At 42.4% G+C, this 72,089-nt stretch overlaps 1 protein-coding gene and 1 long non-coding RNA gene across 4 annotated transcripts; one reads left to right on the top strand and one right to left on the bottom strand.

Annotated features, from left to right (window-relative positions):
- Positions 1-9,513: 9,513 nt before the first annotated feature.
- Positions 9,514-25,255, bottom strand: LOC114674329 (uncharacterized). Its single transcript, XR_003725368.2, has 4 exons — positions 24,963-25,255; positions 18,190-18,344; positions 14,414-14,506; positions 9,514-9,797 (listed from the first exon to the last, which is right to left on the bottom strand). It is a non-coding gene; the product is annotated as an uncharacterized LOC114674329 (long non-coding RNA).
- A 10,892-nt stretch (positions 25,256-36,147) lies between these two features.
- On the top strand, positions 36,148-67,694 carry CDR2 (cerebellar degeneration related protein 2). Of its 3 annotated transcripts, none has more exon segments than NM_001260929.2 (5): positions 36,148-36,301; positions 48,293-48,405; positions 63,811-63,959; positions 64,217-64,381; positions 65,812-67,465. In NM_001260929.2, coding segments are annotated over 5 exon segments (1,365 nt in total). In that variant the 5' UTR covers positions 36,148-36,222; the 3' UTR covers positions 66,671-67,465.
- Positions 67,695-72,089: the final 4,395 nt, after the last annotated feature.

Genomic DNA, 72,089 nt, shown 5'->3' with positions numbered 1-72,089 from the left:
ATGCATAATATTAACCAGTGGAACTGGCATTCCTCATATAAAATCACTTTGTTAGCCTTCCAGCTGTTCTTTGCAATCCAGCTAACATCCCTTCAAAACACACTTCAGGGTAATCTTTTATTTTTACTTATTTATTTTTTGAGACAGGGTCTGACTCTCTCATCCCAGCTGGAGTGCAGTGGCGTGATCTCGGCTCACTACAACCTCCACCTCCCAGGTTCGAGCAATTATCCTGCCTCAGCCTCCCAAGTGGCTGGGACTTCAGGTGCGTGCCACCATGCCTGGCTAGTGTTTGCATTTTTTGTGGAGATAGGTTTTTGCCATGTTGCCCAGGCTAGTCTCGAACTCCTGAGCTCAAGAGATCTACCCACCTTGGCCTCCCAAAGTGCTGAGATTATAGGCATGAACCATCATGCCCAGTCTGGGGCTATCTTTTAAAAGGCAAATCTGATATTATTACCTCTTGGTTTAATAATTACAATGCTCCATTCCTTTTAGGATCAAGTCTACACTTCTCAAGCTCTACTACTAAACCATCAGCCATTCCTCCAAGCACATCCTACAACCTCATGCCTCTCTGTGCTTGCACAGACTCCCTGCTACTATGAATTTTCAAAATTTATTAGAGAGATCATTTATTTTCTCCTCAGTCTGAATTGTACTCTAAGCCAGTGGGTACTCTCTCAACAGCCCACACTTACATCTGTAATAGCACCTAGCACCCAGGATTAGGATTCTCACTATAATTGACTGTGAGTTTATTCAGAGTGGGGGGCTGCATGTTTTGCCTCTTTTTCCTTTGGGTTTAGCACAGGACCTGGTACACAGTGGGTGTTAATATTTGTTGAATGAATGCTGTATCATTTTACACGTCTATGCGTTATACATATATCTATGCTGTTTCTCTTCACTGGGTACATGCAATCTCCATGCACATTACTATTATTATTATTTTTGAGACAGGATCCTGCTCTGTCACGCAGGCTGGAGTGCAGTGGTATGATCATAGCTCACTACAGCCTCCAACTCCTGGGCCCAAACAATCCTCCCACCTCAGCCTGCCAAGTAGCTAGGATTACAGCTAGGTACCACCACACTTGGCAAATTTTTCAATTTTTTGTAGAGATGGGATCTTGCTGTGTTCCCCAGGCTGGTCTCAAACTCCTGGCCTCAAGGGACCCCTGCCTCAGCCTCCCAAAGCACTGGGATTACAGGCATCAGCAATGGCACCTGGCCCCATGCACAGTATTTATGCCTCCACTGAAACCTGGCTGAAGCATTTTTTTCTCTGTGAAGCCTTCCTGGACTTGGTTCCAGAGATAGTGATGATCATGCCCACCTTTTAGCCACCATTATATCTTATATATACTTCTAATCATAGTATCTACCTTTTTGTCCTGCAAAAATCTCTCCTCATGTCTGTCTCCTTTACCAGATCGTAGACAGCTAGTGGAAGCAACCTATTTTATTTATTTTCATATTCTGAGCACTTATGATATAATAGGCAACGAGTAATTAAGCCTTCATTTTTCCATTTAGTAATTAAGCCTTCAGTGCTTCTTTTACACCAAAACAGATTGTTCTAAAACAAAATTCAGATCATGTTTTTCTTTTCTTTTCTTTTTTTTTTTTTTTTTTTGAGACAGAGTCTTGCTTTGTTGTCCAGGCTGGAGTGCAGTGCCACCATCTCAGCTCACTGCAACCTCTGCCTCTCTGGTTCAATCGATTCTTGTGCCTCAGCCTCCCGAGTACCTGGGACTACAGGTGCGTGCCACCATGCCCAACTAATTTTTGTATTTTTAGTAGAGATGGAGTTTTGCCATGTTGGCTAGGCTGGTCTTAAACTCCTGGCCTCAAGCAATCCACCTGCCTCAGCCTCTCAAAGTACTGGGTTACAGGTGTGAGCCACTATACCTGGCCCAGATGATGTTTGTCTCATGCATTAAAATCTTCAGTGATTTCCCTTTACCTAGAGTGGTCTTTCCCAAAATACAGCATCTGGACCCCTGCTGGCATACATGATAATTTTTACACATTACATAATAGTTCTTTTTATTTTTATTTTTTATTTTTTTGATGGAGTTTCACTCTTCTCACCTAGGCTGGAGTGCAGTGGCGCGATCTTGGCTCACTGCAACCTCCACCTCCCAGGTTCAAGCGATTCTCGTGCCTCAGCCTCCCAAGTAGCTGGGACTACAGGTGCCTGCCACCACACCCAGCTAACTTTTGTGTTTTTAGTAGAGATGGGGGTTCACCATGTTGGTCAGGCTGGTCTCGAACTCCTGACCTCAGGTGATCATGCCTTGGCCTCCCAAAGTGCTAGAATTACAGGAGTGAGCCACCAGCCAGTTCTTTTTATTTTAATGGCATTAGAAAAATTGAAATCTACCAAATGAATGATTTTATGGATGCTTTTTCTTATGGCAGCTGAGATTTGTTTTAAGTTAGTGATTTAAAATAAATTTAAAGAAAAATATTGAATAACTATTAGTACATAGAGTACTCATATAACAAATGTCAAAAATCCATCATATTCGTGAAACCCTAATGTATAGGATTAAAATCCTATACATCTTCTAAATCCAGGGTACAGATCCTACACATCATCAGCCCTGATTGCCTTTTCAACCTCACCCCCTCTAGCTGCCATCGATTGTGCTGTACCTCATGCCACTAATCAACAGTTTCCATGTGACTTCTCCTGACTCCTTTCAGTCTATTCGCTACACAGCACCTGGAGGGATACTGTTAAAAAGTAAGTCAAGGCTGGGCACAGTGGCTCACGCCTTAATCTCAGCACTTTGGGAGGCCAAGGCAGGCGATCACATGAGGTCAGGAGTTCGAGACCAGCCTTGCCAACATAGCGATCCCTCATCTCTACTAAAAATACAAAAATTAGCTGGGTGTGGTGGCACACACCTGTAATCCCAGCTTCTTGGGAGGCTGAGGCAGGAGAATCACTTGAAGCCAGGAGGCAGAGGTTGTAGTTAGCCGAGATTGTGCCACTGTACTCCAGCCTGGGTGACAGAATGAGACTCTGTCTCAAAAAAAAAAAAAAAAAAGTAAGTCAAATCAGGTCACTACCCTGCTCAAAACTGTCCAATCACCGTTTTTTTTTTGGTTTTTTTGTTTGTTTGTTTCTTTGTTTTGGTTTTTTTTCTTCTTCTTCTAGAAGATGCATGGTTGACTATCAGGGGCGACATGCCACTAGATCTGCAATTTAACTTAAAATGGTTCAGAGAAGGCTGGGTGCAGTGGTTCACACCCATAATCCCAGCACTTTGGGAGGCTAAGAAGGAAGGATCACTTGAGCCCAGGAGTTTCAAACTAGCCTGGGCAATCTAGTGAGACCGTCTCTACAAAAAAATTAAAAAATTAGCCAGTGCACCTGCAGTCCCAGCTACTAGGGAGGCTGAGTCAGAAGGATCCCTTGAGCACAAGAGTTCAAAGCTGCAATGAGCCATTATTGTGCCACCGTACTCAACCTGGGAGACAGAGCAAGACCCTGTCTCCAGAAAAAAAAAAAAAAAAAAAAAAACAAAACAAAAAAAAAAACAAGAGATATATAGGTTAAGTGCGATGGCTCACACCTGTAGTCCCAGCACTTTGTGAGGCCAAGGGAAGCAGATCACTGGAGGTCAGGAGTTCGAGACCAGCCTGGCCAACGTGGTGAAACCCTGTCTTTACTAAAAACATAAAAATTAGCTACTCAGGAGGCTGAGACATGAGAATCACTTGAACCCAGGAATCGGAGTTTGCAGTGAGATGAGATCACGCCACTGCACTCCAGCCTGGGCGACAAAGCAAGACTGTCTCTTAAAAAAAAAAAAAAAAAAGGGAAGAATGAGAAAGCACCTTATGTCATGACATAACACGAACTTCAACATATAAAGTGATCAGGCACAGTGGCTCACACCTATAATCCCAGCAACTAGTGAGAGTGAGGTGGGAGGATCACTGAGGCCATGAGTTGGAGATCAGCCTGAACAACACAGTAAGACCCCATCTCTAAAAAAAATAAATAAATAAATTTGAGGCTGCAATGAGCTATGATTGCACCACTTCACTCTCAGCCTGGGCGACAAAGCAGAATCCCATCTCTAAAAATAAAAATAGAAAATAAAAATAAATAGTCCAGAGAACAGAATACACATACACACAGAGATACAGATAAACCAAATATGGCAAAATATCAGCAATTGATGAATCTAAGAAGTGGGTGTACACATTTATTTTCTCTGTAATTTTCTTTAAACTTTTTTTATATTTGGAAAATTTTATAATAAAAAGTTATGAAGAAAATAAGATGGTTTAATTGACAGACGGATGGATACATTAATTAATACATGATAAAATTAATACAGTAGGTTGTAAATAGTTGAATGTAGATTACTGTGCAACTTTTAAAACTTTTTTGTATATCTGAAAATGTTTGGCCGGGCATGGTGGCTCATGCCTGTAGTCCCAGCACTTTGGGAGGCCGAGGTGGGTGGATCACCTGAGGTCGTGAGTTCAAGACCAGCCGGACCAACATGGAGAAACCCTATCTCTACTAAAAATACAAAATTAGCCGGATGTGGTGGCACATGCCTGTAATCCCAGCTACTCGGGAGGCTGAGGCAGGAGAATTGCTTGAATCTGGGAGGGAAAGGTTGCGGTGAGCCAAGATCGTGCCACTGCACTCCAGCCTGGGCAACAAGAGCGAAACTCAGTCTCAAAAAAAAAAAAAAAAAAAAGAAAGAAAGAAAGAAAGAAAGAAAGAAAGAGAGAGAGAGAGAAAGAAAGAAAAGAAGATGTTCATAAATAAAAGAATGGAGGAAAAGCTTTAAGAAAAACTTAAAAAAAAAAAAATCTAGCTTGGTGAGGTGGCTCACACTTGTAATCCCAGCACTTTGGGAGGCTGAGGTGGGCAGATTACCTTGCCTGAGGTTGCGAGTTTGAGACCAGCCTGGCCAACATGGTGAAACCCCATGTCTACTAAAAATACAAAAATTAGCTGGGTGTGGTGGTGGGCACCTGTAATTCCAGCTACTTGGGAGGCTGAGGCAAGAGAATCTCTTGAACCCGGGAGGCAGAAGTTGCAGAGAGCCAAGATCACACCACTGCACTCCAGCGTGGGTGACAGTGCAAGACTCTGTCTCAAAAACAAACAAACAAACAATATCCTTTTCTATGTAGAAAACCCAAAATAGTAAACAAAAAAAACTTTCTCCTGGAACTAATAAGCAATTATAACAAGGTTGCAAAATACAAGATTAACATACAACAGTCAATCTATTTCTTATATGCAAGCCATAAACAAGTGGATTTTAAAGTAAAAACACAATACCATTTACATTAGCACCCTCCAAAAATGAAATAGTTCAGTATAAGTCTAACAAAATAAGTACAAGATCTATATAAGGAAAACTACAAATTCTAATTAAAGAAATTAGCCTGGGCATGTCTCATGCTTGTAATCCCAGTGCTTTGGGAGGCTCAGGTGGGAGGAATGCTTGAGGCCAGGAGTCTGAGACCAGTCTGGGCAATATAGCAAGACCCCATCTCTAAAAAAAAATTTAGCTGGGCATGGTGGTGCACACCTGTGGACCCAGTTACTTGGAAGGCTGAGGTGAGAGGATCACTTGAGCCCAGGAGCTTGAGGTTACAGTGAGATATGATCATACCACTGCCCTCCAGCGTGAGCAATAGAATGAGGCCCTATCTCTAAAAATCAATCAATCGATCAAATAAATCAAAGAACAAAATAAATGGAAAGAATCCACGTTCATGGATAAGAAGACTCAATATTGTAATGTATCAGCTCTTCTTTGATCTACATATTCAATGCAATCCCTGTCAAAATCCCCGTAAGTTATTTTTTGGATACTGACAAACTTGCTCTACAGTTTATATGGAGAGGCAAAAGACCCAGAATAGCCAAGACAATATCGAAAGACAAGAACAAAGTCAGAAGACTGACACCACCCAACTGCAAGACTTATTATAAAGCTACAGTAATAAAAAAGTGTGGTGTTGATGAAATAGAGCAATAGAACTATTCAGTTCTATCGTTCAAAATAGACCCACAAGAATATAGTCAACTGATCTTTGACAAAGGAACAAAGGCAATACAATGAAGAAAAGATAGTCTCCAACAAAGAGTGCAGGAATAATGAATATCCACATGCCAAAAAAAATGAATCTAGACCCAAACCATATACCCTTCATAAAAATTAAGTCAAAATGGATTACAGACCTAAACATAAAATGCAAAACTAGAAAACTCCTAGAAAATAACACAGGAGAAAATCTAGGTGACTGTGGATATGGTGATGGCTTTTCAGATACGGCACAAAGGCATGGTCTATGAAAGAAAGAACTGATAAGCTAAACTGTGAAAGACACTGTCAAGAGAATGAGATGACAAGCCACAGACTGGGAAAAAGTATTTGCAAAAGAAGGATCTGATAAAGGACTATTATCTAAAATATACTAAGAATTTTTAAATTTCAACATTAAGAAAACAAACAACTTGGTTTAAAAATGGGCAAAAGACCTGAATAGACACCTTACCAAAGAAGATATACAGATAGCAAATAAGTATATGAAAAGATGCTCATATGTCATCAGGGAATTACAAATTTAAAACAATGACATACCACTACATACCTATTAGACGGGCCCAAACCCAAAAGATTGACAAAATCAAATACTGGCATAAATATGGAGCAGCAGGAACTCTCATTCATTGATGGTGGGAATGCAAAATGGTATAGCCACTTTGGAAGACAGTTTGGCAGTTTCCTACAAAAGTAAACATATTTTTACCATGTGATCCAGCCATCATGCTCCTTGGCATTTACCTAAATGAAATGAAAACTTATGTCTACACAAAAACCTGTACATAGATGTTTACAGCAGCTTTATTCATAATTGCCAAAATTTGGAAGCAACCAAGATGCCCTTCAGTAGGTGAATGGATAAACTATGGGTCATCCAGACGATGGACTATTATTCATTACTAAAAAGAAATGAGCTATCAAGGCATAAAAAGACATACAAGAAACTTAAATTGCACATTATTAAGTGCAAGAAGCCTATCTGAAAAGATAACATAGTATATGATTTCAACTAGATAACATTCTAGAAAAGGCAAAACTATGGAGTTTTACTTTTTTACTTTTTTTTTTTTTTTTTTTTACAACCAGTAAAAAGATCACTGGTTGTCAGGGGTCAGTGGGAAGGGAAGGATGAATAGGTAGAGCACAGGGGACATTTTGGGCAGTGAAACTATTCCTTATGATACTACGATCATAGATGCATGTCATTATACATTTGCCCAAACCCACAGAATGCACAACACAAAGAGTAAACCCTAATGTGAACTATGGAATTTGGGTTCTAATAATGTGTCGATGTAGGTTCATCAGTTGTAACAAAGGTACCACTCTGGTGGGGGATGCTGATGATGGAGGAGGCTGTGCATGTGTGGGGACAGGGGGTATATGGAAACTGTATATTTTCTGCTCAATTTCGTTGTGAATCTAAAACTGCTTTGAAAAACAAAGTCTACTAAATCAGTCAATTAATCCTTCACTATTTCACCATCTCCTTCACCTTACAGTGAAATCAAAATAACAAACAGGGCTGCAAGGCCCTGTGCAATCTGGCCTCCCTCCCCATTCCTGCCTCCCTCCCTCTTGCTTAGTCTGATCCAGCCATGCTGGCCTCCTTGCCAGCTAGAATGCCAGGCACACTGCACCTCAGGGCCTTTGCACCTGCTGTGCTCTCTCCCAGGAACACTCTTCCCCAAGAGAGCCTCCCTGGTTCCCTGCCATCTTCCTTCAGGTCTTTATTCAAATGTCACCTTCTTCGTGAGGCCTTCCCCATTACTCTAATTAAAAATGCAGCTTTTGGCCGGGCGCGGTGGCTCAAGCCTGTAATCCCAGCACTTTGGGAGGCCGAGACGGGTGGATCACGAGGTCAGGAGATCGAGACCATCCTGGCTAACATGGTGAAACCCCGTCTCTACTAAAAATACAAAAAACTGGCCGGGCGCGGTGGCTCAAGCCTGTAATCCCAGCACTTTGGGAGGCCGAGGCGGGCGGATCACGAGGTCAGGAGATCGAGACCATCCTGGCTAACACAATGAAACCCCGTCTCCACTAAAAATACAAAAAAATTAGCCGGGCGTGGTGGCGGCGCCTGTAGTCCCAGCTACTCGGGAGGCTGAGGCAGGAGAATGGCGGGAACCCGGGAGGCGGAGCTTGCAGTGAGCCGAGATCGCGCCACCGCACTCCAGCCTGGGCGACAGAGCGAGACTCCGCCTCAAAAAAAAAAAAAAAAAAATACAAAAAACTAGCCGGGCGAGGTGGTGGGCGCCTGTAGTCCCAGCTACTCGGGAGGCTGAGGCAGGAGAATGGCTTAAACCCGGGAGGCAGAGCTTGCAGTGAGCTGAGATTCGGCCACTGCACTCCAGCCTGGGCGACAGAGTGAGACTCCGTCTCAAAAAAAAAAAAAAAAAATGCAGCTTTGGCCGGGCACAGTGGCTCACACCTGTAATCCTAGTGCTTTGGGAGGCCAAGACAGGAGGATCGCTTGAGTCCAGGAGTTCAAGACAAGCCTGGGCAACACAGCAAGACCCCACCTCTCCTAAAAATTTTAAAGAATTAGCAGGGCATGGAGGCACGTACCTGTAGTCCCAGCTACTTAGGAGGCTGAGGCAGGAGATCACTTCAGCCTGGGAGTTCGAGGCTGCACTGAGCTATGGTCCTACCACTACACTACAGCCTGGGTGACAGAGTGAGACCCTGTCTCTAAATTGAAAAAAAAAAAAAAAAATTGCAGCTTCCCCCAACCCTTCCTATTTTCTTTCTTGCTTTATTTCTTACCAGAGAGTTCTTAACCATCTAACATACTATGTATTTCACTTATTTCATTTCTTGGTCTGCCTCCCTCCCACTAGAACGTAAGCTCTGTGAGGGCAGAGATTGTTGCTGTTTTGTCTACTGCTACACCTCACTGCCATATCATAGAGCTCAGCACTTGGTAGGCTCTCAATATTTATTGGATGAATACATGAATAGCTTATGGCAAGTTCACTCATGCTTCCAAATATTTGCTGTGCTGTTTTCTTTACTTGGAATGACATTCGTCCAAGTTCAGGAGAAAAATCCTACTCAGCTTCCAAAATTCAGCTGAAGAAACCCTCTTCTGTGAAGTACACTCTGACCCTAGGCAGACCAGGTAGGAATCTCTTCTCTGAATTACCACAGTCCTATTATACTTCTCGTGGTCCCTTATCACAGTTTTCTGTAATCTGTATGGCCCCTTAGAAGGTTTGTATTCATCCTGTATTCAAAGGACCTTTGTACCTGGACTATAATCGCAGGCACTCAAAAGCATTTGTGAAATGAAATAGTAAATGAATGAATAACTTAGATAAAGCAATTAATATGTAGCTTAGTGTGAAGGCATTTAGTATGTACATAATTTAAAGAAGACACTTAAAGATACTCCTATGAAAGTCCATTTGATATTAATACTTTTTATTACACCTTACTCAAGATACAAGTTAGTGACTAATGATACACAAAGGTCAAGATAATTGCTTAGAAATTAACGTAAAAGGCTATGTTTGCTTTCATGTTTCTTTTACAATATTTCAAGAACTTTTTTTTTTTTAACTTTACCTGCTATTTGTGTTTCCCTATTCATACTGGTTTAGCCTAGAGAGTATCACCGTGGGTGCTAACGACTGGGCAGATTTGGTCAACAAAGCATTAATGGCAAAAACCACTGAGGGAAGGGGTGACCTGGAACAGACAAAAATAGCATGGGTCTATATCACACACGAATTACGTGTGTGATATATATATATATAGATATATATATAGATAGATAGATAGATAGATATAATCTCCATATATACAATTTGAATCTTTGAATCAAGAATCTCTTTGTGTATGAAGTCTTCATTGATCCTAAGTAGACAATAATAAAAAGAGTATAGTATTATAAAATATTAACCTTTTAGTTATAAAGGATTATAAAACTAGAAAAACCTAACTCTTTTTGTAAATTTTTTTTTACTTTAAGTTCTGGGATACATGTGCTGAACATACAGGTTTGTTACATAGGTATAAATGTGCCATGGTGGGAAAAACTTAACTCTTTTTCTTTTTTTAGAGACAGGGTCTAGCCATATTGCCCAGGTTGGTCTTGAACTCTTGGCCTCAAGCCATCCTCCCAACTTCGCCTCCCAAAAGTACTGGGATTATAGTCATGAGTCACTGTGCCCGGCCAGAACGTAAGTTTTTTTTTTTTTTTTTTTTTTTTTAGACAGGGTCTTACTCTGTCTCCCAGGCTGGAGTGCTGTAGCACAATCTCAGTTTGCTGCAGCCTTGAACTCCTGAGCCCAAGCGATCCTCCCACCTCAGCCTTAGCTGGGACTGAGGGCACGCACCACCACACCCGGATAATTTTTGTATTTTGCGGGGGGGATGGGGTCTCTCCATGTTTCCCAGGCTGGTCTCGATCTCCTGGACTCAAACGATCCTCCCACCCTGGCCTCCCAAAGTGTTGGGATTATAGGTGTGAGACACCATACCTAGCAGAACCTAACTCTTAGATGAAGAAACTAAGATCCAAAGAGAAGACACAGCTAATCTCTTACAGGCCTATTAAGTGAGCGCTACTTGTGCCCTGTACTCTGTTATGGGCTCTTATTATTTCATCTAAATCCCACGACAATCCCATGAGTGAGATATTACCAGCTCTGTTTTAGAGACGGGAAAGCAGATTAACTCATCCACAGTCACACAGCTAGTACATGGTAAAACTGGATTCATGCCTAAGTTTTTCTGACCAAGTTTTATTATGCACTACTTTAATGTATTCCTGATAATAATCCTCCATATAATTTTTTTTTTTTTTTGAGACAAAGTCTGGTTCTGTCGCCCAGACTGGAGTGCAGTGGCGCGATCTCGGCTCACTGCAACCTCCGCCTCCCAGGTTCACACCATTCTCCTGCCTCAGCCTCTCAAATAGCTGCGACCCTATAGTCCGCCACCACGCCCGGCTAATTTTTTGTATTTTTAGTAGAAACGGGGTTTCACCGTGTTCGCCAGGATGGTCTCGATCTCCTGACCTTGTGATCCGCCCGCCTCGGCCTCCCAAAGTGCTGGGATTACAGGCATGAGCCACTGCGCTTGGCCTCTCCATATACATTTTTAAATAATCAGGTCATATAAAACAAATCAAGTGCATTGACTGCATAAACTGAAATCTTGTCACATTTCAACTAATGATGGAAACCTTGCAACTCAGGAGGAGAAAAAAGAAGACAATGGGAAGGAGAGAAAAGAAGAAAGAGAGGGGAAAAAATAAAAGACAAGGTCTGAGAATTAGAGGAAGTTTAGTTTAATGTTAAGAGCTTGGGTTTGATTATCTGTTCTTTAGTCTGCTGGTTACATTAACCAGAACATTGGGAATATTAATTTCTGCAAGGTCTTAGTATCATGAAAATGGGATAACTTTGATTGTCTGACAGTATAATTGCTGTCTATCTCCCCAACTAGACTATAAGGACCACGAGGGCAGAGGCTAAGTCCGGTTTTGCTCACTAGTTTTTGTCTTCTCTGACATGATGAGTGAGACAGTTGGCTCAAGCAAAAAAAATAATTTTTAAAAGAAGAGACAGTAACCATTCCATTTTAACTTAACTATACTCATTCATAAATCTTTTCTCTGGGTTTTTCATTGAGCATAGGTCCACTAATGAAAGTGCTGGGTCATCTTTCTTGTATAAACAGTATCCATATTACAGGATAGACAGTTTCTACTTGTCAGTTATAAAGAGAACCTAAAGTCACTTATGAAGCAAACTGAGTACAAAATATCTTTAGACTTCTATGACTTTCCCCAAAAAAGTTTAGATTCCACTGCACCAGACGTGATAGTAATTGTCTACAACTCAATTTTCTTTCTTTCTTTCTTTCTTTCTTTCTTTCTTTCTTTCTTTCTTTCTTTCTTTCTTTCTTTCTTTCTTTCTTTCTTTCTTTCCTTCTTCTTCTTCTTCTTCTTTTTTTTTTTTTTTGTATGTTTTCTAGGCTGGTCTCAAACTTCTGGCCTTGAGCAGTGCTCCTGCCTCAGCCTCCCAAAGTGCTGGAATTACAGGCATGAGCCACCATTCTTGGCTCTACAACTCAATGTTGAGTCTTTCTAAAGCATTCAACTTAATTTTCATAAAAGTAACTTTCATTTCACATATATATTTCCTAAGTTTATAAAATATAAGCGCAATTAAATTTTGCAATTACAGTAACAAGTACATCTGACATTAATAGATTTGAATTTAAAAACACTACCCTTGGTAATGATACACTGAATCATGGGAGTAGAAAAGTACAGGTGTCCTCAAGAGTAGCCATTTGGTCACAAACCTACTGCACACATGTGAATAAGTACGTTTTAGAGCAATGGTCTTCAACCATTTTGGCACCAGGGACCGGTTTCATGGAAGACAATTTTTCCACGGACCAGGGGGGTTGGTCTTGAGATGATTCAAGTGCATTACATTTATTATGCACTTTATTTCTAATATTATTACAGACCGGTACTGGTCTGTGGCCTAGGGGTTGGAGATCCCTGTTTTACAGAGAAGGAAGAGCATCAGATAACTTGGAGAGTTCATTACAAGACCTACTGTATTGAATCCTCAGCATTTACCACATTGCCTAACACAAAGGAAGAAATCAATAAATATTTGTCAAGTCAATAATATCTACCACTCAAGGCTGCTGCAAGACCTGAATGAGCAAACAGCCATACAAGCTCATTTGGACACTGGCATTTGGTAAATGTTAATGCCTTTCCCTTTCTCACTGTTCAAGACATTTTATTTATTTGTAACCTATCTAATTCAAAAGAATTTGAAAGGTGAAAAATGTTTACTAAAGTTGTTGCTTGTTTATGTATTCATTCAAAAGAAGGAGTTCTGAGCTAGTCAGTTTTCCAGGTACAAAAGAGACAAAAGTGAAGACAGGGCCCTGGACTACACCCTGCCTATCACCCAAATAAGAGCTTAGCAACAAAATCCTGCAACAGGAAAGGAATTATATGAAGAGAAGTCCGGGTAGCTGGCAAATCTTTCCTCAATTTAATTTGCATTAAAAATAAAAGAGGGGGCTGGGCGCAGTGGTTGACATCCATAATCCTGGCACTTTTGGGAGGCCAAGCAGGAGGATCGATTGAGACCAGGAGTTCAAGACCAGACTCGGCAACATAGCGAGATCCTCATCTCTACAACACATATATATTTAAAAATTAACTGGGCGTGGTAGTATGCACCTATATAGTCCTAGCTACTTGGGAGACTGAGGCTGGAGGATCCCCTGAGCCCAGGAGTTTGAGGCTGAAATGAGCTATGATCACACCACCACACTTCAGCCTGAGCAACAGAGCAAGACCCTGTCTCAAAAACAAACAAACAAACAAAGAGACTTTGCAGTATAAATGTTTTGACAGAACTAATAAAGAATGTGCTTCTGTGTGGCCGGGCGTGGTAGCTCACGTCTGTAATCCCAGCACTTTAGGAGGCTGAGGTGGGTGGATCATCAGGTCGGGAGTTTGGGACGAGCCTGCCCAATATCATGAAACCCCATCTCTACTAAAATTACAAAAAAATTAGCCAGGCATGGTGGTGCGTGCCTGTAATTCCAGCTATTCAGGAGGCTGAGGCGGGAGAATCACCTGAACCTGAGAGGCAGAGGTGGCAGTGAGCCGATATTACACCACTGTACTCCAGCCTGGGCGACAGAGCGAGACTCCATGTAAAAAAAAAAAAAAAAAAAAAAAAAAAGAATGTGCCTCTGTCTTAAAATAATACATTCCTCTCTAATATGCAAAATAGGACACGTATGAGAAAATATTTGCCAATCAAGTACATTTTATAGCTGATCTAAAGTGCTTACAATCATACCAAAGAATAGAACCTCTCATCATTGGCATAGGCTTTTTCAAGTAAGAAAGGATAAGATGGACTTTGATTTTTAATTTTAATTCTTGCAATGTCACAGAGTAAAGGTCATTTTGCCCAATCATCCCATGTAATAAGGCATATTGCCATATGTAGAACATACAGCTAACTGAGATTCCACTTTGGTTTCTGAGATTTAACCGTGTTGTAATATTGGCTATGTGAACCTGATAAATGAAAAACTGTGATGTCCTTTTGGAAATGGGGAAAAGTTGCCCAGGGCAAACAAGCACGAATATCTGATTATATTCTGCCCCCTGGTTCCTAGCGATGCCTCTTATGATTGTCTTTCAGATATATGATTTGTAGTGGCAATATAATTGAGGTATGGAGACTGATAGGTCCTGCCTACATGTGATATTTTGTAGCTAACATTTGAATAAATATACTTACTGCTGATTAAACTTCATTACTGAAGTTTAATCTGCATCAACCATGTCAACTAGTGGCAGGGTAAACAAGGAAACCGAAGCTTGCACAATAACCCTAGAAAAAATGTTAAAACACATATGAGAATTTTACAACTAGGAGGCACAGCTTTTGTTAAAAAAGAATAAAATGAAAGTTGACATTTGATTTGCAAGAAGATAAGAAGAAATGATATACTATAAAAGTAAAGCTATATTAGACATACACTTCTATCCTCCCAAATATTATATATCTGTGAATATATAATTCTCTTTTAAAAATGTAATAACTGCTTTCACTTGGGAATTTTAAAAATGATTTTTATGCTTCTTCCTCATTCCAAATGACTAAACTCATTTAATCTGCTTAAATTATTAATAGATTCAAAAGGACAGGACATACCGGGGAAATTAATCACACAGACATCTTTCTCTTGATATCAGAAACAGGATACATTACGAACTGAGAAAGGGCATATAGCATTTTAATTATGATAGAAGAATAAAAATGAGGGGGATGGTTTAAGTGAAAAAAGCAAACAAAAATTTTCATTCTAAAAATTATTATAAAATATCATTTTACATACTATACAGCCAGGGCCACCCTTACAGACTTACAGAATAGTTATCTATGTAGGGTTCTAATGTCTTGAAGTTTCACAGGGATTCAGTCATTTGAGTCAATTAAAACAGTCTCCACTACCAGTTTGTTCAAAATGCAAATACGCCTTCATGAAAATTTTCTCAAGTTGTTCCAGCAGGGACCTGAATAGAATTTATAATTCATTCAACCAAAATGAGTGGCTCACGCCTGTAATCCTACACTGGGAGGCTGAGGCGGGTGGATCACTTGAGGTCAGGAGTTCAAGACCAGACTGGCCAACATGGTGAAACCCTGTCTCTACTAAAAATACAAAAATTAGCCAGGCATGGTGGCTGGCGCCTGTAGTCCCAGCTACTCGGGAGGCTGAGGCAAAAACAAAAAACAAAACAAAAACAAAAACAAAAACCTTTTCTTTTTTTTTCTTTTTTGAGACAGAAACTCACTCTGTTGCCCAGGCTGGAGTGCAGTAGCATGATTTCAGCTCACTGCAGCATCCACCTCTTGGGCTAAGGTGATCCTGCCACCTCAGCTTCCTGAATATCTGAGACTACAGGCGTGCACCACCACACCTGGCTACATTTTTCTTTTGTGTAGAGACAGGGTTTTGCCATGTTGCCCAGGCTGGTCTTGAACCCCTGGGTTCAAGGGATCCTCCCACCTCAGCCTCTCAAAGTGCTAGGAGTATAGGCATGAGCCATTGTGCCTGGCCCAAAACACATTTTCTTTTTTTTTTTTTTTTTGAGACGGAGTCTTGCTCTGTCGCCCAGGCTGGAGTGCAGTGGCGCGATCTCGGCTCACTGCAAGCTCCGCCTCCCGGGTTCACGCCATTCTCCTGCCTCAGCCTCCCGAGTAGCTCGGACTACAGGCGCCCACAACCGCGCCCGGCTAATTTTTTGTATTTTTAGCAGAGACGGGGTTTCACCATGGTCTCGATCTCCTGACCTTGTGATCCGCCCGCCTCGGCCTCCCAAAGTGCTGGGATTACAGGCGTGAGCCACCGCGCCCGGCCCCAAAACACATTTTCTAAGGACCAACTATTTGCAGGAACCGCAGTAGGTAATGGGCCACAGTGATAAGAGACTAGACCCTATTCACAATAAACTCAATCCAGTGGGGACCATAGATAGTCGCAGGTAGAGGGAAAAGCACCGCAGCAGAAGTAAGCATAGGGCACTGGAGTCATATAGGAGGGCCACCTAATCCAGATGAGGAAATCAGGGAAGGCTTCCCAGAAAAGCACATACCTGAGCTGTGGCCTAAGACACATGAGGACAGAGCCAAGCAAGAAATGGGGAACAACCCCGTCTCTACTAAAAAAATACAAAAAAGTAGCCGGGCGAGGTGGCGGGCACCTGTAGTCCCAGCTACTCGGGAGGCTGAGGCAGGAGAATGGCATAAACCTGGGAGGCGGAGTTTGCAGTGAGCTGAGATCCGGCCACTGCACTCCAGCCTGGGCGACAGAGTGAGACTCCATCTCAAAAAATATATATATATAAAAAAATAAAAAAAAAAGAAATGGGGAACAGTTTTCCAGGCACAGGGAACAGCATCTTCTAGACACAGAGGTGTCTGAACCAGGAACTGCAAAGTATTTCTGTGTGGCAGAGAGTACAGTGTAAGCTGAGGAGTAACAAGAAATGAAGACGAAGGCTGGGCACAGTGGCTCACACCTGTAATCCCAGCACTTTGGGATGCCACGGTGAGCAGATCGCTTGAGCTCAGGAGTTCAACACCAGCCTGGGCAACATGGCAAAAACCCATCTCCACAAAAAATAAAAATTAAGCTGGGCATGGTAGTGCACACCTGTATTCCCAGCTACTTAGGAGGCTGATCACCTGAGCCTGGGAGGTGGAGGCTGTAGTGGGCCATGATCGTGCCACTGTACTCTAGCCTAGGCAACAGAGCAAGACCCTGTCTCAGAAAAAAAAAAAAAAGAAATGAAGATGAAAAGATAAAGAGGGACTATATAACCAGACATCATATGTCATCATTTCGAAATACCCTGAAAGCAGTAAGAAGCCACTTAAGATTATTAAGCAAAGGTACTTGGGAGGCTGAGGCAGGAGAATGGCATGAACCTAGGAGGCGGAGCTTGCAGTGAGCTGAGATCGTGCCACTGCACTCCAGCCTGGGTGACAGAGTGAGATTCCGTCTCAAAAAAGAAAAAGAAAACAAACAAACAAAAAAGATTATTAAGCAGAGGAAGAGCATGTTATTCTAGAAGCAATATGAGAGAGGGAGTTGAAGAGACTGGAGACTATAAACTAGGGGTTCATACGGGAAGACTGTATCCTATTCCATGTAAGAAATGAGCTATAGGAATGTCAGTGGAACTGAGAAGAGATGGATTCAGGGCACATTAGGGAGATAAAACTGCTGACAATTAACAGTGTGTTGGACCTAGGTGTCAAAGAAGAGAGAAAAGGCAAAGACGACGTCTCAGTCTCTGACTTGAGAAACCAGATAGATGGCAGAGCCATTTCCGGAGACGGCAAATAATGGCAAAAGAGCAGATTTGGCAGCAAGACTCTTGATTTGGACCTGTGGAATTTGAGATGCCTATGATGGAGGCAAAGTGGGTGCTTGTGGGAGGGGGAGAAGTTGCAGAACTAGGAGGAAGAGTTGAAGGAGGAACAGAAGGTCAGCCTCTTTTATACATGGCAGCAGTATTTACTAAATGCTGTATTTTTTTGAGACAGGGTCTCACTCTGTCACCTAGGCTGGATGGAGTGCAGTGGTGCAGTCATAGCTCACTATGACTTGAATTCGTGGGCTCAAATATGATCCTCCTGCCTCAGCCACTGGAGTAGCTGGGACTACAGCCATGTGCCACCAAAAAATTTTAAAATTTTTTGTAGAGATGGAGTCTTACTCTGTTGCCCAGGCTAGTCTCAAACTCTTGACCTTAAGCAATCCTCCCACCTTAGCCTTCCAAGTAAATTTTTTAATAGGTTAAAAAAAGTAAGTTTACTACAAAATTTAATGTATAAAATTCCTTCAAAAAACAAGCCGTTAACATTCAATTTGTCAGAAAGGTACAATGACCTTGCCTAGAAATGAATATTAAACTCAGTCCAGATCAAAAATATTTCACTGCTTGAAAGGGCAAACGGTAAAATTTAGTGTAATTTTGAGACTGGAACCAGCATTTACTTACATGATAATAGTGAGATAAAGAGCCAAACAGTAATAGTATTGCTTTCCCAGGAGTAACATGACAGTGGAGGCTGTTCCTTGTAGATAGAAAGAAATTAAGATGATCTTATAGTAACCAAACTTTTTCAGCCAGGACTGACTGATAAGTACAAGGCACTGAAACGGAAACAGAATGGCATTGTGTTAAGATGGAACTCCATGCATTATTAAGCTTACTCACTCTTGCTGATGACAAAATAAACGTTCTTATTGCAAAATAAATTGCTGGCGGTGACCCATGCCTATAATCCCAGTAGTTTGGGAGGCCAAGGTAGGAGGATTGCTTTAGCCCAGGAGTTCATGACCAGCCTGGGCATCATGGTGAAACTCTCTCTCTACAAATAATACAAAAATTAGCTGAGTGTGGTGAAGTACAGCTGTAGTCCCAGCTACTAGGGAGGCTGAGGTGGGAGGATTGCTTCAGTCCAGGAGGTTGAGGCTATAATGAGCTATGATCATACCCACTGCACCCCAACTTGAGTGACAGAGCAAGACCCTGTCTCAAAATATACATAATAAATAAATTTGCTTCTGAATTATAGTATCAATTGAAACACACAACTAAAACTATCTTGCTTAGAAATGCCATTATTATCGATATATATCAAAAATTGATTATGAATAATAACTTTTCTTTTTTGAGACAGTCTCAAATCTGTCATCCAGGCTGAAGTGCAGTGGCATGATCTTGGCTTAGTGCAACCTTTGTCTCCCAGGTTCAAGCAATTCTCATGCCTCAGCATCCTGAATAGCTGGGATTACAGGCAAACACCACTGTGCCTGGCTAACTTCTGTATTTTTAGCGTTTCACCATGTTGGCCAGGCTGTTCTCAAACTCCTAGGTTCAAGTGATCTGCCTGCCTGGGCCTCCCAAAATGTTAGGATTACAGGTGTGAGCCACCACATCTTGCCTGAAATGTACTTTTTACCCCAAAATCAAGCATCAGAGGAAAACAAGAGTTAGCATTCTGGGTTACTGTGTCCTGCCTAACTTTATATATTTTTATCATTATAACACATTCATTTTAAGAGCTCAGACATAGATTTTTTGCATTTCTTGCTATTAATGAAAAAGTTCATTGTTCTAGACTGAAAAGTTTATGCTAAATATACATATGTACATTAACAAAGATCAGAAGATACTCTTTGTTTTCAATAAAAAAGCACACATTGTTTATCCCTGAAAAGTTTTCACTAACCAAATGTATGTGCATTATAATTAGAAGAGAATTTTGAATGATGTAAGTAGAATACAGATGTTCTTTAGTAAACATAAGGGTTTTTTTCCCCTGACTGATTTTTTGACTTACTTTTCTACTTGTAAAGAACAAGAGTTCATTTTCTGGACACTAAAAAACAATGGATCAGTGACTGATGTGGTCCAAGGCATTTCTTAGAGTTCTGTAAGAGGAAGTATGTAAAACACCCCAACAAGTCCAATTATATTCTTAAATATTATTATAATATTATAAAGTAACACATTCCCACATATTGAAATGCAGCTCCTGTTTCTCCATCTCCAGTACATAAACATACAAAATACAAGAAGTTAATAATGTAAGAAATATGTGGTAGAGTGGAATGTGCAAGATTTTTTTAAAGACAAGGTCTTACTACATTGCCCAGCCTGGTCTCAAATTCCTGGGCTCAAGCGGTCATCCCAAGTAGTTGACTACAGGCATGCACCACCATGTCTGGCTGGCCGGGCGCGGTGGCTCAAGCCTGTAATCCCAGCACTTTGGGAGGCCGAGGCGGGCGGATCACGAGGTCAGGAGATCGAGACCATCCTGGCTAACACGGTGAAACCCCGTCTCTACGAAAAATACAAGAAAATTAGCCGGGCGAGGTGGCGGGCGCCTGTAGTCCCAGCTACTCAGGAGGCTGAGGCAGGAGAATGGCGGGAACCCGGCGGGGCGGAGCTTGCAGTGAGCTGAGATCGCGCCACTGCACTCCAGCCTGGGGCACAGAGCAAGACTCCGTCTCAAAAAAAAAAAAAGAAAGAAAGAAAGAAAGATTTTGAAATCAGATGTCCCTAGATTTAAATTCCAGCTTTGCCACTTTTACCAGCTATTTCTTCATAGAGAAGTTACCTTACCTAAGAGGCATTTCCCCCACCAAGACAAACTTTCTCTCTCTCTCTCTCGCTCGCTCTCTCGCTCTCGCTCTCACTCTCCCTCTTCTCCGTTTCTCTTCTCTTACCTAGCACCATACTCAACATATAAAGTACTTAATAATTGGTAGCTGTTTTTCTTGTGTCCAATATATAAAAAGATATAAGCCAATGATGAGTAGTATTACAAAAATCATGAAAGAAAAGAGAAAGACTGTCTTTTTTTTTTTTAACTAAAATAAAGGCTTCTACAAATGAAAGATTTTGGCTCTCCATTCAACAGTGTGTTCCAACATAAGTGTTGGCAAACCTATGCCGACATCAAAACAGAGGGATAAAGGCAGTGCCGTGCTCACAGTGAAAGTCTGGTATCTGCTGCGTTGAGATGGCTGTACATAATAAGAGCTAACATTTCTAGAGGGTTTATTGTGCCAGGAACCGTTTTAAGTACTTTGGATGTTTTAATTCATTTAACCTTCATAATACTTTCCTTAGGTAGGCACTATGTTTTTTTGTTGTTGTTGTTTGTTTGTTTTTGAGACAGGGTCTTGCTCTCTCATCCAGGCTGGAGTGCAGTGGCACAGTCATAGTTCCCTGCAGCTTTGACCTCCTGGGCTCAAGTGATTCTCCCACCTCAGCCTCCCAAGTAGCTGGGACTCCAGATGTGTACCACGATGCCTGGCTAATTTTTAAATTTTTTGTAGAGACAGCATCTCACTAAGTTGCCCAGGGTGGTCTTAAACTCCTAGGATCAAGCGACCCTCCCACCTTAGCTTCCCAAAGTACTGGGAGCCATTGTGCCCAGTCCCGTAGGTACTATTTTGATCCTTATTTTACAGATGAGGAAACTGAGGCACAGAGAAGTAGAGTAACTTGCCCAGGATTGCACAGCTAGTAAGTGGAGAGCCAGGCTCCTCCTGGGCAGAGTACAGATCCATGCTTTTAAACCAGTTACTCCTCTGCCTCTCTGGGGAGTGTAATGTGGAAGAGTGACAGACCTATACCAACAGTTATTAGGGAGACAGAACATTTGTTCATCCTTTTCTCCTTTATTTATTCAACTCCTCAAAAACAAAGCCAGCCTGAGACTGGGTGCAATGGCTCATGCCTATAATCCCAGCACTTTGGAAGGCCAAGGCAGGCGAGTCACTTGAGGTCAGGAGTTGGGAGACGAGCCTGGCCAACATGGTAAAACCTCATTTCTACTAAAACTGCAAAAATTAGCCAGGCGTGGTGGCACATGCCTGTAATCCCAGCTACTTGGGAGGCTGAGGCAGGAGAATTGCTTGAATCTGGGAGGCAGAGATTGCAGTGAGCTGAGACCACGCCTCTGCACTCCAGCCTGAGTGACAGAGTGAGAGTGTCTCAAAAAAAAAGAAAGAAGAAAGAAAGAAAAGCGGGGGAGGGAGGGAGGGAAGGAGGAAGGAAGGAAGGAGAGAGAAAAAGAAAATGAAAACATAGTGCTCACCTTCATTATTTTACCCAATAAAGTGTTAAAGAGACTTAGCCAAATAAATAACAATAAAAACAGATTCCAATGAGCCGTCATTTTTTTTTTTTTTTTTTTTTTTTTTGAGGCAGAGTCTCGCTCTGTCACCCAGGCTGGAGTGCAGTGGCACCATCTCGGCTCACTGCAACTTCCACCTCTCAGGTTCAAGCGGTTCTCTGCCTCAGCCTCCTGAGTAGCTGGGATTACTGGCACCTGCCACCATGCGTGGCTAATTTTTTGTATTTTCAGTAGAGACGGGGGTTTCACCATCTTGGCCAGGCTGGTCTTGAACTCCTGACCTCATGATCCACCCACCTCAGCCTCCCAAAGTGCTGGGATTACAGGCAGGAGCCACTGCACCCGCCAAGCTGTCATTTTTTACCACAATAATTTACACGTGTTAATTCTCTAGAAATTAAGAATAAATTTAAAGCAACTTTGGATTTTCTTTTATTTTTTGTAGAGACAGGGTTTCGCCATGTTGCCCAGGCTAGTCTTGAACTCCTGGGCTTAAGCAATCTGCCTGCCTCGTCCTCCCAAAGAGCCAGGATTACAGACGTGAGCCACCACGCCCAGGCTTACATAAGAATTTAACAATTTTTTTTCAACCTGGTGAAGAGGAGAAACTATAGGCAAGTACTATACATGATTTAAAGTAAGAAAGTATATATAGCCTAGAATCTGGTAGCAAATAATAAGCAGAGACAGGAAATCAAACAGCTTCCCATTCTTGGTGGTTAAACAGAGGAGCAAACAGCCTGACAAACTTCAAATTGCTTTGAAAGGAGAGCATCATTTTATCATGCACACACAGTACCTGGACTATATTGACAAGCCAGACATGAAATTCCATTTGGTATGCTCTGCTAAATAAATGATGTAAGCACAGTACATTTTAGAGACAGAATCTTAAAGTATACAGCTCTAAAGGTACCACCTCCCTTTTCTCATCTATAAGAATAAGAATCTCTTCCTCCAAGATTGTTATGAGGATCACATCATGTAATATACACAATGCACTTGGCAAAATAGCAGACAGGCAAATTCTATTCTATATACTTTACTTAAGAAATTGTGGTGGGCCGAACACTGTGGCTCATGCTTGCAATCCCAACACTTTGGGAAGAAAGGAGGACTGCTTGACCCCAGGAGTTCAAGACCAACATGGGGAACATGGCTGGTCTTGATAAACACTGTCTCTACAAAAGATAAAAAAACTTAGCTGGGCATGGTGGTGCATGCCTGTGGTTCCAGCTACTCAGGAGACTGAGGTAGGAGGAAAGCTTGAGCCCAGGGGATCAAGGCTGCAGTGAGCCATGACTGTGCCACTGCACTCCAGCCTGGGTGACAGAGCATGACACTGTCTCTAAAAAAATAAAGAAATAAAAATAAATAAATTGTGGCAACACTTAAAACATTTTAGAACTATTTCTATCCCAAATGGCTTAATGATTTTTGAAAGCTGGTAAACAGTAAAAACTAGTCTATCTAGAATAACCTGTTACCTGAAGAGTATTGCTAAGATGTTTTGCTTATCATTTGTGAAAACAGGAAAAACCTATATCACAGGTGAGGTAAAGCCATATTTTTAGAGGACATATTTAGGTTAAAGGGAACAACATATCAGCTCTCCAAATGGTATAATAAGCAGCAGACCAGTATATTTTTTGAAGAGGACATGACCTCTACAATAATGGTCATGACCATGGAATTTTAATAGTGCTCTGAAATTCCAGGACTCAGGCTTTTAGCCAAGTGTTTTGAAACTTGACCAACTAACTCTTCTTCCACGTGATAGTCACAGAAATCTTAAACACCCAAATAAAGCAAAACGACATGCTCACGGGAAGCTGTTTTCTTCCATAGTTCTGCTGAGGCTTAAAGGAGAAAGCTGAGAGGAACAAAATTCCACAGCAAAAATGTTTAAAATATCACATTGTTCAGTTCTCACTGGGGTCTCTTTCCTTTTCCCCTGTTGTCTTTTTTTTTTTTTTTTTTTTTTTCGAGACGGAGTCTTGCTCTGTCACCCAGGCTGGAGTATGGTGCGATCTCAGCTCACTGCAACCTCCGCCTCCTGGGTTCAAGTAATTCTCCTGCCTCAGCCTCCTGAGTAGCTGGGATCCGCCACCAAGCCCTGCTAGTTGTTGTATTTGTAGTAGAGACAGGGTTTCACCGTGTTGGCCAGGCTGGTCTCAAACTCCTGACCTCTAGTGATCCACCCGGCTCAGCCTCCCAAAGTGCCGGGATTATAGGCATGGGCCACTGTGCTCGATCTTGTCTCTTTTTTCCATTATGTTTCTACTGAATCTTGTATGCTATCTGGAGCTCTGAATCTTTGGGTCTTTTAATAACTGTGTGTCGGATGGGTGCGGTGGCTAACGCCTGTAATCCCAGCACTTTGGGAGGCCGAGGCAGGCTGATCACAAGGTCAGAAGCTCGAGACCAGCCTGAACAACATGTTGAAACCCCATCTCTACCAAAAATACAAAAATTAGCCAGGTGTGGTGGCGTGCACCTATAATTCCAGCTACTCAGGAGGCTGAGGCAGGACTGAGAGGGCGAGTGTTGCAGTGAGCTGAGATCACACCACTGCATTCCATCTTGGGTGACAGAACGAGACTCCATCTCAAACAAACAAACAAAAAACTGTGTGTCACTTTTTAAAACTACTGATGAAATCAGGTTTCTAATATCACCCAGCTAAGAGTTAAATCTCTAATCCCTGCAGGAAAAATTATCACAAATTATAAATCATAGAGAACATAATTATAACAATTATAATAATCATAAAGATCATAAAGAACATAAAGAACTATTACAGGCCGGGCGCAGTGGCTCAAGCCTGTAATCCCAGCACTTTGGGAGGCCGAGACGGGCGGATCACGAGGTCAGGAGATCGAGACCATCCTGACTAACACGGTGAAACCCTATCTCTACTAAAAAATACAAAAAACTAGCCGGGCGTGGTGGCGGGCGCCTGTAGTCCTAGCTACTCGGGAGGCTGAGGCAGGAGAATGGCGTCAACCCGGGAGGCGGAGCTTGCAGTGAGCTGAATTCCGGCCACTGCACTCCAGCCTGAACGGCAGAGCGAGACTCCGTCTCAAAAAAAAAAAAAAAAAAAAGAACTATTACATACCTGTGGGCAAATAAAGCCTGCCCCCTACATAATGCTCCTTATGGAAGAAGATAGTACATCTCTGAGAATGAGAATATCTGCAAAGATCATCATGAAGTTGCTGAAGAAGGTTAAAGACTCGAAAGAAATTCATGATCAGAAAAAGGTAAAAGTATTTCTGGGATAAGATCTGTCTCACGGATAAAATGATAGGAGTCCAGGTGAGATCCTGTTCAGATTCCAAGAGGAGGTTCTCTTTGGGGTTTCTTTTAGGTTCAAAACACCTCACATGATACATCCCAGCGTAAAGGCTGGCAGTAGCAAGGAAAGCAATGACAATGGCAACAGCCTGGAAATGGGGCAAAATTTCCATGTTATTAGAGATCGGGCGACAGAAGAGGATACCGGTAGAGCCTAGAAGTGATGCCACTTGGTTAATTTTAATAAGCTGAAGCCAACTTTCATGTCTAGTGAAAATCTCTGCAAACAGTTTACACTGGGCTTGTTGGACACAGGTGAGCGTGCTATCAAAAGCACCTAACGATACCACCAGGTGAAGTCCACTAAGCCAGTCACCTTCTTAATAGTATTTCCAAGGAAACCACAGGAGCAGGAAGGCTACTGCATAGAAAGGGACACAGTACAAGACAGAAATATGACAACTTGAACAGCATTCGGCCTTAGAGTTGTTGGGAAAATATCCAGTCAGGTCATTAAGAACATTCCATATCATTAAAATTATCTAGGAAGAAAACAAACACACAGGATTATTTCAGTGTAGTAGAATAAACTACTGCACTCAGTATAGGACAAAAATGACCCCTGATTTTTTTTTTTTTTTTTTACTTATGTGAAATAACCAAAGGTGATCAGTAGAAAAGCTAATTGTTTTCAGAACCAGCTAAAAAATTTAATAACAGCAAATACTACTCAAAAGCCAATGTGCATTCACTTTGTTTTTTTTTGTTTTTGTTTTTGTTTTTTTTAGACAGTCTCGTTCTGTCGCCAAACTGGAGTGCAGCGGCACAATCTTGGCCAACTGCAACCTCTGCCTCCCAGGTCCAAGTGATTTTCCTGCCTCAGCCTCCCAAGTAGCCGGGATTACAGGCATGCACCACCATGCCCAGATAATTTTTGTATTTTTAGTAGAGATGAGGTCTCACCATGTTGGCCAGGATGATCTCGATCTCTTGGCCTCGTGATCTGCCCACTTCAGCCTCCCAAAGTGCTGGGATTACAGGCGTGAGCCACTGCGCCCAGCTTGCATTCACTTTGTATTCAGGCATTGTATAAGTGTTTACATTCATTATTTTATCAAATCCTTAAAAACCCTAGCCAAGCACAGTGGCTTATGTCTGTAATCCCAGCACTTTGGGAGGCCAAGCCAGGAGAATTGCTTGAGCCCAGGGATTCAAGACCAGGCTGGGCAACATTGTGAGACCCTATCTCCACAAAAAAAAAAAAGAAGAAAGAAAAAAATTCTCTTTTTTTGAGACAGAGTCTTGCTCTGTTGCCCAGGCTGGAGTGCAGTGGTGCAATCTCGGCTCACTGTAGCCTCTGTCTCCCAGGTTCCATTATTCTCCTGCCTCAGCCTAGTGGGTAGCTGGGATTACAAGCACATGCCACCACGCCTGGCTAATTTTCGTATTTTTAGTAGAGATGGGGTTTCGCCATGTTGGCCAGGCTGGTCTCGAACTCCTGACCTCAGGTGATCCATCCGCTTCAGCCTCCCAAAGTGCTGGGATTATAGGCCTGAGTCACCATGCCCGGCCAAAAAATTATTTTTTATTTAATTAGCCTGGCATGGTGGCATGCACCTGTAGTCCCAGTTACTTGGAGACTGAGGTAAGAGGACTGCTTGAGCCTAGAAGGTCAAGGTGCAGTGAACCGTGATCATACCACTGCACTGCAGTCTGGGTGACAGAGAAAGACTCCCATTACAAACAAACACACAAACAAAAAACAATCCTTTGAGGCAAGTACTATTATTACTCTGACTTTACAAATGAGAAAACTGAGAGCCAGAGAAGTTAAGCAACTTGCCTAGCTAATAAACAACAGAGCCAGGGTCTAACCCAAGGTAGATGACCCCACAGCATGTGCTTTCAATTTTGTGCTAGACTGCCTTCCAACAACAGCACACAGGGCCATGCCTCTGCAAAGATTGATGGCCTGTTTACACCAAGGCATAGTTTTACATAATTTCATTAGGAAAGGTTAAAATATCAATGTTTGGCATTTCGAATTAAATCTAATTAGTATGTTATTACTGGTAATAAATGAGTAACATTACAAAATATAAGGGTTTTAAAACCATGAACTCTTCTAGCCTGACCACCTAATTGGTAATGACTTACAATACAATTTGTGAATACTGCGGGCCTTTTCAAAACAGAATATTTTAGGACTGGGCATGGTGGCTCATGCTTGTAATCCCAACACTTTGGGAGGCTGAGGCAGGAGGATTGCTTGAGCCCAGGAGTTCGAGACCAACCTGGACAACATAGTGAGACCCCTATTTCTACAAAAAAAAAAAAAAAAAGCCAGGTGTGGTGGCTCACACCTGTCATCCTACTCAGGAAGCTGAGCCAGGAGGATTGCTTGATCCTAGGGAGGTCAAAGCTGCAGTGAGCTATGATTGCATCACTGCATACCAGCCTGGGCAACAGAGCAGTCTCAGGAAAAAAAAAAAAAGAGAGGGACGGAGACTGGATATCTTCGTAATAATACCGATTTTTCCACATAAATTAATTTTCCAGACAACCTAAGCTTACTCTTTAAATTCTAATACCTTTACATTTTAAATAACAATCTTTTAAAAATCTCTCTTTCCAGCTGGGCGAGGTGGCTCACACCTGTAATTCCAGCACTTTGGGAGGCCGAAGTGGGTAGATCACCTGAAGTCAGGGGTTTGAGACCAGCCTGGCCAACATGGCAAAACTCTGTCTCTACTGAAAATACAACAATTCACCGGGAGTGGTGGTGTGGGCCTGTAATCCCAGCTATTCAGGAGGCCGAGGCAGGAGAATCACTCGAACTGGGGAGGTGGAGGTTGCGGTGAGCTGAGATCGTGCACTGCACTCCAGCCTGGGTGACAGAGCAAAACTCTGTCTCAAAAACTAAAATAAAAAATAAAAATCTCTCTTTCCCTCAAAGGAAGGAGATCTGTCCTATGTGAAAGGACAGTAAAGATTCCATCTCACCTGGGTTTGAGAAAAGGCCACTTCTGAAATCGTGTACAGATGTAGAAAAAGTTTCACATGGTAGAAATCAAAGACAGAATTCAGCATTTCAGTCCCTAATGTCATCATAGAGTATGCCCAAGCAATGGGTTTGATATTTAAAAGTGCCATTTTCCATGCAGAGGAACTCTTCTTCCCTTTGTTAAAAAAAAAAAAAAAAAAAGGTTAAAATTCACTGTTTGCACACAGTAGTGGATGGGGGCCAAAACATTGCTGGCCAGTACTTAATTTTAGTTAAATAAGAGTCCAAACCTATGAGCTGTATGTCCCCAGATTTAACACCTGACTTCCTTATCTATTCACTCAATATTTTTTGAGATGCTCGCCAGGAAACCTAGTTTGCATAGAGTGTGACTCCACTTATATTTTTATCTATCTCTTCAAACTTATAAAGTGGGATTTCAGCCTGGCCAACAGGGCAAAACCTCATCTCCACAAAAATACACAAAGTAGCTGGGCATGGTGGCACACACCTGTAGTCCCAGCTACTCAGGAGGCTGAGGCAGGAGAATTGCTTGAACGCCGGAAGCAGAGGTTGCAGTGAACTGAGATGGCACCACTACAATCCAGCCTGGGCGACAGAGCAAGACTTCACCTCAAAAAAATATATAAAATAAAGTGGGATTCATCCAAGAGCTTGGACATGATTAACTAGTGTCAAGGAGATATGTTTATGCCATTATTATCCTCCCTACTTGGTAGGGTGCAACAGAAACAGAACAACAAGGTGACAGCCTTTTGCTCAAGTCAAAAAGAAAGTAAGCCCCTCATCTTAGTATAAAGTTGTTCATTCAGTAGTACAGACTTGCATTTGAAGACTTATTCTTGATATTCTGTAGCTTTGACCACAAGGACGTAACTACAATGGATATAGAAATAACACACTCTGATCCTTGATGAGATCCTTGTACGGGCCTCTCTTAAATCTAGCCTATCGTCTTACCCTTTGATTTTTATAAGTGGAAAACAGGAAAAGGCTAACCCAGCAAGAGAAAGGCATAGATTCATCTTCCTTTCAATCTTGACTATAGTTTAAAGAGAATACCATGATCTTTCTGTTCTATTCCTGGCTTACTTGAATATTTGGCCAGGTCTCTGCATCTTACTGAGTCAGAAAACAGAAACAAATTCTGATAAGTCAAAGGATGTTACTTGCTTGAGTAATCCTTGGGCTTCTGTTTTAACTTTGTAGATCCAGGAACAGAATTAAGCAGGCAGTTCGGTCTACATTGCCAAATTTCTTAGGGAAAAAGAGGGCAAGTCAGAAGGAAGAAGTGGGCATTTGGCTCAAATGACCAAATTATTTACGGTCTCTACACTTCACTTTGCACCAAGTAGACTCAAGAATGATTATAACTCCGCTGGGTGTGGTGGTGCAGACCTGTAGTCCTAGCTATTCAGGAGGCTGAGGTGGGTGGATTGGTTGAGCCTAGGAGTTTGAGGCTGCAATGAGCTATGATCTTGCCACTGCACTTTAGCCTGGGCAACAGAACAATACCCTGTCTCAAATTAAAAAAAAAAAAAAAAAAGACTAATTCTATGAGTGGCAGGGTCCTAGAATTATCAAAAATGGGTTATCAAACCCATATGCATACCAAGCACTGTCTACAGAATAAAGAATGTTTTGTCCACATGTGTACTTGTATTCTTAAAATGTTTGTAGCTTCTGCTGTAATGATTAAAAGTACAAATCTGATTGTTTTCATCATGATGCAGTTCCCAAACACTTCAAAACTACTATTGTGTGGAGACCAGCCAACATTTTTGACTTTAAAAGTAATTCTCAGATTTCAAAATGCTGGGAACTACCAGTGAAAACTTCACTTTAAGTTCATCCCTGAGAATGAAGACTGAGGCTAGAGGTTGCTTGGTTACTAAAAGAGTCAAAAATAAGGGAGACAGTAGAACCAAAAGCCAAGACACAAATTTAGCCTACCAAAACCTAGGGACTCTTGTTTTTCTTAGTTTTATTTCAGGTATGCTAAAACAAGAAGCATGCTGCACCTTTCTAATCTGATCTATCATTATGTCGCATGGCAGGTATTTGTAAACTTACAATTCTGCAAAAGGCCATAAGCTTTCTGAGAGTTGAATTCAATTTTTTTTTCAAAGATTTAAGTTAAGTACCCAGCCTGTCTGAAACATAAGAATATAAGGTTTTAATCGCACTGTGAAAAACTCTACAGTCTGAACTTCTTGGCCAGGCACGGTGGCTCATGCTTGTAATCCCAGCACTTTGGGAGGCCGAGGTGGGCAGATCACTTGAGGTCAAGAGTTTGAGACCAGCCTGGCCAACACAGTGGAATCCCGTCTCTACTAAAAATACAAAACTTAGCCAGGTGTGGTGGCAGGTGCCTGTAATCCCAGCTACATGGGAGGCTGAGGCAGGAGAATGTTTGAACCTGAGAGGTGGAGGTTGCAATGAGCCAAGATCGTGCCACTGCACTCTAGCCTGGGCAACAGAGAAACTGTTTCAAAAACAAAACAAAAACAACAAAACAACAAAACAAACAAAAAAGTCTACAGTCTGAACTTTTCTTTGTTTTTACACATTGTGTGAAGTAAAAATCTTTCTTATTTCCTTCTGCAAAAGGAGCCATTAATATTTTGCTTTAGATTACTGTCATCATAGTAAATGCTTATTTCTGTAAGTATCAAACTGAAAATCACCACTTACAATTTTTTTAAAGCCCCCATTGCTACCTAAAAACTCTTCTTACATGACTTTACTATAGTAATAAAACACAAGAAAAGAGCATTTTATCTTTACAACCAAAGACAAAGGATTTCTGAATCTGATCTTATTTATCACAAAATATTTCATATAGAAAACTTAAAAAGTTGGCCAGGCATGGTGACTCAGGCCTGTAATCCCAGCATTTTGGGAGGCTGAGACAGGCAGATTGTTTGAGCCCAGGAGTTCAAGACCAACCTGGGCAACATGGCGAAAACCTGTCTCAACAGAGAATACAAAAATTAGCCAGGTGTGGTAGCACATGCCTGTAGTCCCAGCTACTAGGGAGGCTGAGGTAGAGGATCACCTGAGCCCTGGAAGGTTGAAGCTTCAGTGAGCTGTGATAGCGCCACTGTACTCCAGCCTGGGTGACAGAGTGAGATCTTGTCTCAAAAACAAACAAACAAACAAACAAACAAAAAGACTTAAATAGTAGCAAAATGGTGCAATGGTTAGTTAGGCTGGGCAAGTTCATTAAATAACGGTGAATTATTATGAACACCATAAATTCTCCTTTTGGAATCAACTTGGGTAGTTATTTACTAACCTATCAAACCAAATAATATTAATGTTGCTGAAGAGGTTACTTATGATTGCTTCTAAACTATGACTAAGGAGACTCTAAAAGAACAATGGAAACTCCTCCAAATTTAGCACTGAAAATTGACACCAGTTTTTCAATGCAATTTTCGTTCAAGATTTTCCAGGGGAAAAGAAGTTTTCTTAAATAGTGTCCTTTAAAAGAACCCAATAACATACCAAAAGACATAAAGTTTGTGGGGTTTTTTGCTTTTTTAAACTATCGATAACTTTATTTATTTACTTATTTATTTTTTTCGAGAGGAAGTCTCACTCTGTTGCCCAGGCTGCAGTGTAGTGGCATGATATCAGCTCACTGCAACCTCTGCCTCCCAGGTTCAAGTGATACTCCTGCCTCGGCCTCCCGAGTAGCTGGGATTCCAGGCGTGAGCCACCACGTCCAGCTAATTTTTGTATTTTTACTAGAGATGGGGTTTCATCATGTTGGCCAGGCTGGTCTCAAACTCCTGACCTCGTGATCTGCCCACCTAGGCCTCTCAAAGTGCTGAGATGACAGGTGTGAGCCACCTCGCCTGGCCCTCAATAACTTTAATTCTCCGTATCTTTCTTTTCTTTTCATTTTTAAAGGAGAATTGTTCACTGGGCGCAGTGACTCACGCCTGTAATCCCAGCATTTTGGAAGGCTGAGGCAGGCGGATCACTTGAGGCCAGGAATTTCAGACCAGCCTGGCCAACATGGCTAAACCCTGACTCTACTAAAAACACAAAAATTAGCTGAATGTGGTGGCACATGCCTGTAATTCCAGCTACTCAGGAGGCTGAGGCACGAGAATCACTTGAACCCAGGAGGTGGAGGTGACAGTGAGCAGAGATGGTGCCACTGCACTCCAGCCTGGGCCACATGGTGAGACTCTGAAAAAGAAAAAAAATGGAGAATTGTTAAAGAATATTTCAATATGCATTTGAAGTTAAAATGAGCTTGTTTTCCATGGAGTAAACAGCCAGAACTTTCAACCTTGCAGCTGAGTGATAAGAATCAAGCAGGGGGCCGGGACACGGTGGCTCACGCCTGTAATCCCAGCACTTTGGGAGGCCAAGGTAGGTGGATCGCCTGAGGTCAGGGGTTCAAATCCAGCCTGGCCAACGTGGTAAAACCCTGTCTCTACTAAAAATACAAAAATCAGCCGGGTGTGGTGGTGGGCGCCTGTAATCCCAGCTACTTGGGAGGCTGAGGCAGGAGAACTGCTTGAATCCGGGAGGCAGAGGTTGCAGCGAGCCAAGATCACGCGATTGCACTCCAGCCTGGGAGACAAGCGTGAGACTTTAAAATAATAATAATGATAATAATAATCATGCAGGGGCATGATTCTAGCCCTAGCCCCGTTAGCTTCCACAAATCACATTGGCAATTCCTAAACCCAACTTGCTCTCTTTCCAAAGGACTCTATCTGTAGTGATTAAGATAGTTTAAGTGATCTTATTTGAACTCTGAATATCTCGATCTGAATATGGACAACTAGGGCAGTAGAAGAGGCTTTACAGGGGACCTCACTTTCTTTTTTCTTTTTCTTTCTTTTTTTTTTTTTTTTTTGTTTGAGACAGAGTCTCACTCTATTGCCCAGGCTGGAGTATAGTGTCACGGGCTCTGATCACTGCAACCTCTGCCTCTGAGGTTCCAGGGATTCTTGTGCCTTGGCCTTCCTTGTAGCTGGGATTACAGGCTTGCACCACCACTCCTGGCTAATTTTTGTATTTTTAGTAGAGACTGGCCACCTTATTGGCCAGGCTAGTCTTAAACTCCCAACCTCAGGTGATTCGCCCGCCTTGGCTTCCCAAAGAGCTGGGATTACAGGCAGGAGCCACTGCACCCAGCCTTTTTTTTTTTTTTTTTTTTTGAGACAGGGTCTTGCTCTGCTGTCACCTATCATAGCTCATCATAACTTCGAACTCCTGGGCGCAAGCAATTCTCCCACCTCAGCCTCCCAAGTAGCTGGGACTACAGGTGCGCCAGTAACATTTTGCCTTTTTGAAGAAAGGGATTTGTGAGTTTACCATTCCTCTTTTATTATTATTATTACTCCCTAACAGTGTTTTTCCTTCTACATTTTTTGCTTGGCATCCTACTGTAAGAAAGAGCTTTCTTTTCTCTCCCATTTATTTAAATCAGTATGGACTCACGGATTCTTTCTTCTTTTATTCAATGGGTTATAATCCATTCCTATGATTATTTATTGTGGTGCTCATAATTGGTCCTCAAGGGTACTTGCACTTTTACAGTATAGGTCACAAGCACACAGTCTTACATTTAAAATGAGCACAAAAGACTTGCTTTCGGGGTCTCTCTTTGATTCAGATAGCTCTGTGAGCAAGGCAAACAATCATCTTTCCTGTAAACTCTTTGCCAAAAGGCTTCTCTGCTGGTACTGAGTATGGCGAGAACTCTAGGTTTTCTCACTCTAGGTCCCTTGTGCTTTCCACTCTATTCAGCAGTCTCCTTTAAGGACTGAAGGGTAAAACTTCAGGCAACAACTCCACAGTGGGAGGTCTCGTCCTTGGCAAGATTTCTCCAGAGTAGCCTACAGCCTATGCTATAAGGTAACCCTGGAGTCAACTGCTGTTTGATACAGCATCAGCATGAGGTTAGGGTACACTGATTTGAGCAAAGATGGGAGGTAGAGAGACACCCTGAATTTTATTACCCACAACAATTATTTAGGATGAGTTTTTCCCCTCTTCAAATTACCCAAGTCCTTTTTGTTTTATACAGAAAGACAAAAGTAGCTTGAGTCTATAATTCCTTCCCTATAATTTCCCTTATTTTTAACGTGCATGTGCTTAAAAAGCAAGATCACAGAAGGGTTTATAACAAAAAGCCAAAGTCCCCAGCCTCAACTCACACCTCCTCTTAGGAAAACTTTTTTTTTTTTTTTTTTTCAGACGGAGTTTCGCTCCTTTTGCCCAGGCTGGAGTGCAACGGTGCGATCTTGGCTCACTGCAACCTCCGCCTCCCGGGTTTCAAGCAATTCTCCTGCCTCAGCCTTCCAAGTAGTTGGGATTACAGGCATGCGCCACCATGCCTGGCTAATTTTGTATTTTTAGTAGAGATGGGGGGTTCTCCAAGTTGGTCAGGCTGGTCTCGAACTCCCGACCTCAGGTGATCCGCCCGCCTCGGTCTTCCAAAATGCTAAATTACAGGCGTGAGCCACCGCGTCCGGCCTCGGAAAACTCTTAACTGCTTCCCATTTTTAGTTCTGGCAGCTCTCTCCATATTTGTGGAAACGATTTATTGGATTATCAATGTAAGGTATTATCTGTCGACTCACTGCTAAAATAGATCAGGATTTAACTAACACTCCTCTCCACCTCTTCCCTCTTTCCGAATTTCTAACAGTTTATTACCTTATGTTCTAGAGATAATCTTTCAATTATATACTTAAACCTCGATTTTTTTGTTTCGTTGCTCAAAGTTTGCTAGATATTGGCCCTGCTGTCTTCCATCAGCTGCAATTTTACCTTTACGTCAAGGTTGAGAACATTGACCTTCAGGTCTGTCATCCTGCTTAAGAGTTTCCGTGCTTTGTCTGTAAGATGGTGCTAAAAGCTTTACTCATGAGCAGTATTTGCTGGGTTATGTCGGTGGAGGACAGCGTGCTCTGCCTTGCTGGCTACTAAGTGCTGGGGCTGCAGCCTGACCCCTCCAGGTGCAATGCCACGTCCCCAGATGCTTAACTTGTGGTCTAGAGGTACCTTTTAAAAATCGTTGCAACCCTGCTTACAATTTTCCCCCTCCAAGTGGACAGCTTCGGGCATCCCTCACTGCCCCAGATTCTCAACGGGGTCTGGCGCCCACCGTTTTAGGGAGCGTAATTCCCAGAGCTCAGATGTCAACGAGACAAGAGCTACCGCTCAGTGGGCGTTTTCTCAGCCCTAAACTCCCGATCGACTCCGAGTCTCCTTGCCGGACCCGGAGCAAATCTCAGAGTCAACATGCGAGAAGCGGCAGCCGGGCGGCGGACCTCCGGCTTCCGGCACCCTCGCGCTTCCCGCCGGCACGAAGGACGCCTCTCGACAACCGCCCGCCTCTCAGAGGCCGAAGTCCTAGGCCCTCCGGCCTGCGCTGCCTGTCCACGGACGCGCTGGCCTCGGGACACCCACCAAAGCGGCAGGACTCGCCTCCGCCAGCTCCACAGCCCGGAACCTAGTACGCGCTCCTAGGAGCCGCACAGCGCAGATCAGGGGGCGGGCTTTCGGCCGCACCCCTTCACTGTTTCCCCGCCTTCTTTGTTTATTCGGGGCCCGTCATTGGCTGCTTGGCCTCGAAACCGGGCGAGCCGCGGGTCTTTGGAGAGACGCTATTGGACGAAGTCCCTGTCGCTCGGCCAGCGGCCCGCTCGCGATTGGTTGAGAAGCCGCCGGGGGTTTGAATCGCATCCCCGGCCGGGGAGGGTTCTGCCAAAGTGCCACGTTGGGCCCGGCGGCGGCGTGAAGACCGGCGGCAGCGTGAGAACCTGGCTCCCTACGTTCGCGCCGTAACGCCCGGCCGTTGGGGCCGTTGGGAGGCGCTAGGCGAGTCGAAGCAGCCGGCCGGTCGGCGGCGGTCGCCGGCGGGAACGGGGCTGAGGCGGCGCGGCGGAGCCTGGGCGGCGGCGCGTCCCGCCCGAGGGCGGCTCTGGCTGAGGGCGGAGGGGCCGGGGAAGAGCCCGGGGCAGCGGCTGAGGCGGGACGGCGGCGGCGGGGACCGTTGCCCCTAGAGGACCCAGCCGAGATGCTGGCGGAAAACCTGGTGGAGGAGTTTGAAATGAAGGAGGACGAGCCGTGGTACGACCACCAGGACCTCCAGCAAGGTGAGGGCGGGGGCGCCCCGCGGGCGGGCGGGCGGCGGCGGCGGCGGCCTGGCCCGGGAGGCCCCCGCTGCGAAACTGTTAAAAAGTTGCTTTTTCTGGCGGCTGAGGATGCAGGTGCCGGGAAGGGCTCGGGCTCACCTGGCGGCGGGGCCGGCCGTGCCCGTGGATCCCGCCCGCAGGAAGCCTCGGCGCGGGGCCCACGGCCCTGCTAATGCGCAGTTGAATATCAGACCCGAGGCGCATGGGGGCCAGGGACGCGCCAGGCACCGTTTTAAGCGCTTTCCGTGGATTAGCTAGTTTAATCCTCACTGCATTCCTCCGAGGCAGACCGGGTGAGCCAGTGTGTCCCGTAGTAAGTGGCAGAGCCCGAGAAGCCGCCCCCTCGCAGGCTGTGTAGCCCAGCGCCTTTCTTGGCCAGCACGGAGGGCCGGCTGCTGCAGGTGGTAGTGGTTTTGCGATGTAGCGGGAGCTGTGCGCTCTGCGCCGTAACTCTAGGAGACAGTAACTTTTAAAAAATTGATTAATTTTGAGGGTACATAGTAGGTGTATCTATTTATGGGGTACGTGAGATGTTTGGATACAGGCACGCAGTGTGAAATAAGCACGTGATGGAGAACGGGGCGTCCATCCCTTCCAGCATTTATCCATTGAGGTACAAACAATCCAATTACACTGAGAGTAACTTTTGTTATCCCATTTTCCAGATGAGGAAAGCGGAGGTTGAAACGGTTGAGTGGCTTGCCTAAAGCTAAGTGGGGGAGGGAGTGGTTTTTTGAACCCACACACTCAAAAGGAGGAGTTGTAGTCACTCCTCAAACCCCCATCCCTTCCTTACCATCCTAGTTAACAGTTTTTTTTCAGTTGGGAATTAAGCTGTTACGCATAGTTCACCAGATGCCAGTTGAAATGACAGAAGAGCGCTTCTACCTCTGCCACTTTTCTTCAGTTTGCATGCCAGCTTTCACTTAGAAATAGGCCTGCCGATGGTGTCTCCAGAGAACAATCATAGAGCAGCCAACACTTTGGGGCCAGTGGGGCCCCACTTTTTTTTATACTAATAGCAGGAGCTAGCAATTGGGGAACACTTTTGATGTGCCTAACACTGATAGGCCCATAACAGAGTTGCTCATTTATCTCCCAGTAACACAATAGAGGTGATAATGTTGGGGAGTGCTAGGGTTCCCCTTAAGACTCGAGAGCAAACATTCTTAACCGCTATACTGAACACTGTGAATAATCCTCAGGAATTTTTCCCGGCATCTTTGGTTTCTGCAATTCTATGTAAATGTTTTCAGCTCTAATCTTGCAGTGAAAATTAACATCTCATTTAGTTAAATATTGAATGATGCTGATGCTTGTTCATGCTAACCACTGAACATGGCAGATGCTTGTTCATGCTAACCACTGAACATGGCAGATGCTTGTTCATGCTAACCACTGAACATGGCAGAAGGAAACTGTGTAGACTTGAGTAACTCAGAAAAGGAAAATAAAACGAGCACCTCTTTTGGAGGAAGATAATTTCTTAAATTAACATGCAATCACTTTAACCAAAGTAATTCACCTTTATTACGCTTATAGAGTCCAAGCTGCTTAGTGGTTGCAGTGCAGTGTTTGGTGGCATCATCTTTATGTCCAAAGGACACATTTCTCATACGTTTTAACAAACCTGTTTTCAGATTTCCCCATAGGGATTGATGGCCTAGTTTGATAGTTTCTCCAGGATTTGTGAGGCAACCACTGTGCCATTGCAGTATTTCCCTATAATTTAATTTGTATCATCACAACTAAATATTTTTCTTTCCTGTATTTAAGAAGCATAGGCCGGGTGCGGTGGCTCACGCCTGTAATCCCAACACTTTGGGAGGCCGCGGCGGGTGGATCACAAGATCAGGAGTTTGAGCCCAGCCTGACCAACAAGGTGAAACCCCGTCTCTACTAAAAATACAAAAATTAGCCAGGCGTGCCTATAATTAGCATGTGCCTGTAATCCCAGCTACTCAGGAGACTGAGGCAGGAGAATTGCTTGAATATAGAAGGCCGAGGTTGCAGTGAGCCAAGATGGCGCCGCGGCACTCCAGCCTGGGCGACACGAGACTCTGTCTTAAAAAAAAAAAAAAATTTAAGAAGCATAAATCCTTAAGGGTATAGAGGGGGCAGGTTCTTTTTTCTGGTATTCCCAGCATCTAGCATAATACTTGGCACATACTGGAAGCTCGATTTTAGTATTTGTTGAACTGCACTGAAGCACTATCACAGAAGTGTTTTCATGGCTCTCTTCCATCAGGTGCCTTAGTCCACGCTGCGTTCTCCCACTGTTGGAGGTTGTTTGGAACCACCAGCTGTAACACTTCAGTCTATCAAGCAGCAAGTGCAGCGTGTCAGGGTTACAGGTGGAATTCTCTTTAACCTCTGATCAAAATAAAGTCATCAACTCTTCAAGTTTAACGTTAAAAACACAGGTCTGGCCAGGCGCGGTGGCTCACGCCTGTAATCCCAGCACTTTGAGAGGCCGAGGCAGGTGGATCACGAGGTCAGGAGAACGAGACCATCCTGGCTAACACGGTGAAACCCTGTCTCTACTAAAAATACAAAAAATAAAAAATTAGCCGGGCATGGTGGTGGGCGCCTGTAGTCCCAGCTGCTTGGGAGGCTAAGGCAGGAGAATGGCGTGAACCCGGGAGGTGGAGCTTGCAGTAAGCCGAGATCGCACCACTGCACTCCAGGCTCGGCGACAGAGCGAGACTCCGTCTCAAAAAAAAAAAAAAAAAAAATTTAAAAAACCACACAGGTCTGGGCTGGGTGCAGTGGCTCATGCCTGTAATCCCAGCACTTTGGGAGGCCGAGGCGGGCATATCACCTGAGGCCAGGAGTTCGAGACCAGTCTGGCCAACATGGTGAAACTCCATCTCTACTAAAAATACAAAATTAGCTGGGCGTGGTGGCAGCCCCCTGTAATCCTAGCTACTCGGGAGGCTGAGGCAGGAGAATTGCTTGAAACTGGGAGGCGGAGTTGCAGTGAGCTGAGATCATGCCATTGCACTCCAGCCTGGATGGTAAGAACGAAACTCTGTCTAAAAACACACACATACACACACACAGAGGTCTGAACCTCTTTACTGCCAGTTGCATTTCTGTGTTTTCCAAAGGGCTGCTACCTTATCACAGTGGACTTTGACATACCCCTCTATGTCATAACCAACTATATAGAGTACGAATAGAAGATGTGAAATTCCAACAATTATAACTTGTGAATATGGCCTGTCAAAGAATAAAGGCTACAGTGTGAATAAAAGGGTATTCTTTCCCCAGTTTTGCTAAATTATATGTTAACTCCTAAACTTTTAACAGATTTTAAAACTTGTTCATTTCTCAAAAATGTATTATCTGCTCTTTGCCAGGTATTGGCCTAGGCACTGGGGCCACAGCGCCTCCCCACATGTTTGGATAGGCAGGATTCTTACTCCCATAGAGTGAATGTTCCAGGAATCTGTTCACTAGAGAAGCCTGGAGGTGCTGCCTCATGGGATGTGCCCACTACAGCGCCTCGTACGTTGTAGGCCCTCAGTAGACCCTTGCTGCTGAATTAAGTTTGGGAGCAGGTCTGTCCTGTTAAACAGATTATTCAGCAGATCTAGTGGGATTTTATGTGCAGGCATCTGTCCATTTTTTAACATCCTCATTATTACTGAGTGAGGCTTATTTGGAGAGAACTGCTGAAATTTTTTTTTTTTTGAGGTGGAGTCTCGCTCTGTCCCCAGGCTGGAGTGCAGTGGCACACTCTCGGCTCACTGCAGTCTCCGCCTCCCAGGTTCAAGCCATTCTCCTGCCTTAGCCTCCCAAGTAGCTGGGATTACAGGTACGCGCCACCACACCCATTTAATTTATGTATTTTTAGTAGAGATGGGGTTTCACCATGTTGGCCAGGATGGTCTCGATCTCCTGACCTTGTGATCTACCCGCCTCAGCCTCCCAAAGTGCTGAGATTACAGGCGTGAACCACCGCACCTGGCCGGAAAACAACTTTTAATGATCCTGTTCTCAAACTCTTACAACTACAAAATGTTTTCCTTTAGTAGTAGAAGCCATGAGCTAAATAGATTGAATCTTTGTATCAAAGTTTCCTAGGGTATCCTTTTTTAAATTGAAATTGCTGGAAAATTCTAACCTCAGTAAACTCTGGTCTGCTATTCATACCTTGTTAGAAACATGTAAAGCTTTTTTGTGTAGACAGGAGGAGAAAACCCTTTGCTGTTACGAAACACTTTGATGAAGAGACTGTCTTTTGTCAGAGGGCTGAGTTGGCTCAATAGGAATACTGACAATAATCTCTGTGGGTAAGATATTTTCTGGGACAGCAGGAGCCTTCAGTTTAGGTAATGATGGTGCTTGCTTTGAAACATGCCCCTGAGAACAAGGTGGAAGGACTTCAGAGACTGGATTTTCTTTTAAACCAGCTGCTATTGTCATTTGGTGAGCTGTGCAAACTTAGAATAAGGATTCAGGTTTCTGTTATGTGGATCAGTAAATGAACTCTTAGTTTAAAGGAATCCTAAAATTTCAGGATGAGTACATCCTCCTTGTGTACAACTATTTTGCTGAATCACTCTTTGGAGGGTTATTAAAACTGACACCATTTTTCTTGATATTTATATTCAGGTTTTCTGCTTTCCCAATTATAGTAACGTTGGCAACAGGAGTTAAACAGAAGCATCACTAAATGACGCATTTGACTTTGTAATAGGAAAAACTTTCAGCCTTAATATTAGTGAATTACTCCTACAGACTACCAGCCAACATTGGAATATGTTGTTTTTTTTGTTTTTTTGTTTTTTTAAATAAACTAAAGTAAAATGGGAAAAATATCACGGTGGGTTTTAAAGTTTTCAAAATTCTGGAAGAAAGGTTCTTTAAAAAAATTACTTTGCTGCCAGTACTAATTTTTTTGCCTAAAGTATAGAGCTGAGTATCTGTTTAAAGCTAACAGTTTACACCATTAAAAATATATTATTACCTGCAAAGACTCATTAGTGAAAGAATATTCAACATATGAAGGTACTGATATGTTGCAATTCTCAAGCCTGCAATAAATCTATGATGTTTTTAGTAGTTGCCTAAGCCAGGCCAGTTCAATAGGACTTAGAAAAGACCCTCTTAATGAAAATTCTTTTTGTAATCCTGTAGAGATGAACAGGTGTACAAAGCTTCGAAACTATATTATTTCCTTTTCTTTTGTGCCTTAATTAAAACTGTAAGGGACATTCAATATTCTATTCCCTCCACTAATTATTTAGAAAACCTTAGGCTTACTGCCAGCTTTTGGCTTCTTTCGGCTATGGAAGCCAGCTGCTACTCAACAGGAAATGAACTTTTTTTAAAGACAAAGTCCGGTGTCTTTAAGCTAACAGATGAAGTAATATCCTGTTATACAGTGTGACTTCACAGGAGCTTTCTTGTAGTTGAGACTTGTTAAAATTCTGTCCTTAACAGCCTATGAAATATTTAGGAGATTGAGACTTCAGGTTTCTGAGCCAGTTTGGTGCTTTGTTTTACTGGAAATAAGAATTGAGATAAGGACAAGCCTCAAATTCTTTTTTGTTTGCTATCTACTAAAGAGTGCTGTCCTTGGCATCTCTTTCTGCAGGAGCAGGGAAGAGGTTCCTGGCTGCTCTTAAGTAGCACAGGTAGTTCCATAATTGAATGAAAGTGGTTGGTGATAGTCTCAAGTCAGTCTTGATTCTTGGAGAGGTTTTGGCCCAGTTGGGTTTTTTTGTTTTTTTTTTTTTCCTGCTAAGAGACGACGGCCTGCTATGTTGCCCATGCTGGTCTCGAACTCTTGGGCTCAAACAGCCCTTCCGCCTCGGCATCCCAAAATGCTGAGATTGTGTCTGGAATTGATGGATTCTTGGTCTCACTGACTTCAAGAATGAAGCCACAGACCCTCACGGTGAGTGTTATACAGTTCTTAAAGATGGTGTGTCCAGAGTTTTTTCCTTCAGACGTGTCTGGAGCTTCTTCCTTCTGGTGGATTCGTGGTCTCGCTGTCAGGAGTGAAGCTGCAGACCTTCATGGTGAGTGTTACAGCTCACAAAGGCAGCTTAGACCCAAAGAGTGAGCAGCAGCAAGATTTATTGCAAAGAGCGAAAGAACAAAGCTTCCACAGTATGGAAGGTGACCCAAGCGGGTTGCCACTGGGGCCTCCGGCAGCCTGCTTTTAGTCCCTTATCTGGCCCCACCCACAATCTGCTGATTGGTCCGTTTTGACAGTGCTGATTGGTGCGTTTACAATCCTTGAGCTAGACAGAGTCACAGAGTGCTAGTTAGCTAGATACAGAGTTAGGTAGATACAAACCCTGAGCTAGGCATAGAGTGCTGATTGGTGCATTTACAATCCTTGAGCTAGATGGGGTCACAGAGTGCTAGTCCTCCAAGTCTCCCCTAGGTTAGCTAGACAGAGAGTACCAATTGGTGTATTCACAAACCCTGACCTAGACACAGTGCTGATTGGTGTATTCACAAATCCTGAGCTAGACACAGAGTGCTGATTGGTGCACATACAATCCTCCCCCTATATATATAAAAGTTCTCCAAGTCTCCATCGGGTTGAGGAGCCCAGCTGGCTTCACCCAGTGGATCCTGCACCTGGGCTGGAAGCAGAGCTGCCCGCCAGTCCTGAGCCGGGCCTGCACTCCTCAGCCTTTGGACTGTCGATGGGACCAGGTGCCACGGAGCAGGGGGCGGCGCCCGTAGGGGAGGCTCAGGCCGCGCAGGAGCCCACCGCCTGGGGAGGAGCTCAGACATGGCTGGCTGCAGGTCCCGGGCCCTGCTGGGCGGGGAGGCAGCTAAGGCCCAGCGAGAATTTGAGCGCCGGGCCTGCGGGCCGGCACTGCTGGGGGACCCTGCGCAACCCCCGCAGCTGCTCTCCTGGGTGCTAAACCCCTCACTGCCCTGGGCCGGCCGCTCAGTGTGCGGGGCCAGCGGGTCCCGCCGGAACTCACACGGCCCGTGAGCACAGCCCCGGTTCCCTTCCGCGCCTCTCCCTCTACACTTCCCGGCAAGCAGAGGGAGGAGGCTCCGGCCTCAGCCCAGAGAGGGGCTCCCACGGTGCCGTGGCGGGCTGAAGGGCTCTTCAAGCACCGCCGGAATGGAAGCGGAGGCCGAGGGGGCGCTGAGAGTGAGGGCTGCTAGCGCATTGTCACCTCTCAAGATTACAGGTATGAGCCACCACACCCAGCCCTTGGCTCAGGCTTTGATTGCTAGTTAAGAGCATCTTTGGTGAATCTGATCCTTCCCAGTGAGGAGTTACTCACCACTTTACACATTTAAGAAGGAAAGACTTAATACCTAGGTAATGTTTTTATACTTTGTCTTTAATAGAGTGTGGTAGCTTCCATGTGGGCCTATGTATACACATTACATACTCTGTGAGTACAAAATCATTTTTTCTGGAACATGTTCAACCATAGTTCCTTTTTCGTTTGATGAAAACAAGGTATTAACCTGCCTGGGGTTGTATGTGCTTTCACTAGCAGAGCAGGCAACAAAAACCCAAATAGTTGAACTCTTAATTTCTCATTGCAATCTGTGAAAACAAGAAGAAATTAAGTACCTCAACACGGGGGAAATTTGTATTCTCTACCTTAAAGAAGCCTGTGGACTTCTCTTTCAATTGCCTTAAAACTCTGCAGATGAAGATAACAAAGAATCATGATGAGAGTGAGAGTGAAAACCTGTTGGCCTAAGAGTTTCTATCTGATCTGTGACTCACCTTGGAGCTTGATTAGGTCAGTTAACAGCTTTGTGCTTCAGGCTGTCTCAGCTGAGAAACTGGGCTAAATACCTTTAAAGATAATAAAGACTAATGTCTCTGGAAAACAAAAAGTAGGCTGGGCGCAGTAGCTTATGCCTGTAATCCCCAGCACTTGGGGAGGCCACAGTGGGCGTATCACTTGAGGTCAGGATTTCAAGACCAGCCTGGCCAACATGGTGAAACCCCATCTCTACTAAAAATACAAAAATTAGCCGGGCGTGGTGGTGGGCGTCTGTAATCCCAGCTACTCAGGAGGCTGAGGCAGGAGAATCGCTTGACTCCAGGAGGCAGAGGTTGCAGTGAGCTGCGATTGCACCACTGCACTCCAGCCTGGGTGACAAGAGTGAGACTCCATCTCAAATAATGACAAGAAAAAGACTAATGTCTCTTAAATGCTTTGAGCTATTTATAAAAGTTCTGTGTTTTGTAAATACAAGTTATTTCATAGACCTATTAATGGAAGTCTTTTTGTTTGTTTGTTTGTTTGAGACAGGGCCTCACTGTATTTTTGGTAGAGATGACATTTCACCATGTTGCCCTGACTGGTCTCGAACTTCTGAGCTCAAGCAGTCCACCTGGCTCACCCTCCCAAAGTGCTGGGATTATAGGCATGACCCACTGCACCTGGTTTCTAGTCTTAATGTAATGACTGTAATAGACATCGTTAGTTTTGAAATCACAAGATAATGTATTTTAGCACCTATCTACAAACAGTATACTGTTTTATTTTAAATGGGTGTAAAATATTTTTAAATGATCTGGATTTGGGTGTGGTGGGTTTTGCTTTTTCTAGAGTGAAAACTAACCAAGTAGAATACTAATTATGCACTTGAGTAGACATTAAAACAACTAATGCTGGCCGGGCGCGGTGGCTCAAGCCTGTAATCCCAGCACTTTGGGAGGCCGAGACGGGCGGATCACGAGGTCAGGAGATCGAGACCATCCTGGCTAACACGGTGAAACCCTGTCTCTACTAAAAAATACAAAAAACTAGCCGGGCGAAGTGGCGGGCGCCTGTAGTCCCAGCTACTTGGGAGGCTGAGGCAGGAGAATGGCGTGTACCCGGGAGGCGGAGCTTGCAGTGAGCTGAGATCCGGCCACTGCACTCCAGCCTGGGCGACAGAGCATGACTCCGTCTCAAAAAAAAAAAAAAAAAAAAAAAAAAAAAACAACTAATGCTGTTGTTACCGTTTACTCAAGGCTAAGTTTTACTATTAGTGGTGGATAGCCAGTAAGTATTATTTGTCAACCTCTAAAAATTAAGTTTAAAAATAATTATGTAGTGAGTTTCCTTGTTTTTATGATAAATATTTTTTTCCATAATACTTTTATGACATTAACTGAGGCTGCTTTCCATCATACCTAGAATAAAACTTAAACTTTACCTACCATGGGCTGTAAAATCCTATATGATCTGCTCTCTCATGCCTCTATCATACTGGCTGCTTGTCAGGTTGTAGAATATGCCAAATTCATGGCAAGTTCTTCATCCTTCAAGCTTCAGCTAAAAGGTCTTCTCAGACCTTCCTTATGACCTCTCTTTCTAAATTGGTCCCTAGGCTGGGCACTGTGGCTCATGCCTGTAATCCCAACATTTTGGGAGGCTGAGGTGGGAGGATGTATTGGGGCCAGAAGTTTGAGATCATCCTGGGCAGCATTGTAAGACCCTGTCTCTACAATAAATCAGTAAGTAAGTAAGCTGGGTTTGGTAGTGCATGCCTATATTCCCAGCTACTTGGCAGGCTGAGGCAGGAAGATCACTTGAGCCCAGGAATCCAAGGCTAAAGTGAGCCATGAGTGTACCACTGCACTCCAGCATGACAACAGAGCGAGACTGTGCCTAATAAAGAGAAAAAGAAAGCCCTTTGTTCATTGTCACCAAATCCAGGTTCCCCCTCTACCCCCTTTATCTTTTAGACTTTATATTGGTCAACAAATCCTTTAGCTTTACTTTCAAAACATGTCAGAATTCTGCCTCTCCTCTCCATCTTCATCTCTGCCACCCTAGTCCAAGCCACCATCATCTCTCACCCAGATGATTGCAGTATCTTTCTGTCACTCTGCTCCCACTTTTGTCCCATTCACTCTGTATAATAGCAGCCAGGGTGATCCTGTCAAGCCTCCATTGGAGTCCTTTTCATTTGGGGTAAAAGCCAAACTCTTGACCTCTTTAGTTAGGCCCTCCCCATACTGGCCATCGTGGAGCCCCTCTGATTTGACACCCCGCCCAATACATTCTGCTCCACTCTCCTCAGCCTCCTTAATGGCTCAGTCATGCTTCCTCCCAGGGGCTTTGCACTTGCCTTGCCTCTGCCTGGAGTGCTGTTTCCCTACACGGATCTACATGGGTCACTTATTCCGTTCCTTCATATATCAATTCTAATGTGGCCCTAGTCACATGCTCTTAAATTTCAGCCTCCCACATCCACACTCCTCCTGTACTTCTTTCTTGCTTTATTTATTTATTTATTTTTTTGAGACGGAGTCTGGCTCTGTCACCCAGGCTGGAGTGCAGTGGCACCATCTCGGCTCACTGCAAGCTCCGCCTCCCGGGTTTACGCCATTCTCCTGCCTCAGCCTCCCGAGTAGCTGGGACTACAGGCGCCCGCCACCTCGCCTGGCTAGTTTTTTGTATTTTTTAGTAGAGACGGGGTTTCACCGTGTTAGCCAGGATGGTCTCGATCTCCTGACCTCGTGATCCGCCCGTCTCGGCCTCCCAAAGTGCTGGGATTACAGGCTTGAGCCACCGTGCCCGGCCACTTGCTTTATTTTTTCTCTTTAGCATTTATCACTGTCATGTTTTATTCTGCTGTTTCTCCCAGTAGAATATAAGCTCCATGAGGGCAGGGATTTTTTTTTTAATGTGAGTTCCTTATGGCTCCTGGGCAGTATCCCAGTGCCTAGAATAGTGTCTAATATTATTGAGTATATGCATGCATGCATGAATACTGTTTATCACAGTACGTGAGTTTAGTTACTCATTTGTCTGACTTCCTCCACTAATCTGGGAATATCAGCAAAGCAGGACTTCATTTTATTCACTCTTCTGTAGCTAATGCTTAGCATAGTGCCTGGCGACAAAAACATTCATTTGTGAATCAGTGAATATTAGTAGTACTTTGTATGCATATTGCAACTTAGTTTGTAAAGTACTCCTTTATGTATTATTATTTCATTTGATTTTCACAATCTCATATTGATAAGACATATCTCATATTAATAAGTCATCTCTCTAAACAAGAATACTAATTATAGGGGCCTCTAAAGTCACCATATTGAAAGTATTCTGGTAAATGATAGAACTGGGCCTGAGACTTACCTGCCCAGAGTACAGTGCATTTCCCACTGTATCAAAGGCCTGCTCCATAAGATTTATTATGCAGAGAAGTATTTCAATGACCTATGTTACAACTAGTGTCCTTTATTATATTGTTAACTAAATTTTCATTTCTGGGAGTTGAGTATAATATAAACAAATCCTGTTTTATGGACATTATGCCTAAGAGTAGAGAGAGTTGAAAAATGAGATTTAAAATAAAATATAATTCTGTGCTAAATGGAAGTATGAGCTACTGACATGTAATTACCTCGAAAACCACATTGCTGTTTTGCTTTTCTAGTTGCTCATCTTGCAGAAGGATACAAAGAAAAGTAGAGTGACCTGGGGCAGTGTTCTTAATGCTGATGTATTTTTCCTTTTCTTGACTGAATAATTTTTAGTCCCCTTAGGAGCCCAGGATATATGACAATAAACTTTAACAGTTGTATTCACAGCAGCCAAATTCATGGGAACTTTAAAGATTTTTGAAAGCTCCACCTATACTTTGGCTCAAGGGTCCATTCAAAAAAGTAGACTTGTCAGGATATGAATACATTGATTCTACTAGCAAATGGGATTTTAGAAGTAACACTGCGGAATGATCATTCCTGAACAAATAACTGCATCTCCATAAAGTAGATGACTATTTTTCACTTCTTACAAGTATGGGTACATAAGAGAATACTTTACCTGCTGGAGGCATCAGTTTAACTGAATTTTAAGTAGAACTCAGGTTTCCTTCTGTGCCACTCAACCTTCCATTGGGATGTGACCTAAACTACATGTTCTTTTTTGAAGGACTCGGTTATATAAATTGTTGATGTGAGATCATTTGTATTCTAAGATTCGTTTGTTGTGCTAGATCTTCAACTTGCTGCTGAGCTTGGGAAGACATTACTGGATCGGAACACAGAGTTGGAGGACTCTCTTCAGCAGATGTATACAACCAATCAGGAGCAGTTACAGGAAATTGAGGTAATTCACTCGGCAGGAGAGTTACACTTTTGACACTTTGATGTGTTGTTGTTATGTCAATCACATACTGGTAAAATAACGCTTGCAATTAGACACAGCATTTTATTTTTTAACACAGACTGTTTTGAGAATAAGAACCGCCTCCCGAGTAGCTGGGATTACAGGCGCCTGCCACCACGCCCAGCTAATTTTTGTATTTTTAGTAGAGATAGGGTTTCACCATGTTGGCCAGGCTGGTCTCGAACTCCTGACCTCAGGTGATCCACCTGCCTCGGCTTCCGAAAGTGCTGGTATTACAGGCATGAGCCACCACACCCAGCCTAAAAAATGCAATATTTAAGATATACAGAATGGTGTTTAAGAGAACAATACTATGAATACTCATATATCCACCACCTAGCTTAAGAAAGAAGACTACCCACACTGTTGAACTTCCCACCAGAGAGGGAACTTACACCTCCTCCTTGGTCACATATCCCTCCCACCTACTACTAAACCATATCCTAAATTTGGAAAAAAGAAAAAAAAAAAATCATGGCTCCTTATTTCACAGTGTGTTCAGATGTTTTGCTCCATTCAAATAATCATAAAATACATGTTGCTTTCTCTTTGCTGTGATCTTGATTTGTTGACATTTTTGCTGGATATTTTATCATTAAAATACTACATTTTTGACTGAGTGTGGTGGCATATGCCTGTAATCTCAGCACTTTAGGATGCTGAGGGAGACAGATTGCTCAAGCTCAGGAATTCGAGACCAGCCTGGGCAACCCGGTGAAGCCCCATCTCTACAAAAAAATACAAAAATTAGTCTGGTGTGGTGGCGTGTGCCTGTAGTCCCAGCTACTTGGGAGACAAAGGTGGGAGAATCACCTGAACCTGGGAAGTCAAGGCTACAGTGAGCCGTGATTGTGCCAGTACACTCCAGGTTAGGAGATGGGAGCGAGACCTTGTCTCAATAAAAAAATATAATAATATAATACCTTTTGCCTAGCTTAACAAAACTAAAATGAAAGATGCTAGACTAGGGCGTTAAAATGGCCCTCCATGCTGCTAATCTTATAAACGGTCCCATTCAAGTAGTTCAGTTATGTGTAGGCCACTTGACTGCAAAGATAATAATGGATATTAACCAGACAGTGTCCCATCAGAACACCTTTGTCCATGTCCCAACCCATGCTCCCCGCCAAAAGGGGACTGTACTTAAATTATATAAATGCTTCCCCCTCAAACTGGTACAGTAGACCCAGGACTCTTGTGTCTGTGCACAGAAAAATGTAGAAGACTAGAATGGTGAAGTAGTTCATTATAATGAGTACTTACTAAAACTTTGATTATTTCCTGAACCAGGTGCTGGGAATTCAAACAAGTAAAGAATTACGTAGTCCTTTCTTAGAAGTGATCACATTATACAATTTTAATCTTTTGAATAGAAATCTATCATCAAAACAAAGGCAAATGTACACTCTCAATATCCATTAATTTTACCTAGTAACATAAAAGATATATACAGTAGACCCTCCCCTTGAGCAGGATTTCTGAAATACACTTTTATAATTCTAGGACGATATGGCTTGCAATGATATTGAAGTCACCAGGTACCATTTTAGCATATTCTACATCAAAAGAGCATAGAATATGTTTACATTGAATTTAATGACCAGTTACTGTAGGCCGGGTGAGGTGGCTCAAGTCTGTAATCCCAGCACTTTGGGAGGCAGAGGCGGGCACATCCCTTGAGGTCAGGAGTTCGAGACCAGTCTGGCCAACATGATGAAACCTCGTCTCTACTAAAAATACAAAAATTAGCTGGGGATGGTGGCAAGCACCCATAATCTCAGCTACTTGGGAAGCTGAGGCAGGAGAATCACTTGAACTCGGGAGGTGAAGGTTGCAGTGAGCTGAGATTATGCAGCTGCACTCCAGCCTAGGCAACAGAGCAAGACTCCATCTCAAAAAAAAAAAATTAAAAAACCTACTGTAGAGTTTGTCAGAAACCTAAAATGCAGAAAAACTAGGCATTTAAAAACTATTAAACTAGGCTAGGCATGGTGTCTTATGTCTGTAATCCCAGCACTTTGGGAGGCTGAAGTGGAAGAATTGCTTGAGGCTAGGGTTTGAGACCAGCCTGGGCAACAAAATGAGACCCTGTCTCTAGTCTAAAAACAAAACTAGTAAACTAGCCAAATGTTTTATGTGGTCAAGGAACTCTTTCCTCCTTTGTTTCTTAGACTTTGTTTTTTTACTCAGTGGGAGATTTCAGAATAGTCCTAAACGATCATCACTGTTTGTATTTATGTAGAGACATAGTCTTAATTGTATTATCGTAGTCTGTGAGGTTTATTCGATGCCTGATTATTGCTAATAGTTAATAAATTGAAATTGTATTGATGTTTCCTGTTAGAGCATTTATAAAACACTATAACTGATTCTTGCTTTAGCACATCTTTCTTTTTTTTTTTTTTTTTTTGACGGAGTCTCGCTCTGTCGTCCAGGCTGGAGTGCAGTGGCCGGATCTCAGCTCACTGCAAGCTCCGCCTCCCGGGTTTACGCCATTCTCCTGCCTCAGCCTCTTGAGTAGCTGGGACTACAGGTGCCCACCACCTCGCCCGGCTAGTTTTTTGTATTTTTTAGTAGAGACGGGGTTTCACCGTATTAGCCAGGATGGTCTCGATCTCCTGACCTCGTGATCCGCCCGTCTCGGCCTCCTAAAGTGCTGGGATTACAGGCTTGAGCCACCGCGCCCGGCCTTTTTAGCACATCTTTCAAGTGTAGCTGAAGTGTAAATATTTGTAAGTTGGGAGAATGATGCTTATTGATTAGTGTAGGAGATTACAAACAATTGGTTTATGATCTAAGTTGTCTCCTTTGTTTTCATCGAGGATGATTAAACATTTAAGCTAGATCACTGGTATTCTGAAAGTATCCAAAGATATCTGAGGTTCTCCAAATCTACAAATAACACTTTATTATCTAATATTATCCATAAGATATTGTAAAGCATCATGGAACTGAATCCAGTTCAGACCTTCATAATTAAATAAGTACAAAATTCATGTATGAAACTATTCAGTAGATTTAGCTTGGAATATTTTGGGAAACATATTCATGAGTCTCTTATTTCTGTAATATGTAGCCCACTGGTTCCTAGATCTGAGCATTGCACAATGCAGTATTTTCCTCTTTATCCAAAGCTGTTTTTTGGCTAAGAATAATTACTATCTTAGATTTCTTCACCACCATTACAGTTGACTTTATTTTTTCTTTCCTTTTATAAGTTGCTTCATGAAAGTAAGTTTATAGTCTCAGTAGGGAAGAGGAGATGGCAGTACTGGCTAAGCTCACTTACCAGCCGGGGGATTCCCACAGACTGTCCTTGCTGCCTGCTCCATCACAACTGTGCCTGGGCAGACTTAGGGATCACCATGTGGATTTCCGAGGTCTCTCTAATAGTCTAAAAGAATGCCTGATGCTCTTGTAAAAGTAACCAGGCAGCCAAAGAGCCTACTTCCTTGCTAAACGATGACCCTTACGTATGTTCCTCTTATTGCAACCTTCAGGAGGCCCCCTAAACTTTATAAGGGCTCTCTCCTTAATTTGAACCTTTTCAGCATGTTTCTCCTTACCTTAAACTTTTTATTGGAATGTACATTACAGAAAAGGGCACAAATCCTAAGTGTATAGTTTGATGAATTTTCATAAAGTAAACATGCCAATGCAACCTATACTTAGAGAAGGAGTTGAGAGCATTATCTGCCCATCCGGTCACCACCTGGTGAACTAGCATCCTAACTCCAACACCCTAGATAAGTTTAGCTTGTTTTTGACCTTTTCATGAATGGAATCACTTGTACAAGTTTTAAAGTAACTGTTTAGAATGTTTATTGGAAATTAGATTAGAAAAGTAATACACAGCTGGGCGCAGTGGCTCACGCCTGTAATCCTAGAACTTTGGGAGGCTGAGGCGGATGGATCACCTGGGGTCGGGAGTTCAAGACCAGCCTGGCCAACATGGCGAAACCCTGTCTCTGCTAAAAATACAAAAAGTAAGTGGGTGTGGTGGTGCATCCCTGTAATACTGGCTACTTGGGAGGCTGAGGCAGGAGAATCCCTGGAACCCAGGGGACGGAGGTTGCAGTGAGCCAAGATCCCACCACGTCACTCCAGTCTGGGTGAAAGAGTGAAACTCCGTCTCAAAAAAAAAAAAAAAGATTTTTTTAATTCAGAAAAATATATAGTTGAAAAACAAAAAATCAGCTCCTATCCCACCACCAGTGAAATTTAAAATGAGACAGTTCAGAAGAATGGTCTGGGAACAAACTCTTCTGAGTGAATGAAAAATAGTGTAGAGAACTGGTGAAAATACTAGGACAAGATCCCTAAGATTCTGACTTATTATGGAAATAGACAACTTGGACACTGCCAAAGGGTATTTTGTAAGTAGAACCACAGATATTCTTTCAAAGACTTTTGGAGGGTTTCAAACAATCCTTCTAAAAATTGATCAGTATTTTTGGTAGGCATCGTTTTTAATGTTGAAAAAAAATTTAATGTGAAAACGAAAAAAGATTAAATAAACTATTCAAAATAATGGTTAAACTGGCTTCAGAGAAGCCTGTAGCCTGTCTTACTTTTATTCAGTGCTAATTTGAAAAACATAATTTTTTAAGAATCCAGAGCAAGATTTTTCTGTTCTGAGTGGAAGGCGGGGAGGAGAGAACTCTTTGGAGAGTAACGAGATCAGACACCATTGTATTCATTTACACTTTCCTACAACTGTGTAAGCAGCCTACAACCTTGTGTTTTGGTTACTTCTCTGCTTACACACCTGCATTATGCCCTACAGGAGTTGTGCCTAGCACTCAAAAGTAGTCTGGCCTTCAAGGCATCCCTTCTTTCAAGAGGAGGCGGAGCTTGCAGTGAGCCGAGATCGCGCCACTGCACTCCAGCCTGGGCGACAGAGCGAGACTCCGTCTCAAAAAAACAAAACAAAACAAAACAAAAAAAAAAGTTCATGCCCTCTTTGGAAATGAAAAAGTATTTTGTGCTGCTTTTACTGCATGTATCAATATTCTACTGTATATGATACTTAATTGATTTGCTTTATTTTCGTTTCCCTTTATTTCCCATTGCAACAGTGAGCACTGTTGTGTTTATTCATGGTCTTTCACACATACTAGGTAATCGATACTTTGTTGAAATCAGTATTTTAACAGAGGAGAAACAGCTTACAAAGCTCTTCTAATAATTCCTAAACTTTGGGTTTCCACCTCGGGAGATTTTTAAGGGAGGCAGAAGGGGCTCTGGCCTCTGTTTTAGGAGATTCAGGTTTAAACCCTCAATTTTAATTGCAAATAGCTAGAGAATTTAGACATATGAATTACCCCTCAGATGCTGTTTGCTCCGTTATGGAATGGTGATAATGCTTACACTACTTTGGTATAGGATTTTTTTGAGGGGATAAGATTATGGAAATATATATATTTTGAACAGTATAAATTGTTTTGTAGTTTACCAATGTTTTCAGAATTTTAGTAGTGGGCTGGTTGGGTGGCTTACACCTGTAATCCCAGCAGTTTGGGAGGCCGAGGTGGATAGATCACGAGGTCAGGAATTCAAGACAAGCCTGGCCAAGATGGCAAAACCCCGTATCTACTAAAAATACAAAAATTAGCCGGGGCGTGGTGGCGGGCACCTGTAATCCCAGCTACTCAGGAGGCTGAGGTTGCAGTGAGCCGAGATTGCGCCACTGCACTCTAGCCTGAACAAAAGAGCGAGACTCCGTCTCAAAAAAAAAAGAATTTTAGTGGTGAAAAAAGTCTTTAAAAATGTGTATGGGTATATAATAGCTTTACATATGTATGGGGTGCATGTGAAATTTTGATGCAAGCATACAGTGTGTAATGATGAAATCTAAATTGAGATACCCATGACCTCCGACATTTATCATTTCTTTATGTTAGGAATATTCCATATCTTTTCTAGCTATTTTGAAGTATACAATAAAATTTTTTTTTTTTTTTTTTTTTTTTTTTTTTTTTGAGAGAGTCTCGCTCTGTCTCCCGAGCTGGAGTGCAGTGGCCGGATCTCAGCTCACTGCAAGCTCCGCCTTCCGGGTTCACGCCATTCTCCTGCCTCAGCCTCCCGAGTAGCTGGGACTACAGGCACCCGCCACCTCGCCCGGCTAGTTTTTTGTATTTTTTAGTAGAGACGGGGTTTCACCATGTTCGCCAGGATGGTCTCGATCTCCTGACCTCGTGATCCGCCCATCTCGGCCTCCCAAAGTGCTGGGATTACAGGCTTGAGCCACCGCGCCCGGCCAATAAAATATTATTAACTATAGTCATGAAAGAACCTTAATTCTGAAAAAATAAATCCTCCAGAATTACTGGAAATAGACTTTAAAAACAATCTAATCCCACAATTTTAATAATGGGATTATAGGTGGTTTCTGTTTTCATTTTCATGCCTCTCCCCACCAAATTTCTACAGGGGAAATATATTACTTTCATCAGGGGAAAGAGATTTTTCCAAAGTCATAGGAAACTATTGTGGAAGTTCATTTTGATACTAAATTCAGAGGATTTAGGCTGTAATCTTTAATTTTAGGATAATCCTAACACTGCTTACAAGCCAGATTTCCACTCTATTTCTATGCGTTTTTACTTGGGGTTGTTTCTGTCTTTCCCTGCGTTCCAGGTTAGGATTCCGCAATTGCAAATAGGTATTTATGTAATTCTGCTGGTCTTTGTTTTTTAAAGGTTTACCTTAATTGTAAAGGTGGCCTGTTTGTAGCTTTTGTGCATAACTGTAACGTTATACTCGTAGTTGAGGTGACAGTCTGTGCAAATTCCTAGACAGATAAACCCAAGGCATGTTGCTATAAATTGACATTTTACCTACATTTCTGCTACCCCATGACCCCCCTCCCCCACTGTTCTGTTTCAAATGTCTCCCTTTCCTGTTTACTGTGGCAGTCAGATTCATTGGAGGCTGTGTATCAAAGAGAAAACCAGCATGTCAGCAGCATGTCTGTACCTTGAGATGAGAGGTAGGAAATAAGCTAACCCATTTCCTTCTAGATTCAGAAAAAAATGAAGCACTGACTCCATAGACCTAGATGTCTGGCCTTACATCAGTACTTGCTTGGAGATCTCACCATTTTTCTTTAAGTTGCTGACTGGTTTTGTCAGACTCTTTTGTATGTCCCCTATAACTGAATCTTGGAGAAGTGAAGGGCTTTTCTGATTAATTTTGGTTTCATATAATAAGATTAAGCTCTTACCATGTGAAAACAAGCTCCTTGCCATTCTTTAGATTGTTAAAGCCCAGTCCTCTAAGACCAAAATATCACAAGTTCTTAAATGGTTTCATTGTGTTGTTACCACAGGTATCACAGGTTTTTATATATCAAACAAGAGGAACTTTCTATAGTTTCTTAAATGGCCTCTTTTTACTTATTTGCATATTGACTTGTTTCCTGTATGTTGGCCACAACTCTAACTTGAGCATTCTGTCTTTAAGAGAGCAACAACTTGTGACCCATCTAGTATCTGGCAAGAACTGTAAAAGTCTCCCCTTCAGATTACCAGGGGCGATTGCTGCCATGGGAATAAATACAGAGAAATAATACATAAATGGAGAAGAGGGGAGAGAATTCGTGGCTAATAGGCTGTTTTCCCAAGAGGGCTAAAGCCAAAGCCCTTCTCAAAATCTTTCACTTAAATCCCCCTTGACATCTCACAGTCTGAGTCATGCCAAGCACAATAAGCAGTTGTGAAGAAAAGTCTAGAAACTGCCAGTTCACCAGTATTTTTTTGGCCCCTACTGTGTGTGAGGAATGGACTAGATACACAAGAGCCTTCCATTCTTAGAAGACTACAGTGCTGGCCTGGCACAGTGGCTCATGCCTGTAATCCCACCACTTTGGGAGGCTGAGTCAGGTGAATCTCCTGAGGTCAGGAGTTCAAGACCAGCCTGGCCAACATGGTGAAACCCAGTCTCTACTAAAAATACAAAAATTAGCCTGGGGTGGTGGTGCAAGCCTATAATCCCAGCTACTCAGGAGGCTGAGGCAGGAGAATCACTTTAACCTAGGAGGCCAAGGTTGCAGGGAGCTGAGATCCCACCTTCAGCCTGGGCAACACAGTGAGACTCCATCTCAAAAATAACAGCAAAAAAAATTGAATATTATTGTATTGTTTTGAGAGAAATTTTAGGGTACTTTGGGAGTGCTGCCACTTTAGTCCTGCTTTAAGGTAGCCCTTCTTCTCCTCTCCTCTCCTCTCCTTCCTTCTTTCTTTCTCTTTCTCTTTCTTTTTCTTTCTTTCTTTGATGGAGTCTTGTTTTGTTGCCGAGGTTGGAGTGCAGTAGCATAATCTTGGCTCACTGCAACTTCTGCCTCCCAGGTTCAAACAATTCTCTTGCCTCAGTCTCCCAAGTAGAGTAGCTGGTATTACAAGTGTGCACTACCTTGCCTGGATAATTTTTGTATTTCTATTTATTTTATTTTATTTATTTTATTTTATTTTATTTTAATTTTATTTTATTTTTTAGATGAAGTCTTGCTTTTGTCCCCCAGGCTGGAGTACAGTGGTGCGATCTCGGCCCACTGCAACCTCTACCTCCCGGATTCAAGTGATTCTCCTGCTTCAGCCTCCCGAGTAGCTGGGATTACAGGCACCTGCCATCATACCCAGCTAATTTTTATATTTTTAGTAGAGACAGGGTTTTACCATGTTGGTCAGGCTGGTCTCGAACTCCTGACCTCAGGTGATCTGCCTACCTCGGCCTCCCAAAGTGCTGGGATTACAGGCATGAGCCACCATGCCCAGCCAATTTTTGTATTTTTAATAGAGATGGGGTTTTGCCATGTTGGCCAGGCTGGTCTCAAACTCCTGATCTCAGGTGATCCGCCCACCTTGGCCTCCCAGAGTGCTGGGATTACAACCATGAGCCACAGCACCTGGCCAAAGTGGTCTTAAAAGGCTTCTGAAGAGGTTATATTTGAAATGAGGCCAGAAGGATAACTGGAGTTTGTAATCTTTCTTTGGTGCCATGGATCCCTTTGATTATCTAATGAGATCTATGATAATCCTCTTAAAATTCATTGAATTACAAAGGAAATCTGTTATAATGAAATACCTGTCAAATATTGAAAAAAGTAAATTTGTGATATAAGATAGATACGTATTAACATATTTAATAACAAGATCTAGAAACTACCATGATTTCAAATAGTGGTGAAGGCAGGCAGTAAATCAAGATTTCTGCAACTATAGTTCAGTGTGAAAATATCTGTGATTTCTGTTGATGATGAAGTCACGGATAAAGCTAATACCACTGGTGGTTTATTGCCTCTGTCAAAAGAAAAAATTTCAACAAATATAAAGATTGGCTTTTATTTGAGATTCTGAAGTTCAGCAACACCTTATTCTTAGAGAATGAGGGTTTCAATGAGCTGAGCAGAGGAAGTTGGTTTTATAGACAGGGGCTGAGGAAAGCAGAAACAAAAAAAAAATGGGTGATTTCAAAGTTAATTTATTTGTAAAGGTTAAAGCAGAGGGAAGTCCCTTATGCTGGCTAAAACTGGCATGTTTAGGGGTTTGGCTATTTTCTCTTCTAATTTCTCAGAAGTCAGATGAATAACTTTGTCTTGCTGACATGGAACTTTAGCACAAGTGACTCCATTTTGGTTTGGTTTGTTGGGCCTAGGTCAGGGACTCAGTGCAAACCAGTGGTCTCCTATAAATTTTAACACCTCTATTAATACTTGAAAGAAATGTCAAATTTCATTTCGAAGTTAGCAAAAATGAAGATGTAGCTGTTCAGACCCTTTAAATTCATCCATGTTCACAGACTCTCTAAAGTCTATCCATGTACCCCAGGCTAAGAACTGCTGCCTTAGGTGGAGCTAACCAGGGGAAGTGCATCCCCCCAGATAGGGGATGGTAGAGTAAAGGCATTAGAGGAGGGAGGCGCTTGCCTTGCCGTGGGGCAACTCCAAAAAAGGCAAAGATATCTCCCCTAAGTGTGAAATTTTAAAAAAATCAATAGCTAACAAATGAAGCTGGAAAAACCACTTAAGAGGCAATTGGGAAAATATTAATGCTGAAACATAAGAGATGTTAAGGAACTATTGAGGTTTTTTTTCCCTTAGGAATTATGGTTAAAATGAAAAGTCCTAGAAATGTATGAAGATGTATACTTGAGATGCCTTGGATTAACTTTAAAATGATTGGAGAATGAGGAAAATAGGAGAGTAAAGATGAAATAAGATTGACTGTATGTTGATAATTGCTGAAACTGGTTGATGGGTACATGGGAGTTCATTAAACCATTTATCTGCATGTTTGAGATTATCCACAGTAGAAAGTTTTATTTATTTATTTATTTATTTTCAGACAGAGTCTTACTCTGTCACCCAGGCTGGAGTGCAATGATGTGATCTTATCTCACTGCAACCTGCAACCTTTGCCTTCTGGGTTCAAGCGATTCTCATGCCTCAGCCTCCCAAGTAGCTGAGACTACAGGCGTGTGCCACCATGCCTAGCTAAATTTTTGTTTTGTTTTGTTTAAGTAGAGATGGAGTTTCACCATGTTGGCCAGGCTGGTCTCGAACTCCTGACCTCAAGTGATCCACCCGCCTTGGCCTCCCAAAGTGCTGGGATTACAGGCATGAGGCACCACACCTGGTCCACAATAGAAAGTTTTAAAATGCAGTGGATAAAATTAGCCATCTGTAGAAATTCAGTATTTGTGTGGACTGAGAAGTTAGGAAGGATCACTCAAGCAAGGTTAAGGTGACTAATTTGTAATTTCAGGGAATTAATGATTGTAAGAACATAACAAAATGAAACATGATGAAGAATGCTGCTGTGGTACAGTTAAAATATAACCTAATCTTAGTGGGTAACCTTATCTAAGCTGAGCCCTATGAAGGGAGATGGTGAGCATTAAGCCAAAGAGTCATCATTGATCCAGTGAATGCCTGTGTCTCCTAGACCCAAGAGAAAAGGACATTGGTCAGGGCAGGGACTTCCAGGATTTTCCATGACCAAGATCAACATTTCTCTAAGTGTGATCTGTGGATTGCCTGTACTAATATCACTGGGTTTGTTGCTAAAAATGCAGAATCCTGGCTCTACTCCAGTCTGCCTTTTGAGGGAAAGAGACCCAGGTTCTTACACTTTAATAAATCTTCCAGGTGAATCTTAGCACATGTGAAGTTTGAAAACTGTAGCTTTAAATAAAGATGACAGTAGCTCCTCCTTATTGAGCAATTTTACCATCTTCCAGATCTCATGCTTAACTCTCTACATATATTAACCTTTATGTAAATTATATATTTGTATATGTCAGGGAGGAAAAAATTTTTTTTCGTCAACCTTCATGAGCGCTTAAGTTGGAAAGGACCCCTGTAACAAAAGACATATTAACAAGAGAAAAACTTATTAGCATATCTATTTCATATATATGTGTGGGAGATACCCAGGGAATGAGTAATTCTCAAAGGTGGCTTTGAATTCCAGCTTATTTAGTATCTTCAATTTTTAGAGAAGTGACAAGACAAAGGAGAAGGACTTTGTCTAGGGGCAGAACTTGTGGGAAGGCAAATAAGTGGTGATAAAGGCCCCTTAGCAAAGCTTGTTAGTGTGGATTCCTCTGATGCTGTCTTCTGGCCCATAAAGTTCTAAAGATGTTAGTGGTTAACCTTTGTTCTCCCTGGTAGAGAGGGAGGAGGCAGGAAACTTTTTATGCCAAAGACGCATGCTTTGGGGTGACATAGTCCAGTCTCTGCCACACACATATTTATCTTCACAGCCTTATGGGGTTGATGAGGAGAACTCACCTAAGAAAAATGTGCTTGCTGTAGGTCACCCGGTTCTAAACAGCAAAGCAAAACCTCAGACCAGGTTCTGACCCCAAAGCTTGTGCTCTTAGTTAGGATATCACTGCCTCCCATCAGACTCCTCTGATCCCATGTCTACCAGAGACTCCGATTCATGAATCGGCCTTTCACATGCCCTTTGTGGGGCAGCTGTGTCCTATGTAGAGGATGTGAATATTCTTGTCACTGGGCAGGAACAGCTCCTGTTGTATATTAGTAAATTAATGTCTGGTTTATACATTAGCCTTTTTAAAGGTAGTTCTGAGTCCTAAAGAATACTTGATAATTTATACTTGATACAAAGAAGCTTGAAAAATTTCTGTAGCTATTATGTATGTATTCTTGTGATTCTAAGCCTTTTTTCCACTTCCGTGGAATCTCATCAATTCCTAAGAGATTGAACATGTTCCCATCAATGACAAGAACCTACTATGGCCTTACTAGCCAGAGGGCAGGATTAAGGGCCTACTCCTTTAGTTCTGAAAAAGCTTCACTCATGAGAATTAGTGGTTGATTTCCAAAGGACCAGAAGAAGCTGGTGGAAGTTGAGGCAGTGAAGATTACACACAGGCTTTTATAGACCGTGCTGTGTGCTCACCTCTCATTTAATTCTTCCAGTTCTACATAGTAGGTACTAACAGATCCATAACCACTTACCAATTCCGAACCCAAAAAGCTCTATAAAGTAAGATTTTCTTTTCCCTTTAAATTTACAACAGATTCATTTGGTAGTAGATCTTTACCTGAACTGGTGTGAGGCTGTTTATAGTCTTAGTTCATACTTTTTGATGCAGAAATTTGATGGCTCGATACAGGGTGCTGCCCAGACCTCACAGGTTACGTATTATAAAGTGTCAGGTGCGTGTCAGGTATGAGCGCCATGTTGTCTTTCTAAAATTTAAAGAATTTTCCAAAACACTTTTGACCCCAAGAGTTTCAGATGAAAAAGTTGAAGTTAGGTTAAGTGTTTGTTCAACCCTTTGCTGCTGAGTTATGTATAAGTGGATTTGAAAAAAAAAGCCATATATGCTTTTTTCAACACTTTAAGGGCCCGTTGAGTGTTATTTAGCCCATTGTTTCAGTTTGTTAGCCTTGCAGATACTTGTAGAGTTGTAGAAAAAGCCTCAAGAAGAGTGTGTTGTGTTGTATTTGAGACAGAGCCTCTGTCGCCCCAGCTGTAGTGCAGTGGCACGATCTTGGTTCACTGCAACCTCCACCTCCCACGTTCAAAAGATTCTTATGCCTCAGCCTCCTGAGTACCTGGGATTACAGGCACGTGCCACCACGCCAGCCTAATTTTTGTATTTTTACTAGAGGTCGGTTTTTGCCATGTTGGCCAGGCTGGTCTTGAACTCCTGGCCTTAAGCAATCTGCCTGTTTCGGTCTCCCAGAATGCTGGGATTACAGGTGTGAGCCATGTGCCTGGCCAAGAAGAGTGTTTTTAAAGTCAAGTTCTGAGTCTTTTACAGTTTAATCATCAATAAGCTTCAAACCATTTCTCCCCCCTTTCTGGTTCTGTCCAGGGAAATACTGTGATTATTTCCTTTGGAGTATATACTGTGTTTTAGTATCTTCAGGTAGAGCTGAGCAGGGGAGGGAGTCAAGGTGACTTACACTGCGGCGTTAAGGTTGGAATTATTCCCCTTTATCCTTGGCCATTTAGGAGGCAGTCTTAGCAGGACCAGAATAAATCATCTGATAAATTTCTCGTGAATAAGGAGGATAATGGTGATAAAAATCTCATAAAATTAAAAATAACAGGAGTCTTTGAAGCATATTAAGCTAACATATCTTTCTCTTCAAAGCAACATACTTTTCTTTTTTTTTGGTCCAGGATGCCTCACTCAGAGAAAGAAAGTGATCTTTTTTCCAAGTTAAAATCCTCCACGTAGAAATAAAAACGCTTTTTACACTGTTGGTGGGAGTGTAAGTTAATTCAACCATTGTGGAAGACAGTGTGGCGATTCCTCAAGGATCTAGAACTAGAAATACCATTTGACCCAGCAATCCCATTACTGGGTATATACCCAAAGGATTCTAAATCATGCTGCTCTAAAGATACATGCACACGTATGTTTATTGCGGCACTTCACAATAGCAAAGACTTGGAACCAACCCAAACGTCCATCAGTGATAGACTGGATTAAGAAAATGTGGCACATAGACACCATGGAATACTGTGTAGCCATAAAAAAGGATGAGTTCATGTCCTTTGCGGGACATGGATGAGGCTGGAAACCATCATTCTCAGCAAACTATCACAAGGACAGAAAACCAAATACCACATGTTCTTACTCATAGGTGGGAATTGAACAATGAGATCACTTGGACACAGGGCAGGGAACATCACACACTGGGGCCTGTTGGGGGCTGGGGGGCTGGGGGAGGGACAGCATTAGGAGAAATACCTAATGTAAATGATGAGTTGATGGGTGCAGCAAACCAACATGGCACATGTATACCTATGTATCAAACCTGCACATTGTGCACATGTACCCTAGAACTTAGAGTATAATTAAAAAAACAAAAATCCTCCGCATTAGGCTTTATTTCTGTTAAACATGATGTTTTTGCTTAAGGGATTATTATGTCTCACTTTAGATTTTTTGGTTGAATATTAATTTTATGCATGGTATATGCTTTGGCAAATTAGCCTCACAATGCAGTGAGGTATTGGTGAGCATTAAGGGAGCTAAGCATATAAAGGATAGCCTGTGCTCGTTTCTTAGGAAGACAGGGAGTTTAATTTCTTCTTTTCTTAAAATAAACATACGGTATAATAAAAATTATATATTTGGTCTTTGTCCCTGGTTCCTGGCATAGAGCTCCTAAAACCCTTGAGTTTCCTGATAGGATGAGGTCCGGTCACCAGAGAAAGCAACCACATGATTAGAGGGTTAGATCTATCAGTCCCAGCCCCACAACTTCTGGATAGAGGGAAGGGTTGGAGATTGAGCTTAGTCACCAGTGGCCAATAATTGAATCAATCACGCTGATGTGAGAAGGCCTGGAGAAAACTGAAATGGGTCTAAGGGAGCTTCTGGGCAGTGCTGGGAGGACAGTGAGCCCAGAGATGGAGACTGTATGCCAGCCCCACCCCAACAAGAGTTGGTGTTGAGAATCAGAGAATGGGTGTTGGAACAGCAGGTATCTTTTTTTGTTTGTTTCTTTGTTTGAGATGGAGTTTCACTCTTGTTGCCCAGGCTGGAGTGCGATGGCGCCATCTCAGCTCATTGCAACCTCTGTCTCCCGGGTTCAAGTAATTTTCCTGCTTCAGCCTCCCAAGTAGCTGGGATTACAGGCATGTGTCACCACACCTGCCTAATTTTTGTATTTTTAGTAGAGACGGGATTTCACCATGTTGGTCAGGCTGGTCTCGAATTCCTGACCTCCGGTGAGCCGTATGTCTCGGCCTCCCAAAGTGCTGGGATTACAGGCATGAGCCACCATGGCCAGCCAAGGAACAGCAGGTATCTTATCTGTTTGTGTCACCTGGTCCTGATCTTCTCTTACAGTATCTGACCAAGCAAGTGGAGCTTCTACGGCAGATGAACGAACAACATGCAAAGGTTTATGAACAATTAGATGTCACAGCAAGGGAACTGGAAGAAACAAATCAAAAACTAGTTGCTGACAGCAAGGCCTCACAGCAAAAGATTCTGAGGTAAATTTTCTAGAATCTGACAAGGAAGGCCTAGAGGGAAGTTCTTTAGTATAAACTAGAATAGAACATGGCTGCAGTGGGTTTAGGTCAATATGGGATAAAGTTTAATTTAATTCTTTCTGGAGAATGGAGATTAAATAGATGTCCTTTCCAATTAAGAAAGCCCAATGTGAGTGGCTCGCATCTAATCTCTCCTCACCGCTTTTGCCCTTGATTCAGTATGACAAGCAGCAGTGGCTTCTGTCTGTTCCTTACAGCCTGACTGAAACGATTGAATGCCTGCAAACCAACATTGATCACCTGCAGAGCCAAGTGGAGGAGCTGAAGTCATCTGGCCGAGGGAGAAGGAGCCAGGGGAAGTGTGACCAGGAGAAACCGGCACCCAGCTTTGCATGTCTGAAGGAGCTGTATGATCTCCGCCAGTAAGAGCCTACCTGTCTGTGGAGTTACAGCAGGGACTGTCTCATGTCATTGGCACATTCTGAATTCCAGTAGATTGAAAGTACCATTTTAAGAAATGTCACTTAGCTATTAAGCTACCATTGGTTTTGAACAAAATCACTTAAACATAGAAATTACACAGTTCTTATATATTAGTAATTCTTATTTTGAAAGTCTTAGAGCACTTATTTCAGGGCTTTTAATGTGTTAAATCATAGTTTAAGATGAATGACTTCTGATAGACTATAGAAATATTGGTAAAACAAAAATTCAAGCAAACAAGATTTTTTGCTTAAAGAAGTACCTTTATAATTTAGAGTTACAAGTCTGAATCTTTAAGAAGTATTTGTGGAACACTTATTGTATGGCAAGCTCTATGCCAGACCTGAGGGCTGGTGAGCAGAATAGAGTTCCTATCCCTGTGAGCTTTCAGTCTAACAGAACGGCAGATAAGCAAATAAAAACACAAATAAATAGTCAAGCAAGGTGCCTTGGACTGAGCAGGAGAAATCAGGTGGTTCATTTGGTGGGTCTTTGGCTGCACATCAGATCACCTGTGGAGTTTTTCAAAATGCAGATACCAACACATTCCCTCAGGCCTAAATCAGAATTTCTGGGTGTGGGTAAAAAGCTGCCCAGGCAATTCTGATGAACATTCCTGGTTAAACACCACAGCAACAGTAATTTGCTGTAGTGATTCAATCGTAATTATGTATTATGAATCATTTGGAGAGCCTTTAGAAACCCTCAGGCCGGGTAGCAGACCAACTAGGTTAGAATCTGTGGGTTGGGACCCAGGCACCAGTACTTTTTAAGGTTTCCCTTGTGAGGTCATTGGCATACTGCCAGTCTTTGGGAATAGATGTTCTTTAGTACTTTCAACATTAAAAAAAGATTCATCGCAAAAACTGAGTTTGCTTTCATGTGTTTATTTACCAGCCTCACACAGTTCCATTTTAGCCACTGCTTCAGTGTGGCTAAAAATCAGTCACTGTCGGCCGGGTGCAGTGGCTCACACCTGTAAATCCCAGCACTTTGGGAGGCCGAGGCAGGAGGATCACCTGAGGTTGGGAGACCAACCAGCCTAACCAACATGGAGAAATCCCGTCTCTACTAAAAATACAAAATTAGCCAGGCATGGTGGCGCATGCCTAAAATACCACCTACTTGGGAGGCTGAGGCAGGAGAATTGCTTAAACCCGGGAGGCTGAGGTTGCAATGAGCTGAGATCGCTCCACTGCACTCCAGCCTGGCGACAGAGTGAGACTCCATCTCAAAAAAAAAAAGAAAAAAAAAATCAGTCACTGTCACAGCTCCTCAAATTTATTTAGTTGAAAAAAAATCACCAGTCTTCCTCACTTCATTCTCAGTGGACTTGTGTAATACATTCTTTCAATATTTTTTTCCCTAGACACTTCGTGTATGATCATGTGTTCGCTGAAAAGATCACTTCCTTGCAAAGTCAGCCAAGCCCTGATGAAGAGGAAAATGAGCACTTGAAAAAAACGGTGACAATGTTGCAGGCCCAGCTGAGCCTGGAGCGGCAGAAGCGGGTGACTATGGAGGAGGAATATGGGCTGGTGTTAAAGGAGAACAGTGAACTGGAGCAGCAGCTGGGGGCCACAGGTGCCTACCGAGCACGGGCGCTGGAACTAGAGGCTGAGGTGGCAGAGATGCGACAGATGTTGCAGTCAGAGCATCCATTTGTGAATGGGGTTGAGAAGCTGGTGCCAGACTCTCTGTTTGTTCCTTTCAAAGAACCCAGCCAGAGCCTGCTGGAAGAGATGTTCCTGACTGTGCCAGAACCACACAGAAAGCCTCTCAAGCGCAGCAGCAGTGAGACGATCCTCAGCAGCTTGGCAGGGAGTGACATCGTGAAGGGCCATGAGGAGACCTGCATCAGGAGGGCCAAGGCTGTGAAACAGAGGGGCATCTCCCTTCTGCACGAAGTGGACACACAGTACAGTGCCCTGAAGGTGAAGTATGAAGAGCTGCTGAAGAAGTGCCAACAGGAACAGGACTCCCTGTCACACAAGGCTGTACAGACCTCCAGGGCTCCGGCCAAGGACCTGACTGGAGTGAACGCCCAGTCTGAGCCTGTTGCCAGCGGCTGGGAACTGGCCTCTGTCAACCCAGAGCCCGTCAGTTCCCCTACAACACCTCCAGAATACAAAGCGTTGTTTAAGGAGATCTTTAGTTGCATCAAGAAAACTAAGCAGGAAATAGATGAACAGAGAACAAAATACCGATCACTCTCCTCTCATTCTTAATTGAACCTCTAGCTCTACTACTAATTTGCCTATTGCCTATCACCTCTCTCATTCAGACAAGTGTTTGTAGACTTGGAAGCCTGATGTTGCTTGTGACATTTGCCTCATTGCTTTGCTTATTTAGCAAATGCATACAACGAGGAAAGGAGGTGGCTACTGGTATCAGTTCTCTGATCCACTTCCATTTAAGCTCCCCAGGAAATCCCATGACAAACTGGCCTCTGGCTGGCGCACTGATTAGACTTCAATTCCTGAAAAGGACCAGTGGAGGGAAGAGCTATACTACTGGAGAAGTAGGCCTGGAGTTACTACAGTATGGGGGAGAAGGGCCGAGTTGGCACAAAGCTAAGGCAGTTCCTATTGCTTCCTTGCGCAACTTCTCAAAACGATGTAAAGTCAGAGGGCTGTCAAACTCAAGTATCTTTTGCAAACACTGAATACTGTGAATTCATTAAGAAGAATGTTCAAGAGAAAGCAGGGGTCTGATCCAAAAGAAATGTCATTAACAAATACTCCAAATGCTTGAGTTTTGTTGTATCTGAACTAGTTGAACTGTGACTGACAGGTAATCCTAATATATCCAAATCAAACTGAATACCAAATTGAGATGGCAAATTTTTGTTTGATCCAAGTTAGCTTGTTAGCATACGCCCTAGAGGGCCTCCGCCCCTACATTCTAATGTTTTTATTGAAAGCTCTAGCCTTTAGGATACGTGAACATGTAAATCTTTCATCACTTTCTCAAATTCACACTAAAGGGGAAAGATCAAACCTCTTCCCCTCCTACCTGTTTTCTGAGCTGGCTGACTTGCCAGCCACAAGCTGCTCTTCCTGAGTTCTGTAAATGTTTTGACTTGTTGCAGAAATTCCTATCTACATTATTAAGCAGTATTGATGTTCTGACTGTGGAAACATATCCTCTTACTTGTATACTTTTAATTTAAAACTATTTAAGAACTGAGGTTCCGATTATTGTATATATTTTTCTAAAAACCAAATAAAGCTACCTATGAAAATGAACAAATAGGATCTACTGTGTGTCTTACTTTCAGTATAAGCCATTTCACTCTTATAACCAACTGTTGACTTTTTTTTCTTCTAACAAATATCACTAGAAAGATTTACAGTGATTTTTTTTCCTATTTTAAATAGGGAAGCTTTGGATTTGTATAACTTAATAGCACAAATTCTGCTCATATTGCTAAATGTTCATTAAAATTACTTGACATTTTCAAATTTATATACTCTAATTTTCACTATTTCAGAAATGTCAGACTTGATTCTGAATTAATAGCATTTGACTGATTCTCAAAACATTTGATCATAGCAAAGAAACTATGCTATTCAAACATTAAAACGGGCATTGAATCTAAATTACTTTTGCTTTTGGATTAAGTTTTTAAAAACAGGTAAAACGTCTTTTTAAAATTTCACTTTGTAAAGCAGCAGTACCCAATTTTTTGGCACCAGGGACTGATTTTATGGAAGACAGTTTTTTTCCACAGACCCAAGGTTGCAGGGGATGGTTTCAGGATGAAACTTCCACTTCAGATCATCAGGAATTAGTTCTCATAAGGAATGCACAACCTAGATCCCTCACATGCGCAGTTCACAATAGGGTTTGCACTCCCTATGAGAATCGAATGCCACTGCTGATCTGACCGGAGGGGGAGCTCAGGTGGTAATGCGAGCGATGAGGAGCAGCTGTGAAGACAGATGAAGCTTCACTCTCTGACCTACTGCTTACCTCCTGCTGCGCAGCCCGGTTCCTAATAGGTCATGGACCGTACTAGACCACGGCCTGGGGGTTAGGGATCCCTTCTCAGTCCATCTCCTCCCTGGAATCAGCTATTTGCCAGTTTTACGTGTATTCTCCTAAAATATGTGCCTAAATTAGCACAACTGCTATGTTTGTCACCCTGCATTTTTAAGCAAATGAGCATAGGCACTCTTCATCTTACATTTTTATTGAACCATGTGTCTTTATCTGATGATGTACTTTTCTAATAGTAGCTACATAGTATTCCAGTTTATGGATATGTAATAATTTGTTTAAATAGTACCTAGTGAGCAGATTGTTCTAGTCTTTTGCTACTACCAAAGAAAAAGCCTGTAATGAACAGTCTTACATTCATCTATGGATATTTGTGATTCTAGAAGATATATTATTAGAAGTTGAGTAAAAAGGTATTCTGCAATTACTGTCATCCGGAGTTTATTGATACTCCCATTAGCAATGGATGAGGATGTCTGTTTTTTCATACTTGTGCCAAGAAACTTCTTGACCTTTGCCAAACTAATAGAAAAATGGTGTTTTCCTTGTAGCTTATATTTGCATTTCTATTAATAAGACTTTTTAAATCTGTTAGCCATTTGTAGTCTCCTTTCCCTATTTAAAGAGCTCTAGTACTTTATACATGCAGTTTTACAGTTAGAAGTTTGAAAGTGTTTTGTCCCAGATTATCTTAATTTCTATCTGATTTTTTTGCTGTGTTTTGTTCTGAGAAGGTCTTGCTCTGTTGCCTAGGCTGGAGTGTGGTGGCATGAACACAGCTCACTGCAGCCCTTGACTTATGGGCCCAAGCAATCCTCCCACCTCAGCCTTCCTACCAGAGGTGTGTGCCACCATGCCTAGCTAATTCTTTAACTTTTGGTAGAGATGGGGTTTCGCCGTGTTGCCCAGCATTTTTAGTAGAGATGGGGTTTTACCATGTTGGCCAGGCTGATCTCGAACACTTGGCCTCAAGTGATCTGCCTGCCTTGGCCTCCCAAAGTGCTGGGAGTACAGATGTGAGCCACCACACCCGGCCACTTTTATGTATATGAATCTTTAACACGTCTTTTTGTGTTTGAGAGTTCTTTGATTCATCTGAAGTCTATCCACGAACGCCTGAAATGCCACCCATATTAGTACTAAATCTACATGAATTTTAACCTATTTCTGTTCTAGGATCTGATTTTCATGTACCTAATGCAGTTCTAAATTTTTATTTTTTATTGTCTTATTTTGCAGTTTTAAGTTGCTGTACTTGGATATTTATATTTTTCATAACTGCTAAGGGGAAGTTAACCTTTTCTCATTCTTTCAGAATTTTCCTGGATTTTTTTTCCCCAATATGAACTTTAAAATTAGCTGTCTGGTTCTTGAGGGGAAATTGGTACTTCTATTGAGATCAAGTTAAATAAATAGATTAATAAGAACAGGCTTAATCATACAGAGGCTTCTATCTAAAAACATGACTGTATGTCTTGTTTTTGAGATGGGGTCTCACTCTGTCACCCAGGCTGAAGTGCAGTGGTGTGTTCTCGGCTCACTGCAACCTCTGCCTCCTGAGTAGCTAGGATTACAGGTACCCACCACCACGCCCAGCTAATTTTTGTATTTTTAGTAGAGATGGGGTTTTACCATGTTGGTCATGAACGGCATATGTTTTTCCATTTGTTCAAATGGTCTTTGTGTGTCTCGGTTTTCAAATTTTTACTATTTAGGTCTTGCATATTTTTAAAGGTTTGTCTTTTGGATGTTGGAAATGGGATTTTTCTTCTGCTATACTTTGTAACTAGTTGTGTATAGAAAAGCTATTGATTTCAGCTATCTTGTTGAATTATGGCGAATATCTTTTATTCAACTCCTTCAATATACCTGGAAAAATACTGTTTGGCTACTTAATTTTTACACTTGTTTAAATGCTCTGAAATATCCAAAATATTAAATATGGTGAGAGTAAAATTGCTTGTCTGAATCCTAAACAATATGTCCATTGTTTGATTTAGCATAATGCTGGATTTTTTTTATTAATCAGGAATCCATGTATTCCTGTTTTAAGAATTTATATCAAAAATGAGACAGGCACAGTGGTGTGCACCTATAGTCCCAGCTATTTGGCAGGCTGAGGCAGGAGGATCACTTGAGCCCAGGAGTTCAAGGCTATAATGCACTATTACTGCACCTGTGAATAGCCACTGTACTCCAGCCTGGGCAATATAGTGGGATCCTGTCTCTAAAAAAAGAAAAAGAACTATACATATTTTTGTTGTTTCATCAAATAAAACTTTATTTTCATGTTTCCCCTTCCTTTGTTATATACATATCTATATCCTCTTATGTTCTTTTTATTGTATATATTTAATATGTTCAATGTTTTGATAAACTTGATATATACAGTATATCAAGGTCAAGCAAATTAACATACTCATACCCATGTGTCAAGCAAATTAACATACCCATCATAACATACTCATGTGTGTGATAAGTACCTAAAATCAACTCTCTTGGCAAATTACAAGTATATGATACAATTTTATTAACTATAAGCCCTCATGTTGTCTATTAGATCTCTTAGGCTCGTCCATCCTACATAACTGCAATGTTGACTTACCTTTTCCCATTTCCCCCACCCCGGTAACCACTATTTTACTGTTTTTGTTGTTGATGTTTGTTTGTTTTAAAGATTCTACATATAAGTGGGATCATGCAGTATTTTTCTTCCTGTGTCTAGCTTACGTCATTTAACATGATGTCCTCCTCCAGCTTCATCCCTGTTGTTGCAAATGGCAGGACTTCCCTTTTTAATGCTGAAGTTCCATGGTATGTATGTAAATTATTATGGCATCATTTCTTTATCCATTCGTCTGTTGATGGACACCTTGGTTGTTTCCATATGTTGGCTCCTGTGAATAATGCTTCAATGAACATGGGAACATAGTTATCTTTACAAGGTGGTGATTTTGTTTCCTTTAGGCATATGCCCAGGAGCGGGATTGCTGTATCATATGGTAGTTCTATCTTTAAGAGCATCCATACTGTTTTCCACAGTGCAGCACCAATCTGCATTCTGATTAACAGTGTACAAATGTTCAGTTTTCTCTACAACTTCACCACTTGCTATTTCTTGTCTTTTTGATAAAAGCTATCCTAACCTGTGAGATAACTCATTGTGCTTTTTATTTGCATTTTCTTGATGATTAGTGATGTTGAGCCACCTATATCCCTGCTGGCCATTTTTATGTCTTTGAAGAAATGACTCTTCAGATGCTTTGCCCATTTTAAAATCAGGTTATTCATTTGAATGCTATTGAGTTCCCTATATATTTTGCTTATTAACCCCTTATTAGATATATAGTTTGCAAGTATTTTCTCCCAGTGCATAGGCTGCCTTTTCATGTTGTTGATTGTTTCCTTTGCTATACAGAAGCTTTTGTTTGAGGTAGTTTGTTTTGTTTTTGCTTTTGTTGTCTGTACTTTTGGTGTCCCACTCAAAACATCATTGCCAAGATTAATGTCAAAGACCTTTTTCTCTGTTTTTTTTTTCTTAAGGTTTTATAGTTTCAGTTCTTAAAATATGTTTTTTGTTTTGTTTTGTTTTTGAGATGGTGTCTCGCTTTGTCCCCCAGACTGGAGTTCAGTAGCGCGATCTTG

This window comes from Macaca mulatta, chromosome 20 (assembly GCF_049350105.2).
Source record: "Macaca mulatta isolate MMU2019108-1 chromosome 20, T2T-MMU8v2.0, whole genome shotgun sequence".
Lineage (NCBI taxonomy): Eukaryota > Metazoa > Chordata > Mammalia > Primates > Cercopithecidae > Macaca > Macaca mulatta.
Note: the sequence above shows the minus strand (reverse complement) of the source record. Positions and strands in the feature narration are given on the sequence as shown.

Excerpts from the sequence above, each read along its gene's own strand:
- CDR2 (XM_077983563.1), top strand. The coding sequence starts at position 43,446 with ATGGAAGCGGAGGCCGAGGGGGCGCTGAGAGTGAGGGCTGCTAGCGCA. Across the intron at positions 48,406-63,810 it reads AGCAGTTACAGGAAATTGAG|TATCTGACCAAGCAAGTGGA; the intron begins GTAATTCACTCG and ends CTTCTCTTACAG. Across the intron at positions 64,382-65,811 it reads GAGCTGTATGATCTCCGCCA|ACACTTCGTGTATGATCATG; the intron begins GTAAGAGCCTAC and ends TTTTTTCCCTAG.